This window comes from Thalia democratica, chromosome 3 (genome assembly GCF_965202585.1).
Source record: "Thalia democratica chromosome 3, ktThaDemo2.hap1.1, whole genome shotgun sequence".
Lineage (NCBI taxonomy): Eukaryota > Metazoa > Chordata > Thaliacea > Salpida > Salpidae > Thalia > Thalia democratica.
The window spans coordinates 83,664,168-83,736,256 of NC_139167.1; the positions used below are offsets into that span (position 1 = coordinate 83,664,168).

The 72,089-nt window shown below is 24.3% G+C and overlaps 5 protein-coding genes across 5 annotated transcripts; 2 read left to right on the forward strand and 3 right to left on the reverse strand.

The window, feature by feature from the left end:
* Positions 1-18,298: 18,298 nt before the first annotated feature.
* On the reverse strand, positions 18,299-22,874 carry LOC145832631 (polyubiquitin-like). The gene is made up of 4 exons (XM_082939931.1): positions 22,769-22,874; positions 21,013-21,102; positions 18,972-19,187; positions 18,299-18,435 (listed from the first exon to the last, which is right to left on the reverse strand). Exons 1-4 carry the CDS (start codon positions 22,872-22,874, stop codon positions 18,299-18,301), a joined length of 549 nt encoding a protein of 182 aa, XP_082796057.1.
* Positions 22,875-31,950: 9,076 nt separating this feature from the next.
* Positions 31,951-36,849, forward strand: LOC145832632 (polyubiquitin-B-like). The gene is made up of 4 exons (XM_082939932.1): positions 31,951-32,056; positions 33,063-33,230; positions 35,910-36,125; positions 36,686-36,849. The coding sequence occupies exons 1-4, from the start codon at positions 31,951-31,953 to the stop codon at positions 36,847-36,849; spliced, it is 654 nt and encodes a 217-aa protein (XP_082796058.1).
* A 4,280-nt stretch (positions 36,850-41,129) lies between these two features.
* LOC145832633 (kelch-like protein 7) lies at positions 41,130-43,488 on the reverse strand. The gene is made up of 3 exons (XM_082939933.1): positions 43,266-43,488; positions 41,787-42,729; positions 41,130-41,574 (listed from the first exon to the last, which is right to left on the reverse strand). The coding sequence occupies exons 1-3, from the start codon at positions 43,486-43,488 to the stop codon at positions 41,130-41,132; spliced, it is 1,611 nt and encodes a 536-aa protein (XP_082796059.1).
* A 10,157-nt stretch (positions 43,489-53,645) lies between these two features.
* LOC145832634 (kelch-like protein 13) lies at positions 53,646-55,563 on the forward strand. Its single transcript, XM_082939934.1, has 3 exons — positions 53,646-53,706; positions 54,429-55,296; positions 55,506-55,563. Exons 1-3 carry the CDS (start codon positions 53,646-53,648, stop codon positions 55,561-55,563), a joined length of 987 nt encoding a protein of 328 aa, XP_082796060.1.
* A 9,622-nt stretch (positions 55,564-65,185) lies between these two features.
* Positions 65,186-68,758, reverse strand: LOC145831707 (uncharacterized). The gene is made up of 4 exons (XM_082939022.1): positions 68,572-68,758; positions 67,771-67,881; positions 66,538-66,681; positions 65,186-65,913 (listed from the first exon to the last, which is right to left on the reverse strand). The coding sequence occupies exons 1-4, from the start codon at positions 68,726-68,728 to the stop codon at positions 65,795-65,797; spliced, it is 531 nt and encodes a 176-aa protein (XP_082795148.1). The 5' UTR covers positions 68,729-68,758; the 3' UTR covers positions 65,186-65,794.
* Between the last annotated feature and the right edge of the window lie 3,331 nt (positions 68,759-72,089).

Below are 72,089 nucleotides of genomic sequence, written 5' to 3' on the forward strand. Positions count from 1 at the left end.
CTGTTATAAAATGAGTAATATTAAGCTGTGTAGAACTGCCCTTCAAAACTTATAAAATATTTTATTAATTTAAAACAAGTATGCAATAAATTAACTTATGTATATTTATATATTAACTTGTATAGAAACTCTATCTCTTTACATTTAAACGTCACTAAAAAAAGAGATATAAAATGAGAGAATATATTTTTCAAAACTAAACCATTTATCGTTTTAGCGCTCGTAAGTTTTAAAACGTTTCATCTTTCTAGTGTCAATTTAGTAAAATCTAAAAATATATATTTTCTTAAATTTTAAGACTATTTTTTTTTAGTTTTATTGAGCTTAATAAATTATAAGAATTTAAATAATTAGTGTTTAATTAACAAGTTTTAAGTGTAAAATTTTTTTAACAAGTTTGTAATCAATAGAAAACTTAATATAATAAACATTATTGATTTTCAATCGTTAATCGTATAAAATAATAATATTCTTATTTGTTCAAAAAAATCTATAACTTCGACAAATTTATTCAGTGAAATTTAATTTAAGCTAAATTAATGTTAATTATAATTAAAACTTTAGAGACTGTAATATTATTTAAAAAGTTAATTTTGTTTGTTTTGCACTTAATGTCGTTAAAGATTCTAATTTTTTTTGTCTAATGTAAACTTATTGTAGTCAAGCGTTACCTCGTACTTTATATATAAATGTAAAATAAAAAAAAATCTAAAAGCAAGCTAAACATTGTTGTTTAAAGAAAAACTAAAAGTTGTATGAATGATTAGTTTAATAACTGTTAAACTGTTATTAATTTTATTATACATATTTAAAGCGTAGCAAATTAAAAATAACTTTTTACTCTGACTCATAATATAAATAAGTTTTTTTAATAATGTATACTGCTAACTGTTATTGATTAACATTGTTAAGAATCAATAGAACAATTGCTAAAACAAAATAGATACGACTTATAATAGAAATACATTGCTAAAATTTTTTTTTTCAATTATATTGAAAACATAAAATTTTATAATATTATTGAATATTGTAAATTTTATATACATTTATTAATAAGTTACAAAAAATTATTACTTGTTTTCTCATTTATTTTCTCTTAAGAAGTTTAGTTTACAGTAATACTAAGGTTTAGTCTTTTAAATTTAAATTGGATGTTTTATTATTGTTTATTACTTATTTAAAAAACAAGTGTATCCAATTTCTCTGTTATATAACTGATATTTTAAATAAGTTGTAGTAGTTTGAATTAAAATTCTCATCGCCAAAACCCAACAGTAAATTGTTAAACAATGCATTTTTAATTTTTCATATTGAGAAAAAAATTGTTAACAGATGGATTGCTTGCAATAATGAGTATGCATCACTTTATAATCAAAATATAAATACTTATTATTTACGTAACTTCAAAATTAAAACACTTTTATTTATTCTTTTTATTTGCTTTATACAAAAATATACTTAATACTATTAAATACTGTTACTTATATCAATATAATAAGTAAAAAAAAAAGTATGGTTAATAAAAATTTAAACAAGCAAATTATGTTTTCTATGCTAGTTGAAAAAATTTGTATACAAAATTAAGTAATGTTATGTACATCCGATATTAGCATTGCATAAATAGTTATTAAAAAAATTTAAGCATAAATTTTACATATAAGTATGTGGTAAAACTTAAAAACACTAAATATAGCTTTAGTTATTTAAAACGTTAAAATTTAGATTAGTTTTTATTTGAAACATTTTAAAAAATCCTTAAATGTTTTGTTAGAAAGATTAATTTATTTAGTATCTTATACTATAAAACTATGATTTTTTATTACCATAATAACATAATTTTTAAAAACTAAAACATTGTTTGAGTTTTTATTCTAATATAAAATGAGTAATGTTGAGCTGTGAAGAACAGCCCTTTGAAATTTGAAAAACATTTTATTAATATAAAACAAGTATGTAATAACTTAACTTATGTATATTTATATATTAACTAGAATAGAAACTCTATCTTTTTCTATTTAAACGTCACTAAAAAAGAGAAATAAAATGAGAGAATATATTTTTCAAAACTAAAGCATTTATCATTTTAGCGCTTGTAAGTTTTTAAAAGTTTTAGCTTTCTAATGCCAATTTGTTAAAATCTAAAAACATATTTTTTCTTAAATTTTGAAACTATTTCTTTAGTTTTTTTGAGCTTAATAAATTATAAGAATTTAAATAACTAATGTTTAATTAACTAGTTTTAAGTGTAAAATTTTTTTAACAAGTTGGTTATCAATAGAAAACTAAATATAATAAATACTATTAATTTTCAATCGTTAATCGTATAAAAAAATAATACTCTTATTTGTTCAAAAAAATCTTTAACTTCAAAAATTTATTCATTAAATTTAATTTAAGCTAAATTTATGTTAATTATAATTAAAACTTTAAAGACTGTAATATTGTTTAAAAAGTTAATTTTGTTTGTTTTGCACTTAATATCGTTAAAGGTTCTAATTTTTTTTGTCGAATGTAAACTTATTATAGTCAAGCATTACCTCGTATTTTATATATAAATGTAAAAAGAAAAAAAAATCTAAAAGCAAGCTAAACATTGTTGTTTAAAGAAAAACTAAAATTTGTATGAATGATTAGTTTAATAACTGTTAAACTGTTATTTATTTTATTATACATATTTAAAGCGTAGCAATTTAAAAATAACTTTTTACTCTGACTCATAGTATAAATAAGTTTTTTCATAATGTATACTGCTAACTGTTATTGATTAACATTGTTAAGAATCAATAGAACAATTGCTAAAACAAAACAGTTACGACTTTTAATAGAAATACATTGCTATTTTTTTTTTTAATTATAATGAAATTATAAAATTTTTTAATATTATTGACTATTATAAATATTTTATACATTTAATAATAAGTTACAAAAAATTGTTACTTGTTTTCTCATTTATTTTCCCTTATTTAGTTTAGTTTTCAGAAATGTTTAGTTTTAGTCTTTTAAATTTTAATAGGATGTTTAATTATTGCTTATTACTTATTTAAAAAACAAGTGTTTCTAATTTCTCTATTATATACTGATATTTTAAATAGGTTTTAGTAGTTTAAACTAAAATTCTCATCTTCAAAACCCAATAGTAAGTTGTTACACGTTGCATTTTTGATTTTTCATCTTAAGAAAAAAATTGTTAACAGACTGATTGCTTGCAATTATGAGTATGCATTACTATATAATTAAAATACAAACACTCATTATTTATATAAATTCAAAAGTAAAACACTTTAATCTATTCTTATTTTTTTCTTTATACAAAAATATCCTTAATACTGTTAAATACTGTTACTTGTATCAATATAATAAGTGAAAAAAAGGATGGTTAAATAAAAAAGTTGAACAAGCAGATTATGTTTTCTATGCTAGTTGAAAAAATTGTTATACAAAATAAAATAATGTGCTGTACATCCGATATTAGCATTGCTTAAATAGTTGTTAAAAAATTTTAAGCATAAATTTTACATATAAGTATTTGGTAAAACTTAAAAACACTAAATATAGCTTTAGTTATTTAAAACATAAACATTTAGATTAATTTTTATTTGAAATATTTCAAAAATCCTCAAATGTTTTGTTAGAAAGATTGATTAACTTAGTATCTTATACTATAAAACTATGATTTTTTATTACCAAACGTTATTATGTTTTTAAAAATTAAAACATTGTTTGAGTTTTTAATCTGATATAAAATGAGTAATGTTGAGCTAAGTAGAAAAGCCCTTTAAAATTTATAAAACATTTTATTAATATAAAACAAGTATGCTATAACTTAACTATATGTATATTTATATATTAACTTGAATAGAAACTCTATCTTTTTATAATTAAACGTCACTAAAGAGAGAAATAAATGAGAGAGTATGTTTTTCAAAACTAAACCATTTATCGTTTTAGCGCTTGTAAGTTTTTAAAAATTTCATCTTTCTAGCGTAAATTTAGTAAAATCTAAAAATATACTTTTCTAAATATTAAAAATATATTTTGTCAGTTTTATTGTGGTTAAATAATGATAAGAATTCAAATAACTAGTGTTTAAATAACTTGTTTTAAGTGTAAAAGTTTGTTTAACAAATTGGTAATCAATAGAAAACAAAATATAATAAACATTATTAATTTTCAATCGTTAATTTGTAACATTAATAAAATTCTTATTTATTAAAGAAATTCAATGACTGCAACAATTTTATTAAGTGAAAGTTCTTTTAAGCTATATTATTGTTAACTATAACCATAACTTTACAGACTGTAATATTTTTTAATAGTCAATTTTGTTTGTTTTGCACTTAATATTGTATAAGATTCTTTTTTTTTTGTCTAATGTAAACTTATTATAGTCAAGCATTATCTCGTATTTAATATATAAATGTGAAAAAAAAAAAATTTAAAAGCAAGCTAAACATTATTGTTTAAAAAAAAATTAAAAGTTGTATGATTTGTTATTTTTAAAAATTGTAAAACTGTTATTTATTTTGCTTTACATATTTAAAGCGTAGCAATTTGAAAATGACTTTGTTACTGACTTATAATATTAATAAGTTTGTTAAAAATGTATACTGCTAACTGTTATTAATTTACATTGTTAAGAATCAATAGAACAATTGCTAAAACAAAACAGATACGACTTTTATAAGAATTACATTGCTAAATTTTTTTTTTCAACTATAAAGAAAACATAAAATTTTAAAATGTTATGGACGATAAAAAATTTTATATTTTATTAATAAGTTACAAAACATTATTACTTGTTTTCTCATTTATTTTCCCTTAAGTAGTTTAGTTTTCAAAAATGTTAAGGTTTAGTCTTTTAAATTTAAATTGGATGTTTAATTATTGTTTATTACTTAGTTAAAAACAAGTATATCCAATTTCTCTATTATATAAATGATATTTTAAATAAGTTGTGATAGTTTGAATTAAAATTCTCATCGCCAAAACCGAATAGTAAGTTGTTAAACGTTTCATTTTTAATTTTTCATATTGAGAAAAAAAAATGTTAACAGACTGATTGCTTGCAATTATGAGTATGCATCAATTTATAATTAAAATACAAATACTTATTATTTACATAATTTTAAAAGTAATCCACTTTAATTTATTCTTATTTTTTTCTTTATAGAAAATTATCCTTAATACTGTTAATACTGTTACTTATATCAATATAATAATTAAAAAAAAGTAAGGTTAAAAAAAAAGTTAAACAAGCAGATTATGTTTTCTATGCTAGTTGAAAAAATTGTTATACAAAATTAAGTGAGTTTCTGTACATCCAATAAAAGCATTGCATAAAAAGTTGTTTAAAAAATTTAAGCATAAATTTTACATATAAGTATGTGGTGAAACTTGGAAACACTAAATATAGCTTTAGTTAGTTAAAACGTAAAAATTTAGATTTGTTTTTATTTGAAATATTTCAAAATTCCTTAAATGTTTTGTTAGAAATATTGATTAACTTAGTATCTTATACTATAAAACAATGATTTTTTATTAATAAACGTTATCATATTTTTAAAAACTAAAACATTGTTTGAGTTTTTATTCTAATATAAAATTAGTAATGTTGAGCTGTGTAGAACAGCCCTTTGAAATTTATAAAACATTTTATTAATATAAAACAAGTATGCAATAACTTAACTTATGTATATTTATATTTTAACTTGTATAGAAACTCTATCTTTTTATAATTAAACGTCACTAAAAAAGAGAAATAAAATGAGAGAATATATTTTTCAAAACTAAAGCATTTATCGTTTTAGCGCTTGTAAGTTTTAAAATTTTCATCTTTCTAATATTAATTTATTAAAATCTAAAAATATACTTTTTCTTAAATATTAAATTTTTTTTTTTAGTTTTATTGTGCTTAAAAAATAATAAGAATTCAAATAATTAATGTTTTTTTATTTTGTTTAAAATGTAGAAGTTTTTTTAGCAAATTGGTAATCAATAGAAAACTTAATATAATAAACAATATTAATTTTCAATCGTTAATCGTATACATTAATAAAATTCTTATTTATTGAAAAAAATCAATAACTTCAACAAATTTATTCAGTTAAATTTCATTTAGGCTAAATTAATGTTAATTATAATTGAAATTTCAAAGACTGTAATATTTCTTAGATAGTTAATTGTGTTCGTTTTTTTTTTATACAAAAATATCCTTAATACTGTTAAATACTGTTACTTATACCAATATAATAAGTAAACAAAAGTATGGTTAAAAAAAAAATTTAAACAAGCAGATTATGTTTTCTATGCTAGTTGAAAAAATTGTTATACAAAATTAAGTAAGTTTCTGTACATCCGATATTAGCATTGCATAAAAAGTTGTTTAAAAAATTTTAGCATTAATTTTACATATAAGTATGTGGTAAAACTTAAAAACACTAAATATAGCTTTAGTTATTTAAAACGTAAAAATTTAGTTTAGTTTTTATTTGAAATATTTCAAAATTCCTTAAATGTTTTGTTAGAAAGATTGATTAACTTAGTATCTTATACTATAAAACTATGATTTTTTTATTACCAAACGTTATCATATTTTTAAAAACTAAAACATTGTTTGAGTTTTTAATCTGATATAAAATTAGTAATGTTGAGCTGTGTAGAACAGCACTTTAAAATTTATAAAACATTTTATTAATATAAAACAAGTATGCAATAACTTAATTTATGTATATTTATATATTAACTTGAATAGAAACTCTATCTTTTTATATTTAAACGTCACTAAAAAAGAGAAACAAAATGAGAGAATTATTTTTTTCAAAACTAAAGCATTTATCGTTTTAGCGCTTGTAAGTTTTTAAAAGTTTCAGCTTTCTAGTGTCAATTTATTAAAATCTAAAAATATACTTTTTCTATTATATTAAAAATATTTTTTTTTAGTTTTATTGTGCTTAAAAAATGATAAGAATTCAAATAATTAATGTTATATTATTTTGTTTTAAGTGTAAAAGTTTTTTTAACAAATTGGTTATCAATAGAAAACTTAATATAATAAACATTATTAATTTTCAATCGTTAATCGTATAGATTAATAAAATTCTTATTTATTGAAAAAAATCGATAACTTGAACAAATTTTTTCAGTCAAATTTCATTTAAGCTAAATTAATGTTAATTATAATTGAAATTTTAAAGACTGTAATATTTTTTAGATAGTTAATTGTGTTCGTTTTGCACTTAATGTCGTTAAAAGTTCTTTTTTTTTTTGTCGAATGTAAACTTATTACAGTCAAGCATACCTCGTATTTATTATATATATGTTAAAGGAAAAAATAAAAATTTAAAGCAAGCTAAACATTGTTGTTTTAAATTAATTAAAGTTGTATGATTGATTAGTTTAAATAATTGTTTAACTGTTTTTTTGACATACATATTTAAAGCGTAGCAATTTTAAAATAACTTTGTCACTGACTTGTAATATTAATAAGTTTTATAAACATGTATACTGCTAACTGTTATTAATTAACATTGTTAAGAATCAATAGAACCATTGCTAAAACAAAACAGATACGACTTTTAATAGAAAAACATTAATATATTTTTTTTCAATTATAAAGAAAATATTAAAATTTATAATATTATTGACGATTATAAATTTTATATAAATTATTAGTTGTTTTCTCATTTATTTTCTCTTAAGAAGTTTAGTTTACAGAAATACTAAGGTTTAGTCTTTTAAATTTAAATTGGATGTTTAATTATTGTTTATTACTTGATTAAAAAACAAGTGTTTCCAATTTATCTATAATATAACTGATATTTTAAATAAGTTGTGATAGTTTGAACTAAAATTCTCATCGCAAAAACCCAATATTAAGTTGTTAAACGTTGCATTTTTAATTTTTCATATTGAGAAATAATTTTGTTAACAGACTGATTGCTTGCAATTATGATTATGCATTACTTTATAATTAAAACTCAAATACTTAATATTTACATAATTTCAAAAGTAAAACACTTTAATTTATTCTTATATTTCCTTTATACAAAAATATCCTTAACAATGTTAAATGCTGTTACAGTAGACTACCGTTTAAGTACGCAAATTGAACCCGACCAAAAAATGTGTACTTAGCATGGGTAGTGCGTACTTTTTGACGACATAGTATATTATGAAATTTAGTTGTTTGTTTTCTTTCTTACAACTACCCACCAAATAATTCAGCCAAATAAACAAGCTTTTTTAATTTAAATAAAATAAAAAAGTAATACATTTATTTTTGTTTTCCATTAGCTAAAAAGTGTTTAATTTTATTTTTGAAAGAAAAACGTTTCAGGACTGTTTCTGTAAGAAAGTTTATATCAGTAAAAACATTTATAGTATAAGTGCATAATAATAAGATGCGCATTAAATTTTTTTCACTTTACTTTTTTGTTGCTGTTGTTTCTTTTTATATGTTTATTTTGACTTTATAAAATTAGTAACTAGTTTTTGTGGTTAAGTAGTTTGATATTATGTCACATTAATATTAGCCTTTCCTTTGCAAATATTCTGAAAGTTTTTAAATATAAAAAATAATTACAACATGTTAAAAATAATTATTTGAAATTTAGAAAATTGGATGAAAAGCGTCAAAAAATGACTCTTTGGAACAAGTCTAAGGATAAAGGTAAAGTCGCACCACCAAAATCAACATATGAGATAATATGAGGGAGCTTCTTAGGGTTTTCAATGCTGAAATGAGAATGAATTCTCGATAATTGTCTTTCTGTGGATAATTGCGTACTTAAGGCTGGGTGCGTACCAAAAAAAGTGCGTACATAAGCGGTAGTCTACTGTACTTATATCAATATAATAAGTAAAAAAAAGTATAATGAAAAAAAAGTTGAACAAGCAGATTATGTTTTCTATGCTAGTTGGGAAAATTGTTATACAAAATTAAGTAATGTTCTGTACATCTGATATTAGGATTGCATAAAAAGTTGTTAAAAAATTTAAGCATAAGTTTTACATATTAGTATGTGGTTAAACTTAAAAACACTAAATATATCTTTAGTTATTTAAAACTTTAAAATTTGATTAGTTTTTATTTGAAATATTTTAAAAAATCTTTAAATGTTTTGTTAGAAAGATTGATTTATTTAGTATCTTATACAATAAAACTATGATTTTTTATTACCATAATTAATATAATTTTTAAAAACTAAAACACTGTTTGAGTTATTAATCTGATATAAAATGAGTAATGTTGAGCTGTGTAGAACAGCCCTTTAAAATTAATTAAAACATTTTATTAATATAAAACAAGTATGCAATATCTTAACTTATGTATATTTATATATTAACTTGTATAGAAACTCTATCTTTTTACATTTAAACGTCACTAAAAAAGAGAAATAAAATGAGAGAATACATTTTTCAAAACTAAACCATTTATCGTTTTAGCGCTTGTAAGTTTTAAAAAGTTTCATCTTTCAAGTGTCAATTTATTAACATCTAAAAATATACTATTTCTTAACTATTAAAATGTTTTTTATATATTTATTTTAAAGTGATTTTAAAAATCACAAGAATTCAAATAATTAGAACTTAATTAATTTGTTTTAAGTGTAAATTTATTTTTACAATGATAATCAATAATAAACTAAATAAATAAAACTTATTTAATAAACACTATTAATTTTTAATGGTTAATCGTAAACATTATTGAAATTCTTATTTTTCGAAAAAATTAAATAATTGCAATAAATTTATTTAGTGAAATTTAATTCACGCTAAATAAATTTTAACTATAATTAAAATTTTAAAGACTGTTAAATCTTAAAAATAGTTAATTTTGTTTGTTTTGCACTTAATGTCTTTTAAGGTTTTGATTTTTTTTGTCGAATGTAAACATATTATAGTCAAGCATTACCTCGTATTTAGTATAAAAATGTGAAAAGAAAAAAAAATTAAAAGCAAGCTAAGCATTGTTGTTTAAAGAAAAATTAAAAGTTGTATGATTGATTAGTTTAAATAATTGATAAACTGTTATTTATTTTGCTATACATATTTAAAGCGTAGCAATTTGAAAATAACTTTGTCACTGACTTATAATATTAATAAGTTTATTAAAAATGTATAATGCTAACTGTTATTCATTAACATTGTTAAGAATCAATAGAACAATTTCTAAAACAAAACAGATAAGACTTTTAATAATAATACATTGCTAAGAAAAACTATTTTTCAATAACTAAGAAAACATAAAAGTTTATAATATTAATGACGAATATAAATTTTATATACATTTATTAAAAAAGTTACAAAAAATTATTACTTTTTTTCTCATTTATTATCACTTAAGTAGTTTAGTTTTCAAAAATGTTTAGTTTTAGTCCTTTAAATTTAAATTGGATGTTTTATTATTGTTTTTAACTTAGATAAAAAATAAGTATATCCAATTTATGTATTATATAACTAATATTTTAAATAAGTTGTAGTAATTTCAACTAAAATTCTCATCATCAAAACCCAATAGTAAGTTGTTACACGTTGCATTTTTAATTTTTCATATTGAGAAAAAATTTTGTTAAGAAACTAATTGCTTGCAATTGTGAGTATGCATCACTTTGTAATTAAAATACAAACACTCATTATTTACATAATTTCAAAAGTAAAACACTTTAGTTTATTCTTATTTTTTTCTTTATAGAAAATTATCCTTAATACCGTTAAATATTGTTACTTATATCAATATAATAAGTAAAAAAAGTATGGTTAAAAAAAAAAAGTTGAACAAGCAGATTATGTTTTCTAGGCTAGTTGAAAATATTATTTTACAAAATTAAGTAATGTTCTGTACATCCGATATTAGCATTGCATAAATAGTTGTTAAAAAAATTTAAGCATAAATTTTACATATAAGTATGTGGTAAAACTTAAAAACACTAAATATAGCTTTACTTATTTAAAACATAAAAGTTTAGATTAGTTTTTATTTGTAATATTTTAAAAATCCTTAAAGGTTTTGTTATAAAGATTGATTTACTTAGTATTTGTACTAAAAACTATGATTTTATATTACCAAAAGTTATCATAATTTTTAAAAACTAAAACATTGTTTGAGTTTTTAATCTGATATAAAATGAGTAATGTTGAGCTGTGTAGAACTGCCCTTTAAAACTTATAAAATATTTTATTAATATAAAACAAGTATGCAATAACTTAACTTTTGTATATTTGTACATTAATTTGTAAAGAAACTCTATCTTTTTATATTTAAACGTCACTAAAAAAGAGAAACAAAATGAGAGAATATATTTTTCAAAACTAAACCGTTTATCATTTTAGCGCTTGTAATTTTTCAAAAGTTTTATCTTTGTAGTGTCAATTTAGTAAAATCTAAAAATTTACCTTTTTTAAATATTTAAAAACAATTTTTTTAAAATTTTATTGTGCTTAAAATGATAAGAATTCAAATAATTAGTGTTTAATTAACTTGTTTTAAGTGTTAAGATTTTTTTTAGAAATTTTTAATCAATAGAAAACTTAATATAATAAACATCATTAATTTTCAATCGTTAATCGTATACATTAAAAAAAATCTTATTTATTAATAAAATTCAATAACTGCAACAAATTTATTCAGTGAAATTTCTTTTAAGCTAAATTAATGTTAACTATAACCAAAACTTCAAAGACTGTAATATTTTTAAATAGTTAATTTTGTTCGTTTAGCACTAAGTGTGGTTAAAGGTTTTTTTTTTGTCAAACTTTTTTAAAACTACGCATACTGAATCTATATTTTTTTAAGTACTTAAAAGTTTTAGTTAAAAGACTGTTTTTAGTATGTATATCAATGTGTGTCTAATATAGTTGATTAATCGCACTTTGAAAAAGAAATGAACCTAATAATTAATTACAAGTTAATATTAAGGTTGTTGTTTAAAATAAAATGCACGTCAGTGAAGTTAGTTAAGTTTTTGTACTATTTTTTGTTAATGTAAAAGTTTTTAAAGAAAAAAAAATGTTCAACTAAAATCATAACCATATGTTTCTTTTTAATTCCATGTTGTTTTACTCATGGTTTCTGTTTAATTCAATAAAAATTTTTCTAAGCAATACTTTTTGCTCATTTTGTTAAAAAGTCTTGTATGTTTTTTTTAGCAATTGTTTTGTTAATTCTTAATAATGTTAATCAATAGCTATTAGCATTATAGGTACAAGCTAAATAACTTGTTTTTATTATAAAGGAATAATAAATAAATTCAAAAACTCTACTCACAAAACATGTACAGCAAATTAAATATTAGTTTAACAATTATTGTGAATTATGATTATACAAAATTTAATATTTATTTAAACAAAACTGTTAAGCTCGCTATATATTTTTCTAATAACTTTTATTTTTATAACATTTGTTTATGAAATACGAGGTGATGCTTTACTATAAAATGTTAAATTAATTTATTCGACAGTTAAAAATAAAATAACCTTTAACGATATTAATTGCAAAACAAACAAAATTAACTATTTAAGAAATATTAAGTGTCTTTGAGTTTTAATTAAAGTTTACATTAATTAAGCTTAATAGAAAATTCTCTAAAAAAATTGATGCAAATATATAGCTTTTTCAATAAATAGAAGTTTAATTAATATTTACTATAACAATTTCGTTCTAGCAAAGTTATTAGCATTAATAGAAAATATATCGAGATAGTTATGAAAAGTTTTGAACGATATAATCAATAATTTAACGAATGCTTAAGATAATATTACGTATAAATAATAAATAAGAAGCTAAAAGCTATTCTTACGAAAATTTTATATTTTCGAAAGCTTCAACTGCATATATACTAAAAATACTGGCTTTAACTAAAAATTACATGAAGTATAAAACTTAATGAAGTTGTAGCTGCGTTGAAACTAACAAAAAAACAAAAAATAAACTAAAATACTTATACAAACACAAAAATTTCTTTAATTCAAACTAGGCATTTGAAAACAATGCTAACCAATAAAAAATGGTAATTATCTTTATGATAATTATATTTAAACAGTAATTATAACTTTAAACTTTTTTACACGAGATTTTTATACAAAATACATTTTAAAGAATCAGTTGTTAACATTTTGAAACGTAAAAGTGTCAGTTTATTTTAAGATTTACCAATTATCTAAACAACTACTACTAAGCTTATTTTTAAATCTCAATCAGTTTTTTTCCGGGTTTTTTTCTCAGAAAACTTCATCTCATGTAGATTTAAGTTTTTATAATACAGTTTATTTTAATGATAATGCAATTAGGTATGCGGGAATCATCTCATAAACATCTTTAACAGTCTTATGCATAACAATTCTAATTAAATCCTTACAAAAGCAAAATTCCCTTTTGTATCGGTTGTAGCGTCATTAGGCTTATAAACCTTTTTCTTGTTAATTACCATGAAAATAAATGACAATTTATTTTGTCCTTGTTTGTTGTAACTAATACCTTTTTTAAACTCATCGTCGTTACAGTTTGAACAGTTTCTGACGCAGTTACTACTCTCAAAAAATTCCTTGCACAAGTTCCAACAAGGTTTGTATTTAGACCAAATTATGTCACTATATCCATCTTTTAATACCTTTTCAAGCATGTCTAACTGTACTCCATGCAAAAGTAACTCTCCAAATTACTGATTTGACTTTTTACTTTTAGTTCTTTCTATTATATAAAAATGTGTCATAACTTTATCTTCTTCATAATCTAACGCTTTTAGCGCATTTTTCAAAAACATGAAGTCGTCCCTTTTATCTAGTTTTTCTATTTTAAGCTTTGTATTATTGTACTTCAATATTAAACCTTCGAATTCTAATTTCGCTTGACTTTTAATTGAGTTAAATTTATGTATATATTTGACAAAAAAAAAATCAGCCTTAAAATTACTATCAATAAGAGTTAATAATTTTTTCTTGAAATTTCCAGAACTCGGCAGATTTATCGAATGACAATTTTTAATTTAGTATTCTTGTTATAAACAAATTCTTTTATAAGTTCATGCTCATCAACTTTTGCGTAATTTGAACTAAAAATTTCAGTTTTACAAGACTTTCATGACCGACACTGATATATTGATTAAATCCACAAAACGTACCTTTCACTATTTTATGTTTGTTTAAGTAAAAGTTATTTTCATATTTACTTTGAAATACAGAAAATGGGATATTTGTAAATTAACCTCTACTTTTGTAAGTAGCAAGATCGTCATAATCGAGTAAATTTTCATTCGATAAAACCACATCAGGCATTACGCTACAAACAAAAATATAATTTTCCTGGTTAACTAAACCTGTTCTATTACAGCAAAGACACTTGGCGTATTCAAAAGCACGATCAGTATGATTTGTATACGCCAGGTCCTTTCGTACCAAATTTTGAAGGTAAAAAACCATACTTTAGGATTCCTTTTAGATTTTACCTTTAGTTCCATGAAGTATTAAAATTTTGTTCGACATTTGGTTAATTTCTGGTTGAGATTCAACAACTTTAAAGTATTTTACTTCAAATGACGTGCTGTTTTTTAACTTGACTGCGCTTTACTTGACACTGCGGATTTATTCTTAGCGAATCCGAAAGACCATTCAATGATGTCAAGTTCATCTTTTGATACAGAATCTTCTAACTTAAATTTAAATGATTTATCATTATTCTCAGTAATATTAGCGGTATAAAAAAATTGGTCTATTTTCTTACTTAGATCTGATTTCAGCGTCTGATTTTTTTATAAGATTTAAAGCTTTTTAATAGCTTTTTTAAGCAACTATTATCTTTATCAAGTATAATATTTTTCATTTGAAAAAACGGTTTATTAATTATGTATAACAGTCGCTATAAAAAATGTTTAGTAGTTTAACAGTAGTTTAACAGTGTAACTATACACTGTTATTGTTTTAATTACACACACCTAACGGATTTATAACAACTGTGGTTTAAACTTTAAGAAATCGTCAAAATATAAATATAAAATTACAAATTTACTTCAAATGTCAGTAAGAATATTCTAAAATAAAAGAATAGTTCTTTGTTCTAAATAAATGTCAGTTTTAATTGAATATTACGCTCAAATGATTGTTCGACAAATTTAGATATCTCACAATTAAAAAAAAAAAGAACGAGATAGAATGTTTAGGATAATTACCTATAGATCTAAGATTGCACTAGATTTTTTTGTGTTTTCAATATAGTAAAAAAAATTCACGTAGTAAGTCAAGCACCGAATAGCTTCCAACCCCTCATAAAAAGGAAACTTTTGTAAATTTTTTTCAAGGGGGCAGTTGAAAAAATTGAAAAACTCTGATTATAGTAAATGTTGTAGACGATATACAGTTTTAAAGAGGAACGACCTACAAAATTATCCTTGTTGTAATGATTCAGGTAATTAAATTTTGACCAATTGTTGCAAAGGCAAGAAGTAAAATATAAAGTGGTTAAAACAGTAATGAATGAGCTTTTTATAAATTAATAGATTTTCGTTATGTTTGCTTAAAATTAAAGTGCTTAAAGTCAAATAAAGTAAAACTGTTTAGTTGTAACTTTTACAAAATTGCTTATAGTTTGAGTGAAAAAGAAACAAAAATAGCAGTTTAGTTGTTACAAACAACCCTAATATATAAATAAACCCAGCAAGTAAGATTATTTCTTACATAAATACTTGTATTGATACATAAAATTGTTTAATACAAGCACCTACTTTTGAATTTTCAGTTGGAATTATTTGTGTTTGTATTTTAAAATCGTTCACTATCATTTCTAAATCGCTATAGTTTCTAACCCGATCATTTCTAACCCGAACATTTCTAACCCGATCATTTCTAGCCCGATCATTTCTAACTCAATCACTCCTAACCCGGTCATTTCTAACCCGATCACTTCTATCCCGATCACTTCTAACCCGATCATTTCTTACCTTATCACTTCTAACCCGATCATTTCTAACCCAGTTTAGCCCGATTGTTTCTAACCCGATCATTTCTAACCCGAACATTTCTAACCCGATCATTTCTAGCCCGATCATTTCTAACTCAATCACTCCTAACCCGGTCATTTCTAACCCGATCACTTCTATCCCGATCACTTCTAACCCGATCATTTCTTACCTTATCACTTCTAACCCGATCATTTCTAACCCAGTTTAGCCCGATTGTTTCTAACCCGATCAGTTCTAACCCGAACATATCTAACCCGATCACTTCTAACCCGATTATTTATAACCCGTTCACTTCTAACCCGATCGATTACTAAGACTAGTTTTTGTTTCATAATCGTTTGATTTTTGAAAAAAAAAGTTTATAAACAATACATTAAGAAAAATATTTTGTTGTTAAAACAATTTCATTTAGTTCTTAAGTTAGTTATTGTATTATTGTTTTATTTAGGTTTTGTTTCATAATAGTTAATTTTATTCATCGATAATTCTATTTCTTTAAGATAAGAATTTTTTAAGATACAGTTTCTTATTTTTAAGGTTTTTGTAAATACCTTAAAGTATTGTTTAACCAAAATTTTTTTATTTGTTTCACCGATAGCAGTAACTATTTATTAACAATAACTAACATCAAACAGTTCCTTACTAAGATAGTTTTTAGTTTAAAGTTTATATTGGTAAAGTGTTTGTTTTTATATGCATTTCATTTGGATTCACTTTTCATACAAAATATCATTTTAGTTTAAAAAATCTTCTAGCTCTAAAAATTCGGTTTTATAAACGGTTTTGTATTACTACGTCATATCATATATTTTTCAATTTTATTTACTTAGTTGTATAAATGTGAATTAGCTCTGTTAGTTTGAAGTTCATTGAAGAAGGACTAAAGTCCGAAATCGATTTGAACTAAAGAATGCAATAAACTTTTATATTTTAAAAACATCGTTTATTTATTTTTCGTAACTATTGATGCAAGGGAAAAAGTCACGAGTAAAAACAATAGACTGTGTCCTGGACCGATTTGACTAATATATAATATACAAATTATTATTATATATTAGTTTATCGTTATTTATACGCTACGTCACTGTTAGTACGGTATATTTTGTTTATTGACAACGTTTTGTAAGCTTATAAAAAGTTTTAAGCTAGCCAATTTATTCGCGTTTTAATGGCTTGAACAAGTTTTCTAGTTTGTACTAGACTTAATAAAAATAAAATAACTACAGCCGTGTTGTATGGCATAAAAATTATGAAATTTTTTAAGAACCTTGCTTTTAGACTACGTTATCTATATACTGTATTTTGAAAGAAAGTTTGTAAAAAAACAATAATGATGTAAACAAGTTGAATGTATGGCTCTAGCTATATTCAGAAAGTTTTGTAAAACTTGTATATTACTTCATTTACTTAGTTTTATATAAAATATAATTATAAAAAACCAATTTTTGCTTGCCAATATATTCTTTATAAATCGTTTCTTGTCTGGCTTAATTTCTTGTTTTAAATTTAGAGCATACGAAATTAAAAAAAAAAGGTATTTAAGGAGTTATTAAATAAAATTAAAAGTACATTTGGAGCTCTTAGTTATCCGTCAATTAACAACTAACAATACGTATTCTAAATTGAAAAAATATATCAGACAAGCACCAAGAAAATTCCCTAAATATTTAAGACACTCATATTATGGTAAAGATGCAACAGATCTTGAAAAGAATGTCAAAAACACAGTCAACTCTACTTTTAGATCTATTTAACAAATCTAATGCATATTTGATCGGTCTCAATTTTTAAACTTTTTACTGACAAAAATATAAGTGTAGTTTATTTACCTTGTTTACCTTTGGATAATTTAATGTTAAACTACAATTCTGATACTAATAATTTTAAATGAAATTTTACTAAGAAATTTTAAAAATGCAAAGACTTTATTTAGAATATTTTTTTAGTAGTTAAAGAGACTTAATTTCTTCAAACACTAGATTATCATAAGTTTTTAGTAAATTAAAGTACATAAAGTTATAATAAAACTGGTTTTAGTAAAGTATATGGAAAATATTTAATAGTGGACACGACGTTTCTTTTCCAATTTACCATACAAATTAAACCTATTCAAACGCTCAAGTACATTTAAATAAAATAATAATTTCTGCAACAAAACTTAGAGTTACCTGAAATGAAACTCGCAACTCTTAAATACCTACTACTAATTTTACAATAGTTTTCACGTATTGCAAGGTACAAATCAAACAAGGTAAACTATTACATAATTTATTGCTTTCAGAATTGCTAAAAAACACAACATGCCTAGATTATCTTATCGTTTTATCTTGAAAGCAAAACACTTGGTATTAAGCTCGCACTCCGCCACGAAGTCTCAACACCAATTGTATGGTTGATGCCCTTTCAATGTTGTAATCCATCAAAGTTTTTCCGTCTTCAAGTTGTCTTCCACCATTTATCAAACGTTGTTGACGTGTTGGGATACCTAAAACAAAACATTAATCTTTATTTTAAGCTCTACAAGTATTTTGATACAATTGTGCATTTTCTTCTCCATAGTGCAGCTCTTTGTAAATAGAATTGTTAATTTTTTGTTAATTTTTTAAAAACTTATTTTTTTTTGATCATTTAAGATTTATAAACATTATATTGGTTATCTAAGTCCTAGTTTATTACTTTTATGAGAAGGCATATGTTTTTATGTAGCATTTGGTGAGAGCGAATAATGTATATTAGAGTTCAATTTTGAAAAAACTATATTTTCTGATTGTTAAATTTAAAACTGAATAAGTATATTAAATACATTTCTATAACGAACAACACTTAATGTTTCTCATTTAATAACTTACAACAAATTAATAAGAATGATATATGACACTAAAAAAAATGTTTAAGTTGCTAAATTAATCCTCTTTTTAACAAATTACATTGAATACAGCTAATTATTGTAGAAATAATTTTGAGTTAGAAAAAATATTAACACCATGACATAAAAAGCCAAAAAACAACGTTAAAACTCACGATACATTAATTCAATCCTCTCTTTCACAGTTTCAACAGTGTCGAAAGAAAACAAATCAAGCGTGACGTATTTACCCGTTATCAATTTAACAAGTATCTGCTCAGTGTACCACAACGTAACAAACGAATAATCGTTAATGTCGTAATCCAAAAATACCTTGTCGTCTTCTAGCTGTGTTTCTTGGAAGAACAAACATTGTTGTTCGAAAGAAAATCCTAAAAAAAAACTAGGTTATTTGTTTGTTTTTTTTTTTTTTAATTTTAAAGTTTGAAAACTGTGAACACCACGTTTTTACAGTATTATTTAAAGAAAGTATTTTTTCGAAATGTGTTATAATTTTGTTTACATAAAAGGTTTAATTTGAAGATCATAATTTAGTTAAAAATTAAAACTATACTTCATGTTTGTAATATAGTTCAGATTATAAAATCTAAATTAAAACTTTTAAAAGTAATAACAGTTAAAATAAAAACAAGAGTTGAATATTTTTAGTTAAAAAACATTTTAAAATCTTTAAACTACTTTTAATCCTAATTTACACTTTAAACAAATATTTCGTATTTTTCATCAAGAACAGAGTTTTCCATTTAAATTTTCAAATGCCCCTTTTTAGAGAAACTAAAATGGTATGGCCTCATTTAATCACTATTAGAAAACACCTAAATCTTTTATTTAGTTTAAGCTTAAAAATTTTATGAATGCCTAAAGTATTAATAACTCTCTTTTTTTTCAACCCTTTACTATTTATTGTCCTAGGTCAATTTCCCACCCAGGGGTGCGGTATCGATAACTTGGGGATACCTCGATCTAGAATGACAACAATCTAATGAATAATATCATTACTGGTTTTTATTAGTAGGTGTCAAAACTCCAAGTTGCATTTTTGCACGAAAGGTCACTTTTGCACAAAGGGTCAGTTTCGCACGAAACTATATTGCAATAGTTTAATCTTTTTATTGATAAATCTTATCAATATTTTGTTTTTTTATCAATTTTTATTTTTATTTATTACAATTGTCACTTTACACCTACCCCTTACCTTCGGTCATCAATTTTTTTTGTGTTTTTTATATTAATTTATCTTATAGTTTTTTTCTGTGTTTAGAAAAACAATTTTTTGTTTACTGTCGTGCAATTTTGTCCCCATCTGCAAAATTTTCTTCATGAAAAAGTATTTTCGTGCAAGTTTGTCTTCGTGCACTTTTGAACCGTTTTCAAGCTGTATCACAGTTATTAAGGTAAGGGTAATGAATATTATATCATAAAATATTTATAGTTGTTGTTTAGTTTGATTTTTGTCATAAGTTAAATTCATGACAAATCTTTAATTGTCAAAAAGCACTATTTTAATGATTAATTTGTGTAAAATAACATAAGTTATTCTACTATTATAAAATTATTATTTATTATTATTATTATAGTATATTTAATAAAAAATGGTTACATGTTATTATTAAATGGTTGAATATAAAATTTAATAAGTGTTTAGCAGTCAAGTCAAATAATTTAACAAATACTAATTGATATTTACAGATTTTCAAAAATCAATTTAGTTTTTTTTATTCAGGTTTCTCATCTTATCATAATCACAATATTTTTAACTTTTATCTTTGTGCTCTTAAACTAACTGGTTCAAGCTAGAATTAAATCTTATATTACAAGCCCAAAACGCTAGGTCAACTTTTTTTTTCAATTTAATCTTAAATTTTTATTGGTTAGTAAACGTAATGCTGACTTTTTAAAAAAACTTTGTGTTTTAAAAATAATTTTTTTCTTTAATTTGTTATTTTATTTGTACAACATGTTTGTGACTTGTTTGTTCATATAGTTTAAAAAACCTGCAGTTTTGGAAAAAACACAAATCCCTAACCAACTCTACCAAAACATAATACAAACAAAATAAAAAGTAAAATACTTTATAGTTTGATTTTAAAAAATTGCTTAAATAGTTGCTAACTTTGTAAGAATGCAAGTTTATCCTAGGCATTTCATCTAACTTATAATCTTTAAAAGCTAAAAATAAAAAAAATCTTTATTTACCTTTTTTGTCTTGAATTCTTGCTTTAACAACTGCAACAGTGTCTGAAGGTTCAACATCCAATTCAAAGGAGTCGTATGTATATTCTGTCGCTACAGAAATAAAAAATAAGTAAAATAAACACGTTTTTTTATGAATAAATAAAGAAAAATTGGTTGGGGTGGTAAGTATACGTCAACTGCATACCGTCTCGCTTTAAAGAATAAAAATAAATAAACTAGTTTTAAAGATAAATAAATATACTTTGTATTTTTTTACTTTTAATTGAAACCTATGCTTATAACCTTGAAATGTTAATTGATAGAAATTAAAAAGTTTTTTGATGGTATGTTTACAAATTAAATTAAAATGCTTGTTTTGTAAAAAAAAACAATTTAAATTTAAACAAGCTTTTGATATTTACAAACAATTACACTATAAAATTATAAAGAATGGATAATTAAATTTTAGTTAAAGTAAGATTATATCTCTCTTTTCATATCACAAATACTAAATCACAAATAATTTAAAAAATTTAACTAACCTTCGATTTAATATATTAAAAAAGCTTGAAGTCACGTAGAAATAATTTAATTTTCAATTTTTATTACTAACAAAGTTTAAAATATGTTTAATCAAGTGATTACTACCTTCTGTGTCTCCTTCTTTTGTTCCATAACAACGTTCTATAAATTTGATAGCTTTTCTGTACACCAATTTCAAAGTTTACCCATGATAAATTTTGCATTCAGACAATGTCTTTCTATCTTCCAGATGTTTACCATTGAATATCAAGCGTTGCATTTTGTAAGGAATCCCTGTTTTTTTTTTCAAGTTTTTAATAAAACGAAATTTTCGTTTACTGTAATATGCTCAAATCGTTTAACCGTAATTAATTAGTTCTAGGCTGTTATAGTGAACTGGTCTGTAAGTATTTATGCTAAACTATCACCAATACATTCATTTTGTACCCACGTAAGACTTTATTGATTACGTTATAAAAGTAAGTGATAAGTAAATAACTTTCTTAAAAAGTATTTTAACACTGTGAAGTTACTGTTCCACTACTTTGAAATTTTATTTAATAAAATAATAACATTGAAAAAAAACATTGTATAATAAATTTGTTATTCCTTATTAAAAACCGAAAATTTTAAATAAAAATGACCAGTTTTTTATTATTATTAGTTTCAAAATATCTCTAGTTCATAATTATATAGATTTATATTTGACTAAAATATTATATTCCAAATATCTTAGAGATTTCAGATTGTTTGGCAACTTTCTTTAAAACTAAATTTTTATCATAGCAAAATATACTTCATGAAATTTTCAACTTTGAACTTTGTTTTACTATGAAAAAGCTGATATAAAAGGTTTTATTTTTTATTAATCAGAACTCATAAATGTACTTTTGATTCTTAGTCAATTTGGAAACGCGTTTTTTCATCAATTTTTTCATCAACTATTAGTTCATCATTTATATAATTTCGATAAATCTTAACTTTTTCAAATCACTTTTAAAATAATATTCTGTTTATTAAATCTACTTAAGTATACTTGTTTTTGCTTAAATTTAACTTTAATTCATACATAAATCGATATATACTGTGTTTTTTTCTCAGTTAAACCTTACATTTTTTCGCTATGAGATTTATTCTTTTGATAGTTAATAAAAATATACCTTCATATTAAGGTTTAAGCATTTTACAAATTTGAATATATTTACTATTTGTAAACATATACTTTTTAGCTAAAAATATATAATAGCAAAACAACCTTCTTGTTTTTGAATTTTAGCCTTTAAAGTAGCATTTGTATCAATCGGCTCAACAGCAAGTTTGAAAGTACTTTTTTTAGAAAGGTCGTCAACAAATACCTCCATATTTATATAGTATTCTAAAAAATAATTAAAAATAAATAATTAAAGCCAAAATATAACTTAAAGGTATAAGGATGTATTGAAATTTTATAAAGTATTGTGAAAAATGATTTTACACATAAGTGTTTTTTTTTTGTGTTTAGTTAAAATTTTATGGAATTCTTTAAGGACTTATAACTAGATTATTGTTTCACTAACAAAAAAACACACTCAAAATATCTTGTCAAAGATACTTGTTACGAGATAAAGCAAAAAATAATCTTCTGGTAATCGAGTTGCATACCACAGATGCGTTTTAAAGTTTTGTCCAGAACTGTTTAGTAATTGTTAAAGCATAGTGCCTGTTATGTCTTTTTTTTAATATTTATTTAAGGAACTGTAAGTGTTTTGTAGTTTTGATTTACTTTTACTGTAATGCATTTACTTTTCAAGTTCTACATTTCAAACAAGATGTTTTTTTTCTAGACTTAATATAGATATTTTATGACCTAAGTAGTGATGTCTTTTTGCCTATATACAAATAAACAGGGTTGTCAAACTTTCACATCACTTAAGATAAATTAGGTTAGTTTTAAATAATTAAAAAAATTAAGTCCAAAATAGGCTAGTTTTAAAATATTTTATAAAATATAACTTGTTTTTAATTACTTCAATAATACTTAATCATAAAATATGTACCTTAGCTACAACCTTAAGTTAGTAAAACTTAAGTTTAATTAATAGTGATATGTATATACACAGTATATTGATTTCAAGCTTAAGATCCACACTGCCTATTTTATCAAAGAGTAGCAACCCTAAATAAAACATTATATTAATAGCTTGTTGGTAACAAAAAGAGTCATGTGAACAAGAGTAGTTTTAGATAATGGATATTTCCACATTAATCTTTTTACAAACATTTTAAGATAATACTTTAACACTTATGATAAATTATTTCATAAAATCAATTAAATATATTGATATTTCAAATGAGTCTTTACAGTGCAATAAAGGTCAACAGAAGTTTCTTGATAATAGTACTTATTTTTAAAACATATGTTTTTCTGCATATAAGGATAAAAATGTTTCAGCAATTTGCAATTAAATTCATGTTAAAAAATATTAAATTCAGAAAATTAAAAAAAAAAATGATATTTTTATATTTTGTCCTTGTACCTATATTAAAGGTAAATGTTTCGTTCATAATAAATATTACTATAATTAGTATAGTATCTAAAACTTTAGATATAGGTAATTATTCAAAAAATTAATTAGTATATTAATGTTTACTACATTTTTACATTTGATTTGAATTTTTTATGTTAACATTTTTTTTTAAGAAACATTATCAGTTGCATTAAATCAGATTCCTACAAACTTTCACTTTGATGTTCAAATTTTAGGCTTAAAATTTTACAGCTCTGTGACAACTAATCATTTCAGTTTAACTACTGAAGGTTTGAAAAAAAATAACTGAAAATTTTAGTATTTTTTAAACTTATAGTTTAACTCAAAGTCAATGGTACTCTATCTTTGTATACTTTGTGATACTATAATAATTGTTAAATTTATATATAATTAAAATTCAATTCTTTTAACTTAACTAGTACTTTTTTTTAAACTAGAAAACTTGCAATGGTTGTAAAACATTTAATTAACCAAGTTTGTACAAAACAAAGTGTTAGCTTTAACTAAAGTTAAATTATCACTATAATACAGTCTCTCACTCAGTGAAACAAAGTATTGTCCTGGATGACATTTTACTGTCCTCGGTTGTCCTGATTTTTTCAAATCTATAAAAAAATGAAATAAAATTTTCATTATCTAAGTAAAAGTCGAGTTCTTTAACAAAATTTATAAAAATAACCCAACACTGTAATAAGACCTACTAGACCATATTAAATATTATAAAAAACTGATCTGATTCTTTTTTAATTTTTTAAACTCTCCTGAGACTTTAATAAAAAAAGCAACCTGTTTGAAGTCAACCTCTGATATTTATTCATTTTAATATGTCCTGACTTATACTGAATTATCCTGAGTCATCCTGAGATCTTTTTTTAATTTGCCCTGACTTATACTGAACATCTGCGATAGTAATGCCATATTCATATAGAACCTTTAAAATTAAACGCCATCAGCAATAATGGTAAATTACTAAATTACTATTCAAGAAAACAACAATTACAAAACTAATAATATTGAATTAAAAGATTCGTGGGAAAGGTATTAATCAGGGTTGCTAATTGTTTTTGGCAATTTTTTCCATTTTGTTCAAAGTACACAAATTTGTGTCTATTATTAATTTAAAATCAAATTTAAGGTATTAAACTGTATAAAATAGTATAAAAAAATTAAAAAGATTATCTATAGCTATTTTAAATATAATAAAAAAAATATATATATACATAATAAATTTTTTTAAATCAAATTAAAATTTTGCTACTGTACATCTTAAAATTGTTGAAAATTCCAGATTTTTCTAGTTTTTTTTTTCAAAATTTCTCAAAATCAAGGTTTTTAAAGGATTTTAGTTTAAATTGTCAAGTTCCTGATTTTTTCAAGTTTCAAGTTTTCTTTTGCAACACTTGTTAATATAACCTTTAACATCATGTTTTTATGATATTAAACAATTTATATACTTATATATAAAAAAAAAAGGTTTTATGTTTTAAGAACATGATTTAATAATTTTAGAAAATATGCATTCATTTTTCTTTAAATACTGTTTTATTATAATTCTTAAAACTTTAATATTTGAAAATTGTTAATCAAAAAAACTTAATAAGATTACTTAAAATAAAATTAAGATAAGTTGCAGTAATATTGTATTTTTAGTTTACATTTAATACAAGAAATTAATGAATTTGAAACTTTTATTATTTAATTCCGTTTTAAATTTTTAGAAATGTTAAAGAATCTGTTTGCTGAAATAAGGTTTTTAACAAATAAGCATCAATTCCAAATTTTTCCAGGTTTTAGTCAAAAACTTAAAATTTAAGTTGTTTCCAGACTAATTTTTATGAATAAATATGTTCTTGTTTAATTCATAAAGTATAAAATTCAAGGTATTTCATTATTGCTTTTCTAAATCTTTCATAATATTTTTTTTTCCATTAATCTAGTTCTAAGTTTATATACTTTCTAATACATTCTAAATGCACATCTATTAAAACATCAAACTTCAATATTAAATTATTTTTTAACTAAGAAGCTTTGCTTTAGTTTACTAGAGTTGTATATGTTCACAAAAATCTAATTCAAAAAAAATATTTACAAAAATTTATCTGCCTTACACTCAGCACAACATCTACTGAAACATCAAGTAAAACAAAGACAAAACTAATAATGACATAGAAGCATTAGTGATATGATCAGCTGTGAAGTCAGAATGTTAATGAACATAAATTAAACATTACCTTTGGTTATATAGCATAAAATAAAGAAAAATTACAGGCAGCTTATATTAAAAAAAATAAAGTGGAAAAAAACGTTTAGAAGTAATTTTAATGATACTAAAGTAGTTTGAACTAAATTTTAGTTTCACTTATTCAAAACTTATCTCATACAGTTTTCTTAACAACTAAGTAAATTTTTGACTAAATTTGTTTAAAGAATTTAAATGTTGTAAACATTACAAAACCTTTAAGGATAGTTGGAAAATGTAATTCAGATAACTGTAGCACCACTATTTAAACTTAACAAACTTACTTTCCAAGGCAATTTGTTAAGTAGATAGGATTTAAAAGCTGTAAATTTTTGCAGACTTTTTTTTTACAATGCTTAGGTTTTTGATAAATTTATATGATTCTGTAACGAGATTAAGGTAAAATTTTAAAGAAATTAATAAGTTAAGTATAAATCGACCTCAAATGCCAAGATAGCAGGATCTTTTTAAATTAAAATTAAAAAAAAAGCGCGTATTTTAATTAAAAGTTATAAGTTGCTGCAGATTTGCTGAAACGTGCCAGACAAGGTGAATAAACAGCGGTCGTCAAGTTGTACACGAAACGTTTTTTGGGTACACGAAGTTTTAGCGTACACGAAACTCATTCAGGGGTGCATGAAATTTTGACATTACTAAAATAATACAAAGAGTTAGATTAAGTATGTATTTAATTTTTAATAAAGTATTTGAAGGATACTAAACTGGGAATTTTTTGTTATTGCTGAGAAGTGTTCAATTGATAAGTATGTAAGTCAAAGCCATTTAACAAAAATATCGTTGTAAAATTAAGGTAAAACAGTTAAAGAAAAAGTTAAAAAATTTAGCATCCGTTGTTAATGGTTTGCATGTAAATACAAACTGAGTTATGACTTTTAGAAGATATTCACTAATAAAAGTCTTTACGTAGTCCCATCACTAGCGGAACTTTTTAAGATTAGATCATTAAACGCACCGATTTTATTTTTTGCAGTTATCAGTATAGTGCAGTGGTCGTAAAGCTAATCAAATTCTGTATATCTTGGCGACCACGGTTTAGTGCACCTTGCCTGGCACGTTTCAGATAATCTGGAGCAACTTATAACTTTATTATAAAATATGCGCTTTTGTTTTATTTTTAATTTAAAAAGTTCCTGCTATCTTGGCATTTAGTGTTCATATATACTTAATTTTGCATTTCTGAGTATTAGTTTCTACTTATAAATACTATTTAACACTTTTAATTACTTTAAAATTATACCTTAATCTTATAAAAGAAATATATAGATTTATCAAAAACCTAAGTTTTCTACAGCTTTTAAATCCAATCATCTTAACAAATTACCTTTGAAAGTAAGTTAGGTCCAAAGTAAAACTAACAAGTAGTACTTTGTTAAAGTTAAAAAACTCTGTGAGTTAAAAGTGTAACAATCTAGTGGTTAAAACATATACAATAAGAAAACCATTTAAAACAGTAAAAATTTTGTTTTAAAAAATGTTATCAAGTGAATTTGGATTTATAAACCTTTAAAGTTTAAGTAGTGGTGCTACAGTTATCTGAATTATATTTACAAACTTTTCTTAAAGTTTTTGTAATGTTTACAACTTTTAAATTTTTTAAACAAATTTAGTCAAAACTTTACTTAGTTATTAGGAAAACTGTATAAAAAAAAACTTTTATTAAGTAAAACTAAAATTTAGTTTCAATTATTTTGGGATCTTTTATATAAGTTTGAAACGTTTATTTCTTTTAAACTGTTTTAATATAAGCCAGCTGTATTTTCTCCTTAGTTTATTCTATATAATTAAAATCAAGGTGAATTTTTATATATGTTTATTAAAATTTTGACTTCACAGCTCATTATATCACTAATGCTTCTATTTCATCATTAAATTTTTTTTTGTTCTTCTTCTTGTTTCAGTTGTTCGTAAGCTAAGTGACAAGTAGATAAGTTTTTGTAAAACCTTTTTTTTTTGAGTAACATTTTTGTGAATATAAGCAAAGGTAAACTAAAGCTAAGCCTCTTAGTTAAAAAAATAGTTTAAGATTGAAGTATAATATTTTGATAAATATGCATTGTAAGTTTAGATTGTATTGAAAAGTTTATAAATTTAGCACTGGAACAATGGAAAAAATATATTATGAAAACTTTAAAAAAGTTATTTTAAAATACCCTGAATATAATACATAACAAGTTAAGCAGGAACAAACTAATTTACGGAAAAATAATATGGAAACAACTTGAACTTTAAATTTTCGAATAAAACCTGGAGTAAGTTGCAACTAATGCTTATTTGATAAAAACCTTATTTCAGCAAACAAATTCTTTCACAACTTTGAAAACTTAAAACAGATTTTCAATAATCAAAATTTTTAATTCATTAGTTTCTTGTATTAAATGCAAACTAAAAATACAAAGTTAACTGCAAACTGAATGTATAAGATTTATTATATTTTTAATATTAAAGTTTTATGAATAAAAAAAAAATAATAATTGAATATTTTCTAAAATGATAAAAAGTTTTTTTTTAAACATAAAACCTTTTATTTTTTAATTATAAGTATATAAACTGTTTAATATCATAAACAAATCATATTAAATGTTTCATTAATAAGTGTTGCCAAAAGAAAACTTGAAACATTAAAAAACCTAGAACTTGACAATTTAAACTAAAAAACCTCGAAGAACCTTTAATTTCAGACATTAAAAAAAGACCTGAAAAATCTAAAATTTAAGCCACTTTAACATATTTATTTTTTTAAATTAAGAAAGACTCAGATCAGATTTTTTTTATAATATTTTATATCTATCTACTAGACCTTATTACAATGTTAGGTTATTTTTACTAATTTTGTTGTAAAACTTGACTTTTTTTCCGGTACTGATTTTTTTTTTTCCAAATTTAAAAAACTCAGGACGACCCAGGACAATATAATGTCATCAAGGACAATGATTTTATTCAGTGAGTGAGAGACTGAATTAGAGTAATTATTTAATTTTTTTAAGTTGAAACTATTTTTTTGTCAAAAAATTTAATTACTTAAGTTTTTTTAAAACCATTGCAAGTTTTCTAGTTTTGGAAAAAATTACTAATTAAATTAAAGTAAATTGAATTTCAAAATAATAAAATTTAAAAATTTTTATAGTAGCACAAATTGTACGAATACAAAAAGTACTTTGATTTAAACTATAAGTATAAAAAATAACAAAATTTCAAAATATTTTTTTTCACAGTTTAGTAGTAGAAATGAAATAACTAGTTGTCACAGAGCAGTAAAATTTTTTTACTGGTTTTTACAGGGTTTTTAATTTGAACATCAAAATGAAAGTTTGTAGGAATATGATTTAATGCAACTGATAATGTTTTAAATAATTGTTAACATAAAAACTTAAATAAAAATTAATAGTTTAATAAAAACTTATACAATTTTTCAATTTTTTAATAATTACTTACATTTAAAGTTTTAAATATTATACTAAATATGGTTATAATTATTATAAACGAAACACTTACCTTTAATATAAGTACAAGGACAAAAATAAAACTACCATATGTTTTTTAGAAAAAAAAAACTTTCTCTTAATTCATAAACAATATTAAACTTAATATCTTTTACATGAATAGACATTTACATGAATTTTATTGCCAATTGCTGAAACAGTTTTATCCTTATATGCAGAAAAAAAATAGTATTTCTTATCATGAAACTTCTGTAAACCTTTATTGCACTGTAAAGACTCATTTAAAGTATTTATATTTATTTGATTTTATAAATAGTTTATCATATGTTTAAGAGTATTATCTTGAACTTTTTGTAAAAAGGTTAATGTGAAATTATCCATTATCTAAAATTACTCTTCTTAACATGATTTTTATATTACCAGCAAATTATTAAAAAATTGTTTTATTAAAGGTTGCTACTATTTGAGAAAACAGGCAGTATAGGTCTAAAGCTGGAAATTTATATATACTGTGTGAATACATATTACTAACAATCAAACTTAAGTTTGAGTAATTTAAGGTTTTAGCTAAGATACAACATTTTAGATTAAATAATATTAAAGTTATTTAAATTAGTTGTATTTTATAAAATATTTAAAAACTAGACTATTTTAGCCTTAGTTTTTTTAATCATTTCAAACTAGCCTGAGTTATCTTAAGTGGTGTGAAATTGTGACAACCTGTTTTTTTTTGTATATAGACAAAAAGACATCACTACTAAATCATAAAGTATCTATAATAAGTCTAACAAAACTATTGTAAAAAGTACAACATTGCTTCTACTGTCTTTAAAATGAACAAATAACACGCTTTCAATTCACTAGTACTTTCGTTTATTAAACATTATCAAGCGATAAACGGCTGAAAATATAAAACACAATTAATAGTAATTAATTTATAAAGAAAACAAAATAAAATAAAAGTTAAAACTTAGATTTTTAGGCTAAATAAATTGATAATTATTTTATATTATCAAATAACTATTTATCATACAAACGTTTCTTTAGAAAACTAAGATTCTACTAACTAACAACTCATAAATGCATACAAGTAAACAAGCCAAAACACAATGTACAAAAGTTCTCTTTTCCTAAAAATCCTAAAATAACAAGTTCTTAAATATTAAATCTTCTTAAACTGTTTTTTTTAAGTTATTTTTTGCATTTAAATTTTTTATCCATAAACTTTCTTTTTGTAGTCTAAGTTTTTAAATTCTGGCTGTTCTCAAAACATTATTTTGTAGGCATTTTCCAATCCCATATTCTTAATATCATTATGATGATTCTTAAAGTAGTGTTTAAATATTGCAGATTCGTCTCCTTTACAAACCAAGTTAAAATGTCTTTGGAATTTTTTCCAGTTGTTTCTATGTGCATTCCATCTTACGTTAAAACCGTTTTTAGTTTGTCCTACATAAATTTCCTTGCATTTTGTACACTGAGCAGAATATACCCCGTAACTTTTACAGTTTAATTTTGGTTTTATGTTTATTATTCTGTTTCTAACTGTTTTTATGTAGTTATTCTCATCAATCAAGTCTTTATAATTACTGTATTTTCCGCATAACGCACAATTTTTGCATTTTTTGCTCTTACGTTGCTTCTCTTTTTCGCTATACAACTAAATGTATTCAGCATTTGACCTATACTACTTGGTTTTGTGAAAGATGTTTTTGCATAATATATAACAAGTCATAAGACTATAATAAGTCTAGTTAATAAAAAACATCTTGTTTAAAATGTAGAAATTAAAAAGTAAATGCACTACAGTAAAAGTAGATCAAAACTACAAAATCGAAACATTCTCAGTTCCTTACATAAATATTAAAAAAAAAGACCTAACACGCACTATTCTTTAAAAATTACTAAATAGTTTTTAACAAAACTTTAAAACGTATCTGTGGTAGGCAACTTGATAACCGGAAGATTTTTTAGTGCTTCAGGTCCTAGGACAAGATATTACGAATGTATTTTTTTGTTAGTTAAACAATAATATAGTTGTCAGTCCTAAAAAACCTCCATAATATTTAACCAAACACAAAAAAATAAACTTATGTGTGAAATCATTTTCACAATACTAAATGAAATTTGTAATTATCCTTTAACTTCTTAGTTATATTTATGGCATTATTTATTTTTTTAAATATTTTTTTTAGAATACTATATAAATATGGAGGTATTTGTGGACGACCTTTCTAAAAAAAGTACTTTCAAACTTGCTGTTGAGCCAGTTGATACAAATGCCACTTTGAAGGCTAAAAATCAAAAACAAGAAGGTTGTTTTGCTATTATATACTTTTAGTTAAAAAGTATGTGTTAATAAGTATAATGTTTATTCTTATGAACTATCAAAAAATAGACTTAATATCGAAAAAGTATATGGCACAACTGAGAAAGAAAACACAGTAAATATCGATTAATTTATGATTTAAAGTTGAATTTAGCAAAAACAGGTATACTTCAGTCAATTTGTTAAATTTGCTAACAGAATAATATTTCTAAAATGATTTGAAAAAATTAAAGTTAAGTGAAAATTATATAATTAATAAACTAGTAGCTGTATTTGATCCATGATTAAAAACGTATTTAAAAATTACTATGAATCAAAAAAAAACATTAATGAATACTGATCAGTAAAAAAAAAGAAAAAAAATAAAAACACTTTTTTATCAGCTTTTTTATTGTAAAATAAAACTCAAAAATCAAAATTTCATTAAGAATATTTTTTACTAATAAAAATAAAGTCTTAAAGAAAGTTGCCAAATAACCTTAAATCTTGGAAGAAATGTTAAATTAAATATTTTAGTCAAATATAAGTATATAAAAATTATGAACTAGAGATTTTTTAAACTTAATAGTAAAAAAAATGGTTATTTTAATGTAAAATTTTGGGTTTTTGATAAGGAATAACAAATTTATTATACAACTTTTTTTTGTTATTAATATTTTATTAAAAAAGATTTTTAGACTAGTGTAAAAGTATCTTTTCAACGTTTTTATACTTTTTAAGTAAGTTATTTACCTATTAATAATTTTATATTTATATAGACAAAAAACCTTTGACAACTCTATAAATATCAGTTATAATAGAACTCCTTTTTTATAACGTAGTTAAAAAAGTGTTAAGTGAACACAGAATGAATGTATAGATGATACTTTAGCATAATTACAAAAATTCAGGTTCGCTAAAATAGCCCAGAACTAACTAATTAAGTGTAAACCAATTTGGCATATTACAGTCAACAAAAATTTCGTTTTATTTAAAACTTGAAAAAAAAACAGGGATTCCTTACAACATGCAACGCTTGATATTTGATGGTAAACATCTTGAAGATGGAAAGACATTGTATGAATGCAAAATTTATCATGGGTCACTTCTAAAACTAGTGTATAGAAAAACTATCAAATTTATTAGACGTTGTTATGGAATTAAAGAAGGAGACACAGAAGGTAGTAATCACTTGATTAAATATATTTTAAACTTTGTTGGTATCGAAAATTGATAATTAAATTTTTTCAACATGACTTAATGGTTTTTTAAAATATTAAATCGAAGTTTAGTTAAATATTTTATAATTATTTGTGATCTATTAGCTATGAAAACAGAGATACAATTTTAATTCAACTAAAATTTCATTATGGACTCTTTATTATTTTATAGTTTAATTGTTTGTAAATATCAAAAGCTTTTTTAGACTTAAATTGGTTTTATACAAAATAAGCGTTTTAATTTAATTTACAAACATATTCCTAAATAACTTTTTAACTTTTTCATCAATTAATAATTTAAGGTTATAAGCAAAAGTTTAAAATAAAATTAAAGGAATACAAAGTATATTTTGGTCATCTTTAAAACTAGGTCATTTATTTTTATTCTTTATAGCGAGACGGTATGCAGTTGACGGTATACTTACCACCCCAACCAATTTTTCTTTATTTATTCATAAAAAACGTTTGTATTTTACTTATTTTTTATTTCTGTAGCGAAAAAAAATACATATGACTCTTTTAAATTGGATGTTGAACCTTCAGACACTGTTGCACTTGTTAAAGCAAGAATTTAAGACAAAAAAGGTGAATGAAGATTTTTTTTTAAACTATAGATTTTAAAAGTACGCTTTAAAAGATTAGGATTTAGATAAAATGCCTGGAATAAACTTGCATTCTTGCAAAATCAGCAATTGTTTTGGACAATTTTTTAAAATTTCAGTATAAATTTTTTAATTTCAATTTGCTTGTATTATGTTTTGATAAAGTTGGTTAGGGATAAGGGTATACATTCAAACCAAATTTTTGAAATAGAAAACAAATACAGATTCAGCATTTGTGTTCTTTTGCACAACTGTTTGCAGGTTTTTCAAGCTACCTAAACATACAAGTTTTAGTATATGTTGTACAAATAGAATAATAAATTCGAGAAATAATATATTACTAAATTCAAAGTTTTCTTTAAAAAACAGTTATTATGTTTACTTACCAATAAAACTTTAAGACTAAATTGTAAAAAAAATAGTACACCTAGTATTTTAGGGTTGTAATACAAGATCTAGTTCTAGCTTCAGCCAGTTAGTTTAAGATTACAAAAATAAAAGTTATAAATATTATGACTATGATAAGATGAGAAATATAAATGATAAAACTAAATAGGTACGTAAAAATCTGTAAATATCAAACAAACTTGGTGAAATTATTTATTTTACTGTTTAATACTTATTAAAATTATATTATCAACAACTAAATAATAACATGTAACCATTTTTTATTAATAAGCTCATGTTATTCTAATTATATTAATTATTAAAACAGTTTTTTATGACTAGTTAAGATTTATTATAAAATTTAGTTCTAACAAAAACTATAAATATTTTTATGATATAATATTCATTACCCTTACCTTAATAACTGTGATAAAACTTGAAAACGGTTCAAAATTGCACGAAGACAAACTTGTACGAAGGACCAATTTTCCCCGAAAATACCTTTGCATAAAGACAAATTTGCACGTTGGGACAAAATTGCACAAAAATAATTTTTAATGGAGGCTCAATTTTGCACTAGTGACAATTTCTAGCGTGGAGTCATTTTTGCACGAGAGTAAACAAAAACAAAATGTTTTTTTTTTAAAGAAAAACAGAAAAAAAACTATAAAATGATAAAAAACACGAAAAATAAGTTGATGACCGAAGGTAAGGGGTAGGTCTAACAGTGATAGTAAAAGTAAGAACAAATACAAATATAATAAAATTACTACTATAAAAAAAATCATTAGAATGAAACTATAAAGAAAAAAATAAGTTATTAACTTAGGGTAAGGGTTAGTGGTAGCAGTGATGACTGTAATAGATAAATAAACTTGATAAAAAAACAAAACACAAAAAAAAATCATTTGAAATAAAAACAGCTATTGCATAAACGTTTCGTGAGAAATTGACCCTTTGTGCAAAATTAATCTTCGTGAAAATATGCCATGTTGAATTTTGACACCTACCCATAAAACCGGTTATTTTATCATTTATTAGATTTATGTCATTCTTGATCAGTGTATCCCCAAGTTGGCGGTACCGTCCCAAATTGGGTCGATTTTAGTAAGCCGTAGGGCAATAACTGTTAAGGGGCAGAAGAGAAAAAGAGTTTTTAATATTTTAGACGGTCATAAAACTAGATAAAAAGTTTTAGGTGTTTTCTAATGGTAGTTAATTGAGTAGTCTTGTTAAAGGAGGCCATAGCATTTTTATTTCTTTAAAAGAAGCAAATTGAAAATTTAATCGGAAAACTCTGTTCTCGATGAAAAACTACAATATATTTGTTTAAAGTGTAATTTAGGATTAAAAGTCGTTTAAAGATTTTATAATGTTTTTAACTATAAATACTAAACTCTTGTTTTAATTTTAGCTGTTATTACTTTTAAAAGTTTTATATTAGATTTTCTAATCTGAATTATATTACAAAAATGAAGTATAGTTTTATAAGTTATAATCTTTAATTTTAACTTATTTTGTAAACAAAATTATAACACACTTAGAAAAAAATTCTTTCTTTAAATAATACTGTAAAAACGTGGTGTTCAAAGTTTTCAAACTTTAAAATTAAAAAAAAAACAAACAAATAACCAAGTTATTTTTTTCTTAGGATTTCCTTTCGAACAACAATGTTTGTTCTTCCAAGAAACACAGCTAGAAGACGACAAGGTATTTTTGGATTACGACATAAACGATTATTCTTTCGTGACGTTGTGGTACACTGAGCAGATATTTGTTAAATTGATGACGGGTAAACACGTCACGCTTGATTTGTTTTCTTTCGACTCTGTTGAAACTGTGAAAAAGAGGATTGAATTAATGTATTGTGAGTTTTAACGTTGTTTTTCAACTGTTTATGTCATGGTGTTAATATTTTTTCTAACTCAAAACTAGTTCTAAAGTAACTAGCTGTATTTAATGTAATTTGTTATTAAAAAGGATTAGATTAGCAACTTTATAATTATTTTTAAGTGTTGCAATTCAAATTTGTTTATATTTTCTTTATTGATTCGCTGTAAGTTATAAAATGAGAAACTATAAATGTTGTTCGTTATAAAATTTTTTTTGAATATGGTTGTTCAGTTTTTAATTAAACAATCAAAAAACTTAGTTTATTCAAAATTCAACTCTAATATACTTTTCTAATAATTCGCTTTCACTGAACGCTACATAAAAACATATAAATTCTCATATAAGTAGTTAACCAGAACTTAAATTACAAATATAACGTCTATAGATCTTAAATGATTTAAATAAATATTTTTTTTTTAATTTAACGAAAATTTAACAATTCAATCTACAAAGAGCTGCACTGTTAAGAAAAAAATACACAGTTGTATCCAAATACTTGTAGAGCTTGATAAAAAGATAATTTTTTTGTTTTAGGTGTCCCAACACGTCAACAACGTTTGATATATGATGGAAGACAAATTAAAGCCGGAAAGATTTTGAGGGATTTGAGAAGGAATCCGTTCTATATTTGGTGTTGGGACTTCGTGGCGGAGTGCGAACTTGTTACCAAGTGTTTTGCTTTCAAGATAAAACGATAAGATAATCTAGGCATGTTGTGTTTATAGCAATTTTGAAAGCAATAAATTTTATAATATTTTACCTTGTTTGATGTGAACCTTGCAATAGTCGAATTTATTGTAAAATTGAAAGTAGGTATTTATGAGTTGCGAATTGTATTTTAGGTAACTCGAAGTCCTGTTGCAGAAATTATTATTTTATTTAAATGTACTTGAGCGTTTAAATAGGTTTAATTTGTATGGTGAATTCGAAAAGAAACGTTGTGCCCACTAGTTAATATTTTGCATATATTTTAATGTATTTTAATTTACTAAAAACTTATAATAATTTAGTGTTTGAAGAAATTAAGTCTCTTAAAAATAGTTAATTACTAAAAAGACATTCTAAATAAAGTCTTTACATTTAATTCCTTAGTAAAATTTCACTTAAAATTAATAGTATCAGAACTGTAGTTTAACATAAAATTATCCAAAGGTAAACAAGGTAAATAAACTTAACTTATATTTATGTCAGTAAAAAGTTTAAAAATTGAGACCGATTAAGTATGAAATTTTTTCGAACTTAATACTTACCATTTGATTAACTTTTTTTTTTTAAATTATTAGATATTTAAATTAAAATCTTTTTGTCTCAGTTATTTAAAGATTTTTTTTTTTAATTACTTTAAAAAATGTATTTATTTATGAAATATTTAACTAAACCAGAACTAAAGATATCATAAAAATTTCAAAAAATTGTATTTTTTTTTATTATTTATATTCCTTCAAAAAATTTTAAAATGTTCACTGTGCCTGTAATATGCAGGTTAAGTTTATTTAAACGTGCTACAATAAAGTGTTACTAAACTTCAAAGTAATCTCATAAACGATTTTTGTTTTTATTAAAGTTAAATTATTTTAAGCACTACTTATAAAACAAACTCATTGTACAAAATAATTTAACTTGTTAAAGATCTACTTAGCTTTTAACTTTAACTATCTGATAAAGTGTACAATTTTATCTAAAGAACATGTAAGGTCTCAAAATAATAAATAAAATATATAGCAAACTAATTACCTGAATTAGATATATGTGTGTCTTGCTTTGATTAGTTTATTAGTATCTTTGTATAGTCAACAGTAAACAATAAGTCCAAAAAAAAGTACGTGTAGTTTAAACAAAAGTTAAAGTCTTAAATTTGAACTAGTTAAAGAAACAAAATAAATAGTAGGATATTTAAAATTAAAAAGAAGTTTACCTGTGTTTAGTATAATTTGTGAACTTATTTGCTTTGGTATTTTAGATTAAGTGAATTTGTTTCAAAACTTTTATAATATGCAATGACATTGGATCTTGCGCTACATCGCTTATCTGACTTCATTTAACTACTGAATGACTTTTCAAGACATATAAAAAGAGTATTTTATTAACTAAAATTTATACTAGTTAGTTAAAAAGTAAAACACATTAAGATAGTGCCAATATATGTAATAATTGTTGTTAGTCATTACTTGAAAACATAATAACCAAACATACAAAACTTACGTATAAAAACATTGTTTATTGTGGTAAACGTGTATTACGCGTAAATTAAAACGAATCAAGAATAACCAGTATTTTGAATATTAATATAAGTTGCAACTGGAATTAATTTTCATAAATTATTGAAAATTTTCAAAGAAAAAAAAACCAAACTTATTAAAATTAAAGAATGATAAAGGTCAAGTTTTGTAATTAATTTGCTAGAATTTTTAACAAAACAACATAATTTGTTTCAGTTATGTTGTATTGAAACTTAGAAACACATTTGATAATAAAACATTTCTTAAGTTGGTTTTAAGAAATGTAAAGGTCTTTACCGCTAAAAAATAATTAAAATTAAACTAGCGCTCATTTGAAAATCTCAAATTTTATGGTTTTCTTCGTGAGTTTATTAATACTAAATTCTTGTACGGTTTACAGCATTACAACTTTTCGTTTAAATATTAGTTTGCTTAACTACTTGTATTTCATTACTTAAAATTAATTTTAATTTTTTTCACTTTGACCCTCCCGTTTATGTAAGTTAGAAAGAATAACTAGTTGCGATAATAAGAAAAATAATTGCTATCGGCGTATTAGCAATATAAAAGAAATGTAAACTTTTAATTTTCTATTATATTTAAGTACTGTCGTAAGTTAACAGACAGAATGATTTTATAATAGTTTTTAACCATTAATCTCTTTTATCATGCTTTTATGATTTATAAAAATAGGTGCTAAAAGATACGAATTCATGTTTTCTTTGTACGCGCCTAATGTAAAATATCAATGACGAGTTAAAAACAAATTATGATAATCTAGTAATTGTTAAATATCCAACGTTAACTAGTAAACCGAATTGAATAAAATGCTTGCGATTAATTATAACATAAGTTACTTTATCCTTTAGTTTTAGTACTATTTACTAACATACACTTATATTTTATATAAAGTTAAGCAATTGGAGTAACACTTAACTTGAAAACTTTTTTTTGTTTTAGAAATTTTCAAAATTTAAAAAGTTTGTACAAAACACCATCTTTATTGAACTATTCATTGCTTATTTATTTAAAAGTTATCTTTGAAAACCAAAAATAGGCCTCGGTCGGATCCGGATCAAAAAACAAAACATCTGATCGGATTTTGATACTGGATTCAGTAGATCACTAATTTTAAAATGCTTCTGCCCCCAAGGACTATTTTTTTTTACGGATCGGGACAACCGATTAAAAACGTTGCCCGCCTCTACTGTAGGATATATGTTAAATCCTTGTAAGTAAATTATTGATAAACTAATTGAACTAATTAAAAAAAACTTTAGAATAAAAAACAACATATTTGAACAGAAAGATAGTTGTGTATTCTTACAAATCTATTATAAAATAATATCATGAATATAGACTAATTATGACATAGGTTTAACCATATAACATCTAAACATTAAAAAAAATCTGTTGTTTACCTTTAAAAACAATAGAAGACCTTAATAAGTGTATATTAAGTACATAATATTCTGAAAAAAAATATCTACTTAAATATCGTAAATAATACCTATGAATACTATTTCAAGAACGAGTGTGAAGTTAGCTTGGTAACGTTTTTAAAGAATTAAAAAAATGTCCAAACTTTAAATTCAATTATTATCCTTATCGTAATAGCTATATAAGTTTTTTTTTATTCTAGATAACGGTCCGTTGTGTTTATCTAAAAAAAATTCCATTGATTTTGGGCTTGATTTGTAGTGTGGGCCCCTTAGAAAAAAGAGCTTATTATCATTTTTTTCTTAGCTCGAATTTTTTTTTTTTATTAATATTCATATTTATTAGTTAATAAATTCTGTACAACATTTTGTTTTCCAGCTGTTAATATTTTGTACTATTTATATTTATTCTAGTTTTTCTAACTCCGAAATATGGTAAAATAAAACAAAATATTAACATTTGAAAAATAAAAATGTATAACATTATTAACATATAAATATAGTAAAATAAAAATATTTTTTTTTAATTCGAGCTAAGTAAAAATCGATAACAAAAGTCATATTTCATACTATTTGGCCTTATTCCGGAATTAGGAATTCTAGAATAAGGCTAAACAGTACAAAATATTGACAGTTGGAAAAAAAAATGTTGTACAGAATTTATTTACTAGTAAACACAAACATTAAAATAAAAAAATATATTTTGAAATTTATTTATTTTTTCAAATTTGAGCAAAGTAAAAATAGATAAAACATTCAATTTTTCTATGGGGCCCCACACTAAAAGTCAAGCCTAAATCCAATAGATTTTTTTTGATTAAAGACAAAGGACCGTTCTCTACAACAAAAAAAAGTTTTTTTTTAGCTATTAAGATAAGGAAAATAGTTGGGTGTAAAGTTTGGACATTTTTTAAAAAATCTTGAAAAACGTTACCAAGCTTACTTCACGATCGTATTTCAAGAGTATATAACGTACATATTAAATAAAAAATAAGCAATAAAAATGACAAAACAATTTTTTTTTTCATTATAAAAATTTAATAGTGGTCTAATTCTAATACTTAAAACTTCGAATTATTGTTCTTTTATTCGGGATCTGTTTTTTCATCTTTTTCATATAAGTAAGTAATAAGTGAAAATAGTGAATTAGTTTTCTTTGCATCTTTATAAAAGTTTAGACTAAAAAGGTCATTTAATTTTGTAAGAAATATAAGTAATATAATTCATTAAGAAAATACTTTTAAAAGACTGAATTCAAAAAAAAAGAAACTTAGTTTATCGTTTAAAAAACTGGTCAAACAAAACCACTTTTTTTTCGAGCTAAATTTCACAAAATGGTACTTTCACACAGGAAAAGTCAGTTAGACTCAAGTTGGAGGTAGCTTCAGTGTGTTTCCACGTCCACTTATTGTTAATAACGTCATAAACATCTATACGAGATCTATCATACTGCAGCACGAGTATTTTGCTTCCAATCGATAAAGCTTTAGTGCATGTAAGACTCGGGCTTTCTAAAAAAACAAACCCGTCACAACTGCTGTCAAAAACTTCACAAGAATCAAATCTCCCGACACAAATAACCAACAACTTGTTTTTGACTGCAACCAAACTGTGCTTGAAACTTTTTCTTATCATGTTAGGCAACCATGTCCAAGTATCATTGATAGCGTCATAGGATTCCACGCTTTTCTGAGGCTTTAAGTTGTTGTTCTGCCCACCAGAGACCACTATTCTTTCTTCAAACACACAGCAAACAGACCTTAACCTAAAATAAATACTCAAGTTAATGCACATTGTAGACGTTTTATACTAATTTTTAATATTATATTTTCTAATATCATTGCTCTCAGAAGAATTCAGTGTTTACAATACTTAAAGTATCTACAACGGTTCGTAGAGTAGTTATTGTAATTATTTTTTTAAAAGAAGTTGGAATTGTTTAAACCGAAATAAAAACTTTATCTATAAAGCTCAAACCTTTCTTCGCTCATCAAGTTAACTTCACTCCATTCTTCAGTGCGAACATCGAAATGTAAGCATGTGCTAGTAGCATGGCGGTCAATTTCTCCTCCAAACACGTATACGTCACCCATGAACGCGCAGCAACCGTAGTACTTACGCCGATCATTTACGTCACAAACTTTAGCCCAAGTTTCAGTAGAAGGTGAGTACTTGTCTACTGAATAAATCCAATTTCCACTCTTGCAAGTTCCACCCAGAATGTAAACTTGGCCTTTTATGCAAATTGCCGTGGCGTTCATCCTCTCTTGAGGCATTATAACCAGACGCGCTTTTGTCAAGTCGCTGGCGGAAAAGCTCGTCAAAGTCGCAACAGCTTTCTTTTTCACAATGTCGTAACCACCCAAAACTGCGATTTGAAACGAATCTTGGTCACAGTGCCTGCTTCTACAACGACTTGTTGACTTTCCTTTGCTTTCCAACGCTTTGTTCAACACTTCAACGCATTCGTCTATTCCAACGCATTCTTCTCTGATGCGCTTCAAAGTTTCTTCAGGCAACAGGGAAAGGCGGACCGACGTCAAAAGACTCTTGGCGAACTTCACGCGGTCTTCGAAGCTGTGCCCCAACCAACTGTCGGCTGCGTTGTACACTTCGAGTTCCGATGTGATGAGCAGTTGTGAACTTGAGAGTATTTTCGACACCACCGAGTATTCCAGCTCCAAAAAGTTTTCATCTTCAACGACTGCGGTGAAGCAGCGCTCAATGTAGCTGAAGGTGGATTTGAAGAGACTTGGTCGGTTGTAGGTTTTTGCGAATTGAAGATTAGTCAACACGTTTTGAGCGGTTATTTTGCTTTTAAGTAATTTACAACAAAGCTGTTTTTCTGTACTTTTGTCAAGCAAAATTTTGTTCAATTTTATGATGGGAAAAATTCCGCAGTCGTCCGGATTGGTATTGCCTAAAAATATAATTAATATTATTTGTTTAATAAAATCCATATAACGTCTACGATTTTTTATAAAACAATAGTTTTATCTATAATATTAGTTATATAGTTTTGAATCATTATGTTTTGAAAATAGATGCAAATAGCTCCATAACAATTTAAAGTAATTAAAGAAAAAAAAAAAATTTTCTCTAAGATATTGAGCTCTACAACAACAAATTATAAGAAAATGTATCAAAACACTTTGTCAATCAATCCAAAACAATAACATAATGATAGAATTTATACATTAACTTTGCTAGTATACTTTTATACTAGTATACTTAAAGGACAGTCCGATTTGGTTATTTGCTTTTTCTGCAAAAACAAAAAAATTTTCTTAAACATAATTGTTTAAAATTCTATTTTTTATTTTTTTTTTGTTATGTTTGTGAAAGGTAAGTTTAGGTAAAGGGAAAAAAAACTTTAAAATATTGAATACTCAGTATAAATACAAATTAGACTGACTTCTAAGTACACTGGCATAAAACTTAAAATTATTTACATACCTTGTTCTAAGTTGTTTCTAAACTTCAGTAAAATATTTTCATCGTAACTTTTAACAGCACTTTTAATAAAATAATTTACACACTGATGTTTATCAAAGTTGACACAAAATGGTCTACGACTTGTTTGTATTTTTTTGTTTCTGACTGCTTCATCAATTAAGGTCAGTTCTGTCATCTTGTGAGTGATCTCCGTGCAAGAAGTTTCGCGTTTAAGTTTGCCCATAATCTTTGTAATTTAGCTTCAAAATATAACTAATATTTGTTGATTTCAAGAGTTTCAAATACTACCAATGTTCTATAATGTAATTAGTACTACTTCTGCAAATAGTGAAAAAAGTTGTATAATAATCTAGAATTATTTACCATAAAAACGTTGTATTTACTTTTCTTAATCATATTTATTTGCTAAATTTTATTTCTATTACAAATTATTATACTATTTTTTTTTGTTTTAAGAATACAAATAAAAATATCTCAACTACTGGAGGAGAAATAATGAATTTATTATTTTAAGAATTTATTTTACAAACTAAGTTTCGGTCAAAGACCTCGTCAGTGCTTAAATAAGTCTTAAATTATATGTGACAGTCATGGAAAATAGCATTTAAAACATTTCAGTTAAAATTAAAACATATTTTTACTTAAAATTTTTGTTTTTAAAATATACAAATTAAACTTTATTTTAAAGATTTAGTTTAATGTAAAGTTTAATTTTTAGTTAAATTTTAAAATCAATATAATAACAACAATTTTAATAAAAGCTTTACCTAACTTTCTTTTTTCTTTTAGTTAATTTTCAAAGTATATTTTAACTTAAAAATTTATTTAAAAAACAATACAAATTAAATATTACAAAACTATTTAATTTTAAGATTGAGTTTAAGGTAAAATTTATTATTTAGTTAAGTTCTAAAATCAATATAATAACTATAATTTTAATAGAAGCTGTATGCTGTATGTAACTTTCTTTTTTCTTCTAGTTAATTTTCAAAGTGAACATTGTTTAAGCAAAAATGTAGTTAATAAAGTCAAATTGAAGTTAAGATGCATTTGGGTAGGTCTTTTTTCGGGCAGTATTTTATGGGCACTATTTTATATGTAGAATTGCTGCAATCAATTCTGCCCATAATTTACTGTGATGTCATTAAAATTATGTGTAGTATTTATATGTTGCTGCAATCAAATGAAAAATAAAATATTGTCCAGGCCTTATATAGATATTATGGATAGTTTTTGTAGTTTCAAATCTATAAACAAACCAATAAAAATAAACTTGAATACACTTAAACCAATCGTTTGATTTAAAAGTATGTTTATGTAATTTATATTAGTTATATTAACAGAAGTAATGGCTTGGCATATTATAAACATTTTGAAAAATTTTTTTATTTAAGGTTTTTTAAACAAAATTGAAATTGAACACACATAAACCAATTGTTTGATTTATAGTTGTATATATGTAATTTACATTTAGTAAACTTATAGAAGTAGTGGTTTGGTCTTTTGTGTACTATTTTATAGGCACTCTTTTATGTGTAGAATGCTTAAATCAATTATGCCCATAATTTTATGTGATTTCATTTGAATAATGGGTAGTATCTAGATGTTGCTGAATTTGAGTAAAAATAAGATACTGTCTACTTTTAAATCAAACAATTGGTTTGAGTGTATTCAAGTTTTTTTTTTTCTTTTTTGAATATTACATAAAAAACTATTCATAGTCTTTTAATAAGTCTAGCCACTACTTCTGTTTGTTTACAAAATTTAGTTTAGATAAATGTACAAATAAATCAAACTATTTGTTTATGTGTATTCAAGTTTTTTTTAATTTGTTTGTTTATGAGTTTAAAACTACAAAAACTATCCATAATATTTATATAAGGCCTAAACAGTATTTTATTTTTACCTAATTACAACAACATCTAAATACTACCCATAATTTAAATGAAATGATATAAAATTATGGGCATAACTGATTGAAGAAATTCTATACATAAAAGAGTGCCCATAAAATAGTACCGATAAGACCAAACCACTATTTCTATAAGTTTACTAAATGTAAATTACATTTTTAAAACTATAAATCAAATAATTGGTTAATGTGTGTTCAATTTTAATCTTTTTATTTTGTTTATAAAATCTTAAATAAAAAAAAAAATTCAAAATATTTATAATATGCCAAGCCATTACTTCTGTTAATATAACAAATATAAATTACATAAGTATACTTTTAAATCAAACAATTGGTTTAAGTGTATTCAAGTTTTTTTTTTATTAAATCTTAAATGAAAAAAATTTCCTTAAGCTTTTACTAAGTCTAGCACATACTTCTGTTAGTTTACAAAATATATTTTAATTAAATGTACAAATAAATCAAACTATTGGTTTATGTGTATTCAAGTTATTTTCTATTGGTTTGTTTATAAATTTGAAACTACAAAAACTATCCATAATATCTATATAAGGCCTGGACAGTATTTTATTTTTCATTTAATTGCAGCAAATTAGTTGCAGCAACACGTAAATACTACACATAATTTTAATGACATCACAATAAATTATTGGCAGAATTGATTGCAGCAATTCTACACATAAAATAGTGCCCATAAAATACTACCCATAAAAAATTTCTTCCGCAGATATAATATCTACTATAATTGACAAATATTTGTAATAGCTACAAATTATTATTTAAGTTTTTAGAATGTAAAATTCAGTTTTTATTCTGACCAAATGTATTCCCTTAACAGAAAATGTTATAACAGTGTGACATTTAATGATATAAGTAAACTGAGATAAAAAAATAATCAAAATACTCTAAATATAAAAAAAGTTAGTTTACTTAAAAATTTATGTTTTAACTATCAATAGTAAAAAAAAAATTTAAACTTTTTCATCTGTGGCTTGATTTTTAACAGGTACTTAACTTTGCTTTTAAAACTATATTTAATCAATTTATATGACAGTCATATTACTTAAACTATAATATTAACAACCAGTATTTTAATAATAATGATAATTATAATAATTAAAGTCTTATAGTTGAAGCTTAACTATTCGTCTAAGTGATAAAATAACATCCAAGTCAAAGTAGCTTTACACAGCTTGAGTATAAGTATAACATAAGTAGAAAGATCCAGAACTAGATAAAAAAATCATTTTCAAGCTTTAATCTACTTATCAAATCATAATAATGACAAAATAACTTCGCATCTCTAGAAAAATTTACTTTTTAACAAAAAACTGTCTTATGAGTCAAAAGAGTAGCCTAAAAGTTTGTGAGAAAACCTGATTAACAACAGTTTCAAAAAACCTGTTATCAATCCTGAGTCATTGGCAGCTTTACTGAAATTATATAATACATATTTCCTCTTTAAAAATACATTTATATCCCACTAGTAAGTTGATAAAACGTAAACTTTTAGAAATCCTTCAACTAAACAAACATTTAAATTTATAAAATTTAAGTATTGTAACCTACATAAAAATGTAGGTATTAACCTACACTCTACACTTGTAAATTAATAAGAACAATACTAGTTTGACTAATGTTGATTTTAAGTAATAACTTAGGGTTATTTTATATGAAATAACATGGCAGATAAACAACATATTTTATCAAAGAACAATTGCAACCATCAAAAAATATATAAAAACACCAACTTCAGAATTACTTTAACTGGAATGAAATATTTTAGCCAAAAATCAAATCTCCAAGGAATATACTTTAAAATATATAAATTTAATTAAGAACTGTTTAGTTGAAAATTAAATCAAATATAACTAATACATAAACAAAAACAAATTAAACAACAAAAAATGAAAATTTATTTTTAAACAACATGTTAGAAGCAGCAAAGTGGTCTAGAATGATCTCTTACCCAACTGATGAGTATTTATACAAGTCTGTTATATGTGAATGCAAACTTGCATCAGTAAAACACATGACTCAGCGAGCTTTCTCTTAAACGCTTGGATGAACAAGAACTTCAACTCAAAACTTCTCACTAAATTCAAACAGTTTTAATTGCGATTTGATATCCTGCAAAACTACATCTTCTTCCACTTTTGAAAGAGAATCTTTACACTGCTTCTCTTCCGCTTACACTACCCTAACTTGTTAAACGACAAAAAAGATAACACATCTTAAAATATAACTTGGACTCAAAACTATTATTAATATTTTCCAAAAAGAGGTTTAAGACATATTAGAAAAAGAAACTACTTAACAATTTATAATAAACGGTCTTTAAGCTTTTATACTTTATATATTCAAAAAATATTTTCATAATACTAGAACTTAAATAGATCCTTTAGTTTAAAAACTAACATCAAATATATGTTTTAACTTTTAACCTACCAGTGGCGTAGCGTGGTACTTTATTTAGGGGTGGGCAAAATTTACTCTTTTAAAAAAAAATAACCAAACTTAAAACTTTTGTTTTAAGCTATACAAAAAATTTAAGTGCTACAACTTAATTAACTTTATAATATAAAAAAGACTAGATTACAGTACAAGAACATACTTTTTTATTTCAAAATTAGGCATGTTTTAAACAACTACAGCTATATTTTTTATTTAAAATCAATTACAGTTTTCTTTACCTGATAACATGTAAAGTAAGCAACATAAAATTAATACTTAACTTATTATTAATAAACTACAACTATTACATCAAAAACATACTTCAACAAAGTCTACTATGTCAGGACGCGGCCAGATTACTTAGAGAATTTCAAACTTCTCGGTGTCATCAGTAATGCCATAAGTGATATACCTTTCCTAAAAAAATCTTAACTCAATGACAGGGTCCCGTATGATCTCAACCTGGAAAAAAGTGCAGTTTTTGTAGTCCCTTGTATCAAACTTCTGTTGTATGTAGGCCATACAGTGCGCGAAGTATTATATAAAGGGCTACCAATGTAACTTATCTTACCTTGGGGTTTAATTTGACCCCCATCTAATTCATTATTAGTTGAACTTACTGCCTTTTTTAAGGTGATCTTTTTTTCTAAAATTTTAGCATGGGCTACTAGTTTTGTAAGTTCCTCTATCTCCAAATATTCCCCCTCTAGTGAACTTTATAATCTAAAGACTTTTTCTGTCTATTGGTTTGCACATTTTAGGTAAATGGTTTTGATTGTATTTACCTATATAGGAATATTGTTTATAATGACCCCTTAATTCTTTTAAGTTATTTGTGTCCCTTAAAACATTTTGACTAAAATTTATCCTCAAGCTTTTTATTTTGATATTACCCCCTTTCACCTTGTGGTTATTATAAAAACTATCTGGGATATTCTAACTTTAATTGTTATGTTGGCCATTGTCATAATTTTAACAAATTTTAGATAAGTATTGAATTAGCATTCTTTTTATTTTCCAGTTAGTTTATAAAAAAAACCTTACGATTTCATTTTGTTTTACATCTGTAAACTTGGTGCACTATGTGTATAGTTTGAAACAAATTTAGTTGTTTTACAGAATTATATTTAAAGTAATTGATTAAAATAATATCTTAAACTGTAAATGGTGAAAAATACTCTTTGATCTTGAAATGATTCTCACTCACCCGCTACTAATGTTTAGCTACAGCAGATGCTGTTTCAGAATTTCGAATGTGGCCTTGACAGATTTTTTCAAGTTTTTTTTTTGTTTTTACAGATTTGATTGTCTTTCTGCTGTTTACTTTAGCTTTTTGAAAAAAATTCACATTAAATATTTTAAGAGAGAGCTTTATGATGACGGTTTTACCAGGGAACTGTGCAAATAATAAAATTCATTTCAACTTATTTTAAATGTGATTGTATTTAAATAAACAATCATTGTTGATTATAATATGAAGGTGTTCTAGAGTTTCTTTTCTAATAATTCAAACGATATTTAATGTAACAGTTGTTTAAATTAGATTTGGAATGAAAAAAAAACTTTTTTAAAGTTTAAATGCATTTTTTTTGATAACATATGTTTCTATGTTGAGAAATTTATTATTTATCTTTTTTAACAATTTTTTTAATGTTGCTATTTCAGTCGCAATTTCTTTAATATTGTTTTTTTCCAGGTTGTGTTAAAGGCTGTAAATACATTTTTTTAAAATATTTACGTTAAATTATTAAACAACATAGTTTTTCAAACAAAAACATTTTTACACTTATATTGATTTAAAATAACATCAAGGTTGCCAAAAAACCTAGAATGCTTGATAAACCTGGAATTTAGAAATTCAGGCTATAAAAAACCTAAAAAACCTTAAATGTGATATATTTTTGACAAAAATCACTAAAGAACCTGGAATTTAAAATAGTATTTACATTTTAAGTAGTTAAATTTCGATTTCACACAAAATTCTATCATATAGATAAAAAAGATTTATCATCATCAAAAACATTTTTATCACTTAACTTCTTTGAGAAAGCTTCAAGATATATTTTCCATGTCGTTATATTATTCATACATTTTTACATTAAAATTAATTCGAACAAAAAATGGACTCAAAACGTGTAATTTGAAAACCTAGAAGAAATTTTGATAAGACGAGAAATTAGCAAAATATTTTCCAAACCACGTAACATGTTTTTCAAAAATATTTTTTTGTTGTGTTTTTGTTTTGATATTTTATAGTTTTTACATGGAAGTTAAATAAAATATTAAATTTTTCTACTACTACATTATTTATTTTAAAAATATGTTTTATTTTTTTTAGTATAGAAAAATAATTCAAAAATGTTTGAAAAAAATTAAAAGTTTTGAGTTAAAGTTCCTGTTTATCCAAGCGTTTAAGAGAAAGTTTGCATAGCTACTTGTTATATTGGTGCAAGTTTTGATATAAGCAAATAATAAGCAGCCGCGAGTTTACTGATGCAAACTTGAATTACTGTATAAAAGCCATGTATAAACTCTCAACAGATGGAGCAGAGAGACATTCTAGCCAAGACCTGCTGCAATAAACATGTTATTCAAGAAAAGATATTTTTAATTTATTGTTGTGTTATTTAAAGTATTTTTTAAATATGTTTCTTTTCATATCTACTTTCTAATTATTATGTAATTAAACCTTGTTTTATACATTCTTAATATACATTCTAGTTAGATTAAATCTTGTGTAAAAGTTTTGACCACATTTAAAGTATTTTCTTTAATATTTTTTTTTATATATTTGATAGTGTTAGAAACTGTAATTAGTATAAACAGGAATGCTAAAAAACATAAATATGAAAATTTAGACTAAAATCCTGGAAAAAATTGTAATATGAGAAATTTTATATAAAACCTTAAAATAACTTTAAATTTTGACCAAAAAAATTAAAAAAAAAACCTGGAAGTTTTAACAGTTTTCATTTTTCAAGTAGTAAAGTTTTGATTTGACCCAAAAGTCTATCATATAGATAAGTGTTTTTTGTCATCATCAAAAGTATTTTTTTATTAAGATACACATTTTAATAAGTTTTATAGTAATTTTTTACATTTTTATAATATATAACACCGTTTCTTAAACTTAATTAAAAAAAAAGGTTCACAAATGTCTACTTATAAAAACCTGGAGGAAGTTTGCCAAAATTTGACAACCCTGTATAAGATAAACTTATAATTTGTCATGCCTACTTTTACATAGTGTAGAAAAAAGTTATTTGATATCAACATTTAGTATAAGTGAAGTATAAATTTAAATATTGTCTATAGTGTGACTGTACACTACACTATGACCATACAAATTTAATACTTAACTAACCGTTATAATTGGCGTCATCCAGGTAAAAAATAACCAGTTTTTTAGGTAACAGTTAAGAAAAAATTTTACCATTAAGTATTTTTACAAGTACACTACCTTTAATTTTTAAAGTAGTATTAATCAGATTTTTATTTTACATTTTTTAGATTAGTGTAACATTGATTTCTTTATGCATTTTATTTTACAGTAGATTTAGGAAAATTTACAATTAAGCTTCTATTTAATTTTTAAGAAACAATATTCAAATTTAAAACTTGCCCTTTTAAATGCCATTTAGGTTTAATATAACAAGAAAGAGTTAGGGGCTTAAAAAAACAATTAGGTTATACGGGATTAAAAAAATAAAATACCAAAGGGAGATTAAAAAGTTAATTTCAAATACTACTGACACAACTAAAGTTTTTAAGCCACAAAAAGTAGGGGACATTTTTTGTCAAAGTAAACCAAAAGGTACAAAAATAAACTTTAGTCTTTAAGACATAGAAATTTTGTGACAAAATTTAAGTAAAATAAGTCACAAGGGGTTTTTCCTAGTTCTAATTCAAAAACTGTTAAGAAATTTTGTTTTTGAAAATTATCTAAATTTTCTTTTTTTTTTGTTCTGATGTTCTAATAAAAAGAAATTAATAGTTTTTGAGTTTTTATTTTGTCTTTTAGGATGTGTTTCCTTTATTTCTTCATAAATCACGATGACTAGACTAGTTTGATGCAAATCAAGATATAAATTTGGTATTCTCAAAAAAGATTTTTACTCTATAAAATTGCAACCCTTTTAATAACCAGTTGAAGGTTTTAGTATGATTCAGTGTTGCCACACTAATACTAGTATAACTTTTAATAGAAATACAGTTTTTTTTATCTTATTTTTTTTAAGTAGTCTAGTTTTGGTATTTCTGTTAAATCTCTGAGTTTTATGTATGAATTTTTTTTATTATCTTATTTTTTACAATAATGTTACATTAAATATACTGCTTCATACTGTTTAGCTTTTGTTTTCTATTTTAAACTTAGGTTGACCCAACTTAGTTTGTTGTATCTCATGCAGAGTCTCACACACTTCGTATAACTTAGGCCAGTATAAATCCTTTAAAATTCTCTGGAAAATAAACAATAAATTTTTGAAAATTTTTTTAATGTTTTTTTCTTTCATTAAATGAATTTTTTTTTAGTTTCATTTTTAAAATTTTTCTTTAATTCAAGTTTGGTAAAATAATTTGAATTTTTATATTGAAACTAATTTATTTTGAATATTTATTTGTGATCTTTTATAAAAATATATCTAAAGTTTAAGGCTCAGGATAGTTTCTTGACTCAAAGATTAACAACCCTGCTTATGCTTTTTACTCAGGCTGATTTTGTTTTAGATTTAAGATGAGCAAATTTAACAACTATTGAATGGCAGCTGTTTTTATAAGTTTATTAGAAAATTTATAGTATGTGACTTAAAAATTGTAAATGTTAATTTACGTTTAACAAACATTCTTAAGAATGACTAATTTTATTTTCTTGTATTATAGTTGTATATAATTTTATATTAACATTTAGAATTTTAATATATGTGAATTATTAAGTTAGTTTTATCTGTTTTAGTTAGACTTATATTAATAATAAGTTTAACTTTTTAGATGTTTCAAAATATTTTACAGTTCTTCAGCTGTTTTATCTACTTTAAAATTAAAAAAAGCTGCTAATTAATATCTCTTTCAGTGTCTTTCTTATATAATTGCAAAATAAAGGTTGTTAAAAGGTTTTTTGACATTTTATCAAAACTTAGACTAGTAAAGATTTTTTTAATAGTCATGTTAGTTTATAATCTTTTTGGACTAATGACTAGTTTTAAATTTTAATTAACAACTCTTTTTTGCCTTAGAATTAATGTTTCACAATGTGTTTTTGTTATAACATTGATATTTGATGTAATTAACAAGGTTGCCAGAAATTCAGAATAATCCTTGATACTTCAAAACTTTTGAAAATATCACTATGACACAGGATAACTCAGAAATTTTTGAATTCGTTTTTTTATACTCTGGCTGACTCAGGATAGTTTTATTTTTAATATCTCAGTATAGTTTTAAGAGTTCAGACCAGTTTTTTTTTTACCTTTTGGATGAGATATAGTTAATTTTGTTTTTTATTACTTTGTGGTACTTTTTATGGAAAAGCTTGGTTTTTCTTGTCTTTGAAAAGTTTTAAAATTAAAAAAAAATGAAAAAACCCTGGATGGCTATTTATAATAATTAGAAAAAAAATTTTATACTTTAAAGCATTTCGTTAACTTTATTATTTCAGGTTGTTTATGTTGTTAAATTTCATACTGTTGAAGCATTTTTCTTTAAAGAAATTTATTTGGTCACAAATAGTACTGAATTTTATTTTCTGAATACTTATATAATAATTTATAGTATAAATATGAGTTAGCCAAGTTTTATAATGAATAAAAGTAATTGCAAAATTGTTTAAAAAAAAAAAGATTATTATGCAGTTTTTTTGTTACTATTTTAAGAAATAGTACTAACTACGTTACAAAACATTGATAATATTTGAATTTCTTAAAATCAACAGATAACTAATTATATTTTGAAGCTAAATTACAAAGATTATGGATAAATGTAAACGCGAAACTTCTTTTTTTGAGATCACTAACAAGATGACAGAACTGACGTTAATTGATGATGCAGTCAGAAACAAAGAAGATAAAATACAAACAAGTTGTAGATCATTTAGTAAAAATTTTAATAAACATCAATGTGTAAATTTTTTTATTGAAAGTGCTGTCAAGAGTTGCGATAGAAACATTTTACTGAAGTTTAGAAACAACTTAGAACAAGGTATGTAAAATATTTTAAATTTTATGCTAGTATACTTAGAAGCCAGTCTTATTTGCATGTATGCTGAGTAAGCATTTTTTTAAAGTATTTTTATCTGTATCCCTAGCTTACCTTTCACAAACATATTGAAAATAAATCAAAAATTATAGTTTTTAAAATTAAAAAATAGCAAATGTTTCTTTTTTTTTTTGCTGAATCAGCAAATATTAAAAATGGACTGTCCTTTAAGTATACTAGCATAAAAGTATACTAGCCTTATTTATGTATATATTATTATTTTCTTTTTTTGTAATGATTGACAAAGTGTTTCTATACAATTTTTTGTTGTATCTTAGTTATAGTCTTAGTTAGTACACTTATTTTATTTTTAAAATAACTTGAAGTTGTTTGAGAGCTATTTCCACCTATTTTCAATGCATAATGATTCAAAACTAAATAACTAATATTAATGATACAATTATGGACTATAAAATATTATATAGGTTATCTAAATTTTATTAAATAACTATTTTTTAATTATATTTTCAGGCAATACCAATCCAGATGACTGCGAAATTTTCCCATCATAAAATTGAATAAAATTTTGCTTGACAAAAATACAGAGAAACAGCTTTGTTGTAAGTTATTTAAAAGCAAAATAACCGCTCAAAACGTGTTGATTGGCCTTCAATTCGCAAAAACCTACCACCTACCAAATCTATTCAAAACCACCTTTAGCTACATTGAGCGTTGCTTCACCGCTGTTGTTGAAGATAAAAACTTTTTGGAGTTGGAATATTCGCTGGTGTCGAAAATACTCTCAAGTTCACAATTGCTCATCACATCGGAACTCGAAGTGTACAACGCAGCTGACAATTGGTTGGGACACAACTTCGAAGACCGCATGAAGTTCGCCAAGAGCCTTTTGACGTTGGTTCGCCTTTCCCTGTTGCCCGAAGAAACTTTGATGCGCATCAGAGAACATTGCGTTGGAATAGAAGAATGCGTTGAAGTGTTGAACAAAGCGTTGGAAAGCAAAGGAAAGTCAACAAGTCGTTGTAGTAGTAGGCACTGCAACCAAGATTCGTTTCGAATCGCAGTTTTTGGCGGTTACGACGTTGTGAAAAAGAAAGCTGTTGCGACTTTGACGAGCTTTTCCGCCAGCGACTTGACAAAAGTGCGTCTGGATATAATGCCTCAAGAGAGAACGTACTCCACGGCAATTTACATTAGGGGCAATGTTTACGTGCTGGGTGGAGCTTGCAAGAGCGGAAGTTGGATTTATTCAGTGGGCAAATACTCACCTTCTACTGAAACTTGGGCTAAAGTTTGTGACGCAAACGATCAGCGAAAGTACTACAGTTGCTGCGCGTTCATGGGTGACGTATACGTGTTCGGAGGAGAAATTGACCGCCATGCTACCAGCACTTGCTTGCATTTCGATGTTCGCACTGAAAAATGGAACAAATTTAAAGGGATGAGTGTAAAAAGGTTTGAACTTTGTAGTTTGAAGTTTTTATTCAGTTTTAACAATTCTAAAAGTTTAATAAATAATATTGACTTAAACTACTCTATAATCGTTGTAGATACTCTAAGTTCTTTTAACATTTAATTTCTCCAAGAGCAATGACGTTAGAAATTAAGACTAAAAGTTTGCATAAAACCTCAACAATGTGCATTAATTTAAGTATTTATTTTAGGTTGAGGTCGGTTTGCTGTGTGTTTGAAGAAAGAATAGTGGTCTCTGGTGGGGAATAGCGTGGAATCTTATGACGCTGTCAATGATACTTGGAAATGGATGCCTAACATGATGAAAAATAGATTCAATCACAGTTTGGTTGCAGTCAAAAACAAGTTGTTTGTTGTTGGTGGCGGAAGATTCCGTTCTTGTGAAGTTTTTGACAGCAATTGTGACAGGTTTGTCTTTTTGAAAAAGAGCCCGAATTTAAAAAACAACGAAGCCTTATCGATCGGAAGCAAAATACTCGTGCTGCAGTATGATAGATCCCATGTAGACTTTTATGACGTCATTAACGAAGAGTGGACGTGGAAATACTCTGAAGCTACCTCCAACGTTGGTCTATTTAACTTTTTCTGTGCGAAAATACCAGTTTGTGAAATTTAGCTCGAAAAATAAGTGATGTTGTTCGACCAGTTTATCAAACGATAAACTGATTTACTTTAGTTTTATTTAATAAATTCAGTCTTTTGGAAGTATTTTTTTATGACTAATTTTCCTTAAATATCTCATATTATTAAAGGATCTTTTTAGTTTAAACTTTTACAGACGTCAAGAAAACCAATTCGCTTTTTTCACTTATAACTTAGGTTAATAAATAGATCCTTAATAAAAGAACAATAAATTCGAAGTTTAAGTAAAAGAATTAGCCTACTGTTAAATGATAATAATATAAAAATACTATTTTAGAATTATTTTGCTTATTTTTTATTCTATATGTACCTTGTACTTCATTTACTAATGAAATAGTATACATAGGTACTATTACACAATTACACAGATGTGTAACATTACACAATTCTTTATCTATTATAAGATGTATTTTTGTATATTTATGTTTATAAAAATTCATTAAACTAAAAAAAATCTAAGAGATTTTGACAGAGATCTATGACATTACAGTGTCTACCTTATAATAAATATATTTTTATAAACCTTATAATAACTGTTCTATATTTATTTTACATGACCTATACTAATTTTATAAATACAATAACTTGTTTATAAAAACTTATTCAAGCATAAAAGTTTAAGGTAAGAATACAATTTGTATTATTAGTACAGTAACCTGTCACTTAGGTACGCCCTTTTAGGTACGCATTTTATACTGTGTTCTACAGGAACTTTTTCAACTTAGAAATTACAAAAAAATCAATTCTAAAAATACGTTACAAAAGTGCTCTTTTTTAAAATAGATTATACGATATTTAATTTGAAAAAGTCAAAACTAAACAAACCAGAAAAAAAACTATGAAGTTCAAGTTGTACACCAAATCTTATACTTAGAAAAAAAATTAAGTTTTATTTATTTAACAAAACTAACTGACAGCGCGATTTAAGTTTACATACATCATAACTAAAACATTGAGTTAGAAAATATTTAAAAGTTAATACAAAGCTTATTTAAGAAAAAAAAAATCGCCAAACATAAATGAAATCATACAAACATCTTCTATAAAACTTGGATTAATGAGAACTATGAACAAGGCAGTTGACATTTACATACTCTAAGATTAAAACATAAATGTTTAAACTTTTTAAAAAGCAATATCAATAAAAAATAAATGTTTGTTAGACTCAATGTAGGTAATTAAGTATCAAAATTTCTTAGGTACGCACTACCGGCTGGATACGCACTCTAGTGTATCTATTACCGGAAGTCCAGGGTTTAAATATTACATTAATGATATAAAATTTATTAGAAAAAACTTTTTAATACTGATCTTGGCAGGCTATTTTCTGTTGGATATTTGAGTATTGAATGCTTTAATTGTATTAAAACTTTTATTCTATTAAAATTAGAGTTTGAGGTCTTTCAAACAGAAATGAAATTACTTAAGATTGAAGAATCCCTTCGATGACTTTTATGATTTTATCTGTTTTATCTACAATTAGTTTTTGGCCATAAAAATTTTTAAAACTTAATGCATTAAACTAAAAACACAAACCTTTAAGAGATTGCCTTATTGTATTTTAATAACAAAATATTTATAAAAATATGAAAATAGCTCCTTTATAACTTTTGATTTCTTTCTTTCTGCGTTGGCTCTTCGGTCTTTAATTGCAAAGATCTCGTGTATAATTATTGTATTCATATCTTGTTGCAATACATAAAAAAAATGTATTTAGTTTGTTACATTCTTTAATTAATGTTTCGATAAGTTATATTTTATAAACGAGAGAAGTGTAGCATTCGAGAAGATTTAAATGATTCCAATTAGAATCATAATGTAGGTTGTAGGTAGGATCTTCTACCGATAACGGTTTCTTGGTCTCTTGTTGCACGGATCGCACTTAAACGGAAACTAATTTAATATATATATATATATATATATATGCACATATGAAAAAAATATTTTTAAATGACTGATTTATTGTATTTCAGTAAAAAATAATAATATATATTCAAATTATTCGTTGATGATTTATTCTTTATCTGCATCGGCTTCTATTATCAACAGAGAATCTTGTTGTGAGTTAAGTGAAATTATTAATGATATGTTTCTTGAGTTTTTTCTGATGATTCATATTTTATCTGCATCGGCTTCTATTATCAACAGGAATCTTGTTGTGAGTTACGTGAAGTTATTAATGTTTATGAAGTTTTTTCTGATGATACCCTTCTATCTGCATCGGCTTCTCGGTCTCTGGTTGCACGGATCACACCCGCACGAATCGTACCTCCGTCTTCTTCGACCCCTGGTTTCACATGTGTACCTTAAAATTAATGAAAATAAAGTGATAAAAACTAAGTAAAATAACAGCTGAAAATTGTTATTACGTTAAAATTTCATACGTTGATAATGAATTTGAACAATTTTACGTAAGTAAGCAAGTATAATATGAAGAAAACAAAGTTTGAAAAATAAGAATAAGTCATGAAAAGTAAACTGTTGAATGAGCAATTAATTTAAATATAGAGCAAAAACCTATCTAAACAACAAATATGTTATAGCAAAGAAAAGATAAATAACAAATTAAATATATAGGGTAAATTATTGCTTTTAAACTAGAACTATAATGTTAAAAACTATCAAAATTTTAATTTAATCCTCATTAGACTTGCTTACTTACGTATGGTTCAGACATTTTAGTATAATTAAACTACTCAATATACATAAACTAGATGAATATTAATTGATATGCTTAAAATTCTTACATATGGTGTTTACTTTTTTAATTTAGTTCGAAATTGAGTAGAAATTTTGATTATAATATTAGTTTGTTTGAAAGCTATTAAAACAAAAATATTCTTATATAAAAAAGATATCTGTAATTGTTTTTTAGCAATCAAACATATGCTACCAATTGTATTTTGAGTAGCCAAATTGAAAAAAAAACACTTGTGTACTACTACTTTGTACTGTTATTACTAAAAAGGTTTAGTCATTTGTTTTATTCGTATTTATGTTTATTTTTTCTTATATTATTACCTGTTGTAGGCGTAGTAACCAAACCCAAAGATGCACACTGCTGTAATGAGATAAAATAATTTGTTGCTTTTTGGTTCTGTTGGAAAATAAACATTTAGTAAAGTAGCTGTAAAACACAAAAAATAATGAAGAGTTATGTGATAAACAAGTAGTTGTATGACAACTTTAGTTAAAAATAAAGTTATTGTTATTGTTTGAAACTAATTAACAACTTACTTTTTTGACAATCTTATTAAGAAAAACAGTGGTTTTTCTTAAAGTTTTAAACAGTTAAACATTGAAACATTTGGATGATTTACTAAACTTACTAATAAAACGTTGAAAAATTTGATTCCAGAAATATAAGTAACCTTTAAATTAGAAATTAGAAAAAAAATTATATAAAAACCAATAAAACTAACCACAATGACAATCAATAACTTTGCATAATTCTGGAAAAGTGTCTCTTCCCCTTCTACAGTCTGAGTAATCGTGGTTAAACATTGGCTCTTTAAAAATTAAATTAATAACTACTTGTATAATAAATATTTTAATTAACAAAATATTTTAGAGCCTACGTTCGACCACCATTGTTTTAATTGCGATAGTGAGAGACACTTTTTGCAGAATTATCAGAGTTTAAGAATTTAGGTTGAAGTATTGAGAGTTATAGACAATTGCTAAAGTTAATAGACCTTCTTATTAAACGGACCGCAGCAAGGTTCGAAAAGTTCTGGAAAATTATTGGATATTTTCTTAATAGTGTCTCTGCCTCTACCGCAGTCTGAATAACGGGGATCGAACATTGGTTCTAGAAAACAAAAAGTATGCATATGTTTATTGAACAAACTTATATTTATCTACGTTTGTATTTACTTTTGTAACAATAATCATTTAATCTGATTTTCTACTTAGTGTTTATCAAAATAGAATGATCGATCTATATAAAACTTTCTTTTACACAGCTTCTAAATACTTAACTTATATAAATTATTACTTGTAGAATAAACCATAAAGCAGATAAATTTAAAAATTATTTATGTCATATTTTAAAATGGCGTGCATTTTCAATTTAATATAGTCTAACCAAAAACAAACTTATTTTGAAATATAAGTTTCAAAAAATATTATACTTAACAGTACGTCAAAAGTAAATTCATTTGCTACTTACTACAGTCATACATATTTTTGGCTTTTATTTTGCTGATCTCTGAAAATAACTCCGTTCACATACAAATAAAAACCTGTGAAAACTCTTTTCGTTATTAACCAAGTTGAATTTAACTTCATGACCAAACTATTTTTAACACAACTACTTCTAAAACATAAAACAAAGTAAAAAAATTTTAGAAATACTTCTTTATGAACTGAAATAAAATGAACTTTTTAATAAAATTTAGTTTAAAGTATTGCTACTCATCAATTTGGTTTATAAAAATTTTAAGCAAAACTTACCTATTATGCTTCAATTTGCTAAAAGTTAATGCTCGTATAAATTTAAACTTTCTGCTTTCCATGAAAGCTCTAAAAGTGTTCTTTTGCAGTTAAGTTACTACTTTCTTGTTAATATATATTTTAAACTTTAAAATGGAAAAAGTAACTAACCTTTAGCCTTTTTCTAAAAGCTTTCAATACACAAACAAGACAACAACAACAAATAACGGACAAAAACAAGATTTTATGTATTATAACTTATTTTTGAATTATGTAATTTAACTGACGTTATCTGTTGCTTAGTTACAAAAAAAATCACTTGTTTCGGAAGCTCTTTTTAATTTTATAACTAATATGCATAAATACTTTTAAGTTTTGTAAGCAATGGTTTCTTCTTGGTTGCAAAGGTATTGTTCTTTCTATAACATTATTTAAAAAAAAAAAAGTCAATGTTTGTTCTGTTGCTTTATTGAAATTTAGTAAAAACATTGATGTAAATTTGAGATTCTTCTTTTACAACCTTTGAGAGGTTGTTTTATTGCAATTTGGTAAAAATTTTTCACATAGTTTCAAAAGTCTTCTTTAATAATTTTTTCTTCCCTGATGATCCCCTAGTACCTGCAGCGGCTTCTCGGTCTCTGATTGCAAGGATCGCACCCGCAAGCATCCTGGATTCTCCGCCTTCTTCTGCCTCTGCCAGTGTCGCATTTCAGGTACCTGAAAAAAAAGAATTCAAAAAAAAATATTTTAAAAAGTAATAATTATTAAATGGAATTAAAGATAAATATTATTTAATGACTGTTTGTTGTTCTTTTAATAAACAAAGATCACTCTTTTTTCACACCAATCAAATCTGTAGTAACAACCAAGATGGTAGTATAATCTATTATTTTATCATTTTTACAATTTTTTCAAAATTTGTAATCTAAACATCAATAAATCTAAATATATAATAAAATCTAATATCTTATCATATTTAATTTTATCTTGATTATTATTCATAAATTTTACCTGTCGTAGGCGTAGTAACTAAAGTAAAGTATATTAGTTATTTTAAAAAAAATTACAATCAAATCTATTGTACCTAATGCATGCGTAATAACTAAGATAGTAGTAGAATCTATTATCTTATCTTATTTATATCTTAATTATTATTTTTAAATTTTACCTGTCGTAGGCGTAGTAGCTAAACCCAAAGATGCAAGCTGCTGCGATGATGTAGAACAATTTTTTGCCTTTTGGCTCTATTAAAAAATATTTGTAAATCAACACTGACAAAACTAAGAGTACATTAGTAGTTTTTGTTTACAACTGGATCACAAATGTATTTTTTATTTTAGCTTTAACTAAAACTTCAAAAAAGTCTAACAAAGAAACATTTTGGATAATTTTACTTCAGTCACAAAATAAAACGTTTAAAGATTTTAAGCTTTATTCCAAAAATATAGTTGAACGACATAAAAACTTAAGAGAGGAAGTAAAAACTTATTTGTGCGAAACGTACTAACGATCACTAAACCTCGACTTGGTTTTAGACTATTGTTCTAAAACAGGCAAAAGTTGGTCTAAGTAACCAGACAATTTTCGTCGTTAAATTCAAAAAGACACTGTAAGCATTATATTAAAAAACTATATTAAATAAATAAACTTACCACAGCAAGTGTTGTCGATAACTCCGCACAATTCTGGAAAAGTGTCCCTTCCTCTTCCGCAGTCCGAAAAATGGTGGTCGAACATGGGGGGTTCTAGAAAACAATAAATGTTTATAATATTTTTTAATATACAATAAAAATGTTTGATGTAAAAGTTTTTTATCTTCTAACTTCCGGATAATGATGGTCGGGTATTGATTTTAAAAGAAGTATTTTTGCGAAAAAAAAGTATGATATAACTATTTCACTGCTCGTCAAGTCTGAGTTATTGTTGTAATCGAACAAAATAGTTTTTAAAATTTTTTAATAGCTTTAATTGTATGAAAATATCAGCTAGTACATTTCCTTACCCTACAAGCTTGATTAAACATTGGTGCTAAAGAACAAAAAAGCATAAAAAAAACTTAGATGTAAACGAGGAAAAACTTAAAAAAAATGTCGTACGACTAATACTTATTTCAAGAATTGTACAGGACAGTCTTTTTGAACTCCCACTAAAGCTTTTATTCAAGTTTACTTTTTGTTATAATACTTGAGCTATTATAAAACAAATTCAAACTTATTTGATATTTTACTTATAAAATTACCTTTAGCTGGAAGTTTCTTTTGTAAAATTTCAATGACATTTATTTTAGTGCTTATTAAAAGAGAATAATCGATTTTTATGAAACTATTTTATTTGTTTAGCTTTCAAAAAAAAAACATGTTTTATGTTATGTAAAATCATTTAAAGATATTTTTTTCATACTTATGAAAATTTTTACAACTTCGATAAAATTTAGTAAAGTTATGAATAAACTATACTTATAAAATAAAACTTCTTCAAAACCTTGTTCTTTTATTTTTATATTAAAACTAAAGTTGTTTACTACTTACTACAGTCATACATCTTTTTGGTTTTTCCTCTGTCTATATTTTGAAGAGAAGTTCGTTTAGTTAAAACCTGTGAAATTTAATTTGATAATATATAAAAACAGCTTTAAGAGGTTTTAAATAACGGTAATATACTATTTTGCTATAACTTTAGTACTGTACTGTTTTTATGATCAGATTAACCTCTAAGGAAAAAAAACAAAGCAATAAGAAACAAGTTCCTGATAAATTGACATAAATATAACTTTTCAGGTAGTGTTTTTTTGTTCAAACTAAAACAATTCATAAATCTTTAGCAACTATTTTCTACAAAACACATCTAGTTTGCTTTAATTTTATTGTAGCTAATGCTAATACAAATAAAAATTCTCAGCAGTTTATGAAATTGAAAAAATCATTTTATCACTATGCCATTGATAAAAATGGTAAGAACCATTAAAAAAATCAGTCACAGTCTTTTACAACCACTTAGAATAGATCTTTCGTTTATTAAAAAACAAACATTTTCAATTCTTATTCAAATAGAATTCTATTTGAATAAGAATTGAAAATGTTTGTTTTTTAATAAACGAAAGATCTATTCTAAGTGGTTGTAAAAGACTGTGACTGATTTTTTTAATGGTTCTTACCATTTTTATTTATGTTTATCTAAAATTCAATCCTGTCCGGTCTTTAAAATCAAAAGAGGAAGACTACCTTCATCCCATTTTAATTACTATGCCATTGAGAGTTAAGTTACTAGTTTTTGTAACTGTATTATTTTCAACATAACAAATATTAAAGTAACTAACCTTAAAGTTTTCTTTTTGGTACTTTCAGTATACAAACAGGACAAAAACAAACAAACAATAAACTACAAATTAAAAAAAATTTTACTTTCAGTTATGCAAATTGAGTGACGTTGTTCTGTTGCTTGGTTACAGAAAGTTGAATTTCATTAATTTAAATGCTGAAGCTTTATTTTGCCTTACTTTTATGTAATTATGCTGTTCACATTTAAATCGTTAATTCAGGTTGGACAATCTTTTGTAAGTTGCGGGCCAACTTCTTAAAAAAATTACTTATAGGCAGCATTTGAAAAATAGTCTACCGCATCCGCAGTCACTATAAAAAACTAAAGTTATCAATAAAAAGTTACTAATTTAGATCAAAAGTGATACAAATAGCAGAAAAGGCAACAGTTTAAATGTGCTAACTATTGAATTTAGAGACTAATCGTAAGATTTTACGACAAAAAAGCTTTTATATATACAGTTCTGAAAAGTATGTTTTTAGCTGAAAAGTACATTGCGGGCCGTAATTTTTATCGCGCATGCTGAATTTGAAAGCATTCAAGTTTTAAATACAAAGGTTGGTTTATCTAAATCGAGTATCTTTATTAGAAGCGGATCAATATATTATAAAAAGATGCTCTCAGGCCTAATTAAAAAAATATAATTTAAACAAAAAAATTGTTAAAATATGCAACTAGTATGTACTAGTACACAGGGGTCGGTAGCCTTTTGTAACTCGCGGGCAAATTTTTCCAGAAGAAAGTTGCTCGCGGGCCGCACTATTTACAAAAAAGTTTTCGAGGGCCGCAAATATTCAAAAATAATCATAGGATTTAGTTGAAAAGTACAATTCTAAAGCAAAACTTTACAAATAAGCAGTAAAATAGCACTAGTTAAGAATAACTATTAAATTTGTGACGCTCGTGCTGTAGTGACCCGTTCTTATTAAATTAAAATCCTAATTGTAAGTTTTTACTGCAAAGTTTTTCTTTTTGTATGTTTTTAAAAAAGTTTGCTTTTAGCTAAAATCTACCTCGCGGCCACAGGTTGCCAACCACTGATTTAATTTCGAGAATCAAAATACAGTTTTTTTTCATTAAAAATCCAAGTTAAAAAAGGTTTTTAAAATAATATCCCAAACTTTTAAAGTTTGAAAATACTTAGAAAAATATGTCAGATATTCTTAACAGTAGTCTTAAAGTTCATAAAATTTGTAACAACTTGTTTTGAGTTTGCATAGTTGTTGTCATTTTTTGTTTTAAAATAGTTTCATGCTTTAAAATTACTTTGTAAATTTTTGAATACAACCACTTAATTAGAAGAAAAACAAAAAAAAAGGTTTAGTTTCAATAAATTTCAAATTTTGTTTATACATGAAGAAACAATGCTAAAACCAAGTTATGTTTCAATCTACTTGAAAATTAAATACATCAGTTTAGTGCTGGTTTAGATAGATTAGAGTTAAATTTTTTTAAATTTCAATACGGAAAAAATAAAAACAGAAATTATGGCATTTATTCCACGACAAAATTAAACATACATTACAAAAAATACCATGTTACATAAAGCTTATTCATAGATTAATAATTGTAAGTTTCTTTTAAAACAAATGTTTTCTACCTAAATACTTAATTTCATATTGTCTTGAGTAGATATTATGTTAAACCTTATTTATTTCTGCTTTTGATTTGTCTAAGACTTTGTTCAAAATTCAAATTATTTTACAAACTGTAAAAGAAGCAAGTTGAGGTAATTCTCTAATTTTATTCAGACACGAGTAAAGTAAACAATTTGTTTAACTTTAGTGCTTTTCTCATAAAACTGCTTTCAACAATGCTGTTAACAGGATAGAAAAAAATTACAGCTCACAGACAAAAATGGCAATTAAACACAATTTAGACACGTACAATTGTTTTTGATGCTTTTAAATTATTAAAATTAATAATTTACCAAAAATAAAAACAAATTGATTTTATTGTTTTGTAAAGTTTAACTATAGACTGAAAGCTTGTTTGTATTAATTTCGTTAAAACCTATTTAAGAAATTTTCATAAAAGTCACCAACATAAAATTAATCAAATAAAATATCATTTCTCCTTGCAGTGTTCAGCTGACTGACAAGTTGGAGGCTAGATCGCAGACCCTGTTGACTTCGGAATCCGAGAGGGTTTCTTCAGAAGTAACTGAAGTCAAAGATACTCCCGACATGTTTGAGAGGGTTTTACCTGTTATAAAATAAATAAAATTATAAGAACAATTTAAAGCATATCACTGCTGTATCATTAGTTAAAGATTAGAACTTAAAATAAAAGCATAGTTTAAAAATTAAAAGTTGTCTGTTAATTTTTGTGTATGTCGTTGTAATCCCAATCATTTGTAGATGAAACTAATTCTAACTTATTTCGAATAAAAGACAGTAATTTTTTTGATGATAATTCAATGACCTTCAAAAGCACTTTGATAACGTTTTGTGTTGGTTAAGTAGTTAAAAATAAGTTTAATACAAATTAAATAAAGTAAAGATCAAATTAAATGAAAAATCACACGTATAAACTGATAACAAAACTTACTTGCGTGACTTAAACTTAACATAAAAAACTCAAAAAATAGCGTTTTTTCCTTGATTTGATAAACTTCTGATTTCACTTTTATAGGTTTATTTATTTATTTATATACATTTTAAATTACAAACGTATTAAAAAGTACAATCTAAAGAAAAAAAAAACTAAGTATAAGGTTGCAAAATAGTTTATTTTTTAAACAGGCCGTAAATTGTCGAGGTAACAGAAAATTAAATTTTCACTCGATTTTTTATATTTTAAATAAAAACAACTTAAAAAAATTCTAACCCAGTCTCCTCTTTCTCCTTGACAACTTTGGAAGGGGCAGGGTCGCTCCGGGGATCTCGGGAAGATCTTTGGGAACCGAAGCGGACATGGGGGAGTCCCTCAACAGCAACAAAAAGTTTCTGTCGTACGTGATCCTGTTCACGTCTGAAATAAAGATTAAATATTATATGAATTGTAATAAAAAAAATAATATTTTAATATTACAGTTCAGTTATAAGTTACTATGTTAGTATTTATTAAAAACCAAAGGCTAATTGTTATAACTTTAATTAACTTGAGCAAAAAAATACTTGGATCATAAGTGACCGGTAATCACACAATAAGAAACACAAGGCGCAAAATTTCAATAAAACTTCAAGTAGTTCGAACATTTCTCATCATTAAAGTACAAAGCTTACAAGAGATAAGATTTAAAACTTAATAAATAAAGTGAATATACAACAATATGAACGATGTCACGACCAGAGATGTTAAAATGCTAAAAGTTACTATGGTAATTCAGCAATGAAGTGTTTTACTTTTGGTTTGTTTTAAGTTAGTAATTTCACGCTTGAGTAAACAAAGCAGAGCTTTTTAACATGTCTGGTCACGACTGCTAAAAGTATCGCAGCTTGTAGGAGAACATCAGTAAACCTAAAAATTTGTTTAGTATTGTGCAACAAAACAATTTGTTTTTTACGTAATTAAAACTTCTTTTGGCATTGCAAAAGTTTAAACACTTGAGTACTTACACACAAGCAAAACATATTGCGAAACACATAAAGCAGTAAAAAATTGTGAAATATTTTAAGTTACGTAACCTGCTACTTAATTGTTAAATAAAATTATCATTAAAAAGAATTAGTGAAAAAAAATATTAACCTTTATCAGTATTTTACACAAAATTTCATATTATAAAAAATTAGTTATCTAAATTAAACTAAATTCGTGTTATTTAGACAAAATCAGCGTTAATTTTCACTTAAGCTAAAAATTTTGTGCTCGGTCAAAAAGTTTGTTTAACAATTTACAAACTATAGAAAGTAGCCTTAAATTAATGATTTTTTAAACAATCTAAAAAATACATATGATAAATTTTAAACTTTAATAAACAATTAAGCTTAAAAGTTAGCAACTAATTTCTATTTAAGTTCTTGCACTTGAAAAAATTAAAAACTACTTCAGCGGAGTTTAAAAATAAAAAGTAAATAAACTAGATATGACATACTTAAATTCAAATAAAACAACTCTAACCTCCGCTTTTACTTCTAATGAGTCTTTGATCGGCTTCTGCTTTCCTCAATCTGCTGATTGGAAGTGAATTCGTTTTCACGAGCTGCTTCCTTTTGAATGACTTCACGGAGGCTAAAAAGTAAAAATTAGACCAATTTAATTCCAATTCAAGTCTTGTATTTAAAAGAACTAGTAGCGAAAAGTTTATGAAATAACTAACTAATATAGTTTTTCTTTTAATTTTACTGTTTTTAAGTTAAGTTTTAACGATCAAAAGTATTATAAAATTTTATAATAATGTTAGGCTAAATATTATTTTAAAACACTTTAGATGAGAATGAATAAGTAAGATTACTAATGATTTTGTTTACAATGTCGCTACTGACTTTTTTTTTTAATTACAGCTGATATAAATAAAACAAATTATTTTACTAGATGTTCATTGATAATACCTAAGCTAAAATAACATACTTACGTTGTTTAAAACACCTACATTAGCTATTTAAAAACACCATACTTCTAAAATATTTGAAAGTAATTTTAATCAAAAAACTAAGTTTTTTTTTTGTTTGTATAGTTAAAAGCTATTTATTTTAATTTGTAAACTTATGCTACTTTACCTTAAATCTATAACTGATAAAAGTCGTATAAAAGTTTTTTTAAAAATTATTTAGTAAAAATTCAAAGTATGTTAACTATAAGCTTAGTTTTAATCCTTAACTTTTCAACTCAACTACTAAACTCATCTTTTTGAAGTGATAACTTTTAAAATGTTAAAAAATATCAACAACATATATAAATTTTATTAAAATGTAAACTCACCTTGTTTAACTTTATCACTGTAGCTGATGAACGTTGGGTTCGAAGTCGCCTTTTCCTCACCACCTGCTGTTGGGACTATTTTCGTGTAAAATTTCCCGTTGGCTCCTTTCTTTGTGACCACTGTGGACCACGCTTGGTTGTTTAAATCGGCTGGCATCGTTAGATTAGTTTATTTATCACTACTATAAAAGTGTTATATATTTATATATACTACAGAAATATTAGTTAAGTATTTGAATAAATGGTTTAAAATAAAAATGTATATTGTTTATTGTAAATATATATCAAATATATATATAAAAGTTTGTAAGCTTATTATACTTTAGCTTTTCTTATTTGAATACAAGTAATAATTTTAAAATTAAAATAAATATATAACAGTTGTTAAAGCTTATCTGACACAGTTCAAGCTTTTGCTAATCATAATAAAACATTCGAAATATATATACAAGCCGCTAAAAGTGAAGTCACGCGAATCTGTTTACTGCTTTGATGTTGTTTTCTGAGCTAGTGTAATGTATAATAACCTAGTTAGATAACACTAATACATATATATATATACTGCTTAACAAGAAAAGTCACGCGATATAAATTAAACAAATAACATTTAAATTGAACAAAAAAACATTTTTGTAAAGTTAACTAATCCCTAGCTAATTACTAAACACAATAATCTATAGAGATAACACAAATATACAATGTATATATAATAAACTTTTATCTAAAGTCACGAGCTACAAATTACGTATTCCAGCAATTTCTCTATCAAATGTTTGTGTAGCTACTTGCATCCGCGTTCCATGTTTACACAAGCCTTTTGTCAAGTGCCACTTATCAACAGTATTAACAGTGGCAATACTACTGTGCAATAAGGTAGGTGTTAGTAAGGCGTTTCTGAAATCGATGTTTACTCATATTTGCCTATTAACTGCTGCGTCGTTCTCAAGATTTCACGTGCATTTCTTGAGTAAACTTTGCGTTTTTGTTTGTTTTGCACTTGTTGTGATGATATCAATTAGTAATGTTTTTGCGCTGACAAAGAAAAAATGTAAAAGTTTATTTTCTTTAACTCAAATTTAACTCAAATGTGATAAAATTGCACATGTAAATACATTTTAAACTGTTTACGATTTTTTTTCGTATGCCTGTTAATGAAATCTTAATAATAATTTAATAAAATGTAAAAATAGATGAACATTCAAAAATTTTATCGGTTTAAGTTTAAACAGGTTGAAACTTACTGTTTTAGATAAACAAAAATGGTTAAAAAAGAGTATTGAAATTTAATAGTTACCGCTAAAACGAAAAGCAAAAAAATCTAAATCAATAAATAAACGATTTAAAACATTTAAGAAAATCATGAAAAACACCAAAAACTTTTTCATACTTCAATAGCGTTTTTTATTAGCTAAATGTTTAAGATAATTTCATCGAAAAAATGTTATGGTCTATTGTTACTAAAATATGCTTGATTTTTTAGTTTTTGATAATAATATTTAAAATTTTATTCAGAAAAAACTTTTTTAAATACATAGCAAGTATAAAACACTCTTTAAAGCTTTTTGTGACAGTTAAATACGCATATCTCTACTTTTCGTAAGAAACTTACAGTAGAACAGAACATAAAATTAAGAATGTTTATCTTCTTAAAAACAAAATATTTTAACTAACAAAGTAAAAAGCGCAATAAATAATCAGTGTAAATTAATCATACATTAAGCTAAATACTATTAACGAAAAAAAAAAGGATAAACTAAGTAAACAAAAACACTTTGTAATCAAATTCTGTTTGTATGCACAATTTTGGTTTCTTTAAAAATATAGAGATAGCCTCCAACTTTACGAGAATAAAAACACTCTTACAATGATGTTATCTTTTAAATTTAAATATCTTAAATTCCTAGCAAAATTTCTTTTATTTATTAAATGTTTTATTACATTTTTTCTTGAATTTTTACACATTTAATATTTTGTTGACAAATAATCACTGTTTTAGTTTATAAGTTGATAAAAATATAATTAATAAATTGAATAATACAACTATTGTTTAAGGTTAATTTTCTGATTTTGTTTATATGCAGTTTCTATTAATTAACTAATTACGCATACATAGTACAACTGTCAACATGTTTCTGAAATAACATTTCTGTATTAAATTTTAAATACAAATTTGAAATAAAAGTTTTTAATAAAATAATCAAGCTTTGATACAAAAAGAAATTATTTTACATAAACAGGTGGAAAAAAAAAGTAAATGATTATTAAGTTATAGTTTTCCTAAGAATGTAAGATACTTGTCAAATTCAAAAACATATACTAGTTTAACAAGTTTAGAAATGTATAACTTTTAAAGTTTCAACATTGTCCGGACTAAAAACAATACTGATGAAAATTAAAGTTATTTATAAATAATAAATTAAAACTAATGTTTGTTGCTTACGTTTTGTTTGTCAATATAACATAAAATAATGAATATACGAATTGTAAACATAGTTTATATATAGCATTTTATAAATCAATATGAAAAATTTATAAAAAGGTTTAATTCTTTCTTTTGAAAATGAATCAGGCTGAAAGAAAAATTAAAATATTAATAACAATGTTAAACCTCAACGTTGAAGTTTAATGCAAAAATATAGCACGTTAGTGTTTTGGTTTAGAAAATAAGAAATAACCAAACGTATAAAAAGTTGTTTATGCTTTGGGAAATGATAATAAGCATATTTTAAAACTGCGTTAGTTTTTTAACTTTAAGTTAAAATTAAAGTTTATTGTAAACTAGCTAACGTCATCATACATGATAAAAAGTTATAAATAATAGTTTGAGGAAAGAAGTCATTAATTGGATTTTTAATGAGTAAAATTAAATGTACAGCGTTTGTAGATTTTTATTTTGTTAAATCATTTATTTATAAATTTCAAGAAAAAAAGCTTTAAAATAATTTATATGTTAACTTCTAAACTTGATATATTGCAAACTTAAAGTAATGAACAAAATCATCGTCAAAAAATTAAACTACATTTTTAAAAACGATAAACTCGAAAATACTTTTGAAACCTGTTAGACTAGAAGATTTATAATAAAGCTTGACCTTTTTTTAATGTTTTTTTTTTGTAACTAATGAAACAAGTTTATATACAAACTAAATAATTAAAACACCAACATTTTTGATACAAGCAACTTTCAAACTCAAAGTATACTATATTAGCTAAGCAGATACTATTAAAAAACTACAATTCTAAAATCAAGTTAGTCAACTTTTATCAAGACTCGTTGTAACCAGATTTTAATGAGTTAACTTATTAAGTGTATAGCGTTACCATCAGCTTAAAATTCTTGCAAATTAAATGGGAAATTATATATATCTTCTTACGTTTATATAAAAAAAAATAGTTTTAATGCCTGTGTTAAAAATTCTCCAGACAATATACAAAATTTTGAGTAAACTTTAATTGATTGTGTATAAAGTAATCTCCATAAACTCAAAAACACTACTTAAAAAAAAAAAAAAAAGTTT

Coding starts and splice junctions, on each gene's coding strand:
- LOC145832633 (XM_082939933.1), bottom strand. CDS start 43,488: ATGGGCAAACTTAAACGCGAAACTTCTTGCACGGAGATCACTCACAAG. Junction 42,730..43,265: donor TAGAAACAACTTAGAACAAG/GTATGTAAATAA, acceptor TTATATTTTTAG/GCAATACCAATCCGGACGAC. Junction 41,575..41,786: donor AACTTGATGAGCGAAGAAAG/GTTTGAGCTTTA, acceptor TATTTATTTTAG/GTTAAGGTCTGTTTGCTGTG.
- LOC145831707 (XM_082939022.1), bottom strand. CDS start 68,728: ATGCCAGCCGATTTAAACAACCAAGCGTGGTCCACAGTGGTCACAAAG. Junction 66,682..67,770: donor CATTAGAAGTAAAAGCGGAG/GTTAGAGTTGTT, acceptor TCTTTATTTCAG/ACGTGAACAGGATCACGTAC. Junction 65,914..66,537: donor AAGGAGAAAGAGGAGACTGG/GTTAGAATTTTT, acceptor ATTTTATAACAG/GTAAAACCCTCTCAAACATG.
- LOC145832631 (XM_082939931.1), bottom strand. CDS start 22,874: ATGGAGGTATTTGTTGACGACCTTTCTAAAAAAAGTACTTTCAAACTT. Junction 21,103..22,768: donor TAAAATTCAAAAACAAGAAG/GTTGTTTTGCTA, acceptor TTATTTCTGTAG/CGACAGAATATACATACGAC. Junction 19,188..21,012: donor AAGAATTCAAGACAAAAAAG/GTAAATAAAGAT, acceptor GTTTTTTTTTAG/GATTTTCTTTCGAACAACAA.
- LOC145832634 (XM_082939934.1), top strand. CDS start 53,646: ATGACAGAACTGACGTTAATTGATGATGCAGTCAGAAACAAAGAAGAT. Junction 53,707..54,428: donor AGAAGATAAAATACAAACAA/GTTGTAGATCAT, acceptor ACAAAAATACAG/AGAAACAGCTTTGTTGTAAG. Junction 55,297..55,505: donor AAAGGGATGAGTGTAAAAAG/GTTTGAACTTTG, acceptor TATTTATTTTAG/GTTGAGGTCGGTTTGCTGTG.
- LOC145832632 (XM_082939932.1), top strand. CDS start 31,951: ATGGAGGTATTTGTGGACGACCTTTCTAAAAAAAGTACTTTCAAACTT. Junction 32,057..33,062: donor TAAAAATCAAAAACAAGAAG/GTTGTTTTGCTA, acceptor AAAAAAAAACAG/GGATTCCTTACAACATGCAA. Junction 33,231..35,909: donor TAAAGAAGGAGACACAGAAG/GTAGTAATCACT, acceptor TTTTTTTCTTAG/GATTTCCTTTCGAACAACAA.